This window comes from Bos indicus, chromosome 20 (assembly GCF_029378745.1).
Source record: "Bos indicus isolate NIAB-ARS_2022 breed Sahiwal x Tharparkar chromosome 20, NIAB-ARS_B.indTharparkar_mat_pri_1.0, whole genome shotgun sequence".
Taxonomy (NCBI): Eukaryota; Metazoa; Chordata; class Mammalia; order Artiodactyla; family Bovidae; genus Bos; species Bos indicus.
Window position 1 is genome coordinate 30,131,711 of NC_091779.1, and position 72,089 is coordinate 30,203,799.

The window sequence follows — 72,089 nt, forward strand, 5'->3', positions numbered from 1 at the left end:
AAATTCACAAGGATAAAGGCAGAAAATTTGATTCAAAGAGGGTTAGTTAGAGTGTACTGGGTAAAGAAAATATGTGGGCTCAAAAAAAAAAAAAAAAGTGAAAGTCGTTCAGTCACGTCCGACTTTTTGCAATCCCATGGACTGTAGCTTGCCAGAATTCTCTGTCCATGGAATTCTCCAGGGAAGAATATTGTACTGGGTATCCTTTCCCTTCTCCAGGGGATCTTCCCAACCCAGGGATCTAACCCAGGTCTCCCAAATTACAGGCAGATTCTTTACCAGCTGAGCCACCAGGGAAGCCCAGTGTGTTCAAAAGTGAGTATTGTAACATAGGTTATGCTGTTAAGTCGCTTCAGTTGTGTCTGACTCTGTGCGACCCCATAGACGGCCTCCTACCAGGCTCCTCTGTCCCTGGGATTCTCCAGGCAAGAACACTGGAGTGGGTTGCCATTTCCTTCTCCAAATATAGGTTATAGGACAGGATAAAAGTGACAAGGGGAAGGAGTGATGGCCAATGAGAAATGTGATGAAGTGATTCAGATGGACTAGAAGTCAGTATGGTGGGAGAATATATGCAGAGAGTTGAAAGTAGTGATCAGATTAGGAAATATTTTTAAATCAGAATTTTGAACTTGGTACAGTTATTGGTGATAACCATGATCCAGGTCATGTTTTCAAGAGCGAGTATCTATGGCTACAAGGATTAAAGATAGTAACATTCAAGGCAGGTAAGGAAATGACTGTCTAGTGCTGTACCTACCACTTCCCTGGATACTAAAGTCATCAGGAATATAACAAGGCTGGAGGTGGAGAGAAGTACTCTACTCAAGCCTTCAGTGAATGACAGAGATTGACTGTAAATCTAGAGAACAGTAATATGAGGGAGAAAATTGGATGCATTGAAGGTTGAAAGACCTGGGGTTTGGAATGAAAAGCAAAGGAAATGGAATGGTTTCAAGCAGTAATGGGTAGCAGGAGGTCACCCAACATACTACCAAGTCCTGGGGCAGGTGAGCAGGAAACAGAACCAATAATCTCCACTTGAGAGATCCTCAGTGGAAGTAGTTTGATCTGGATTTAGTCAAGGTAAAAAGAAGAAATAAGTGTTTAGAAAGGAATGACAATATAGGAGGCTAGGTTAGTCGCAGATGAGGTATTTCAGGGGGCGTGGGGAAAGGGTCTGGGAGTGAGAAGCCTGGAGGATGTTTCAGGTCAGAGGATGACGATGGCATCATTAAACTAAAGTACACTCTGCAGGGCTTGAGTTTCTTGTGCTGCCACAGGGAAAACCAAGAGGTGAGTTATGATGCTGCTAATTCTGAAAAATGCCTAGAAGATGGAGAGAAATCTACCAAAGGGAGCCCATGACACCACGAAGACTGGTTATTGTTACCTCCTGCAGCTCTGGATATCCTAAGATCTTAGGCTTCATCCATTCTATATTACATATTTCAGAATTATATAATAGTGAGTCAAGTACTCCAGGTGAAAGCAAATTGGCATTTTAACAAATATTTTCTTCTACTTATCACCCTTTAGGAAAAATATTAAATCCCTCCCTTTATTTTGCAGGATACAGGAGATTTTTTTAACTTAGCATTGAGACCCTGGTTGGTATTTTTATCTTTATTTGTTTCCATTTTCCTAATTAAACCACCTATCATGCAATTTTCTCCTCAAAATTTTTAATTGAGAAATGATATTTTCATCATTCTCCTTTTAAGTCACCCTGAGAGGTGATTTAATACACTGATACCATGTTAGTTATGTAGGTTTGGAACTGGGTATCTCTACAGTTTTATCAGTGATGCCCTCCCGAGACTATTGATTCCTCTCAGGAAATTTAAATCTTTGCATAGCAACTGATGGTTCTGGAAGAACTGCACAGTCAGTAATCCATGTGTTCATCAAATGTTCTACTCAGGGCATAGGCTCACTTTTCACTTTAATGCAGATATCTTTTTACTCATCTGATATGAAATCAGACATTCTATCTCAATGAACTGTAGATCTCCCCATTTGTGGCGAGGCATATAGGTAGAAACTAATTTCATTGAGGCTGTATCTTGAAGGCAGCAAAGGATTTTATGACAAATGGTTGATTCAAGTGAACTCTCAGGAAAATTACATTTCTCTGGCCAGAAATCTGTCCTTTGTTTATTTCAATATAGTGTGACAATGTCTCTTCATTTGAATCAGCAGCCAACAGAAACTGACATCAAAACATATAGGCAGTGGCACTGGAACTGGGTCTTAAAAGATGAGAAGGAGTTCTGGAAATATAAGAAATGGCTGATGGTGTTTGTAAACTTTTGGATGCCTGAAGAAAATATGATATATTTAAATATTTTAAAAGGTACTGTAGAGTTTAGTGTGGCCATAGCGAATGCTGTGTGAGCATGTGTGTGCATATGTATGTGTGTTAGGAAAGAAAAAAGATAGCTGGAGACAGGAGATACCACATCAAAAAGTAAATTCTTATACGTCAATTCTATCAAGTCAACTGGTTTGATTTTGACTAGTTCATCATTTGATTATATTGATAGGTTGAGTGAATCTAATTTTAAAACTAGTTGAGAACAAAGTCATAAACAGAGTTACACTAACTCATATCTTGTTATTAACCTCTTTCTGGAAAATAAAAAGGAAACAGCACATTCTGCCCCTTTTTACCTATTTTGCAGTCTGCACTAAATTGGGTAGTCAGTATACACACACACTCATACATTTTTAATTACAGGTATATTAGTATTCAAGTCAGTTATTTAGCCTCTTATTTTAGTAAAATTCTGCCAATTGAATATATATGTATGTGTGTGTGTATGGACTGGAATGGGTGAATTTAACTCAGATGACCATTATATCTACTACTGCGGGCAGGAATCCCTCAGAAGAAATGGAGTGGCCATCATGGTCACCAAAAGAGTCTGAAATGCAGTACTTGGATGCAATCTCAAAAATGACAGAATGATCTCTGTTCGTTTCTAAGGCAAACCATTCAATATCACAGTAATCCAAGTCTATGCCCCAACCAGTAACGCTGAAGAAGCTGAAGTTGAACGGTTCTATGAAGACCTACATGACCTTTTAGAACTAACACCCAAGAAAGATGTCCTTTTCATTATAGAGGACTGGAATGCAAAAGTAGGAAGTCAAGAAACACCTGGAGTGACAGGCAAATTTGGCCTTGGAATACGGAATGAAGCAGGGCAAAGACTAATAGAGTTTTGCCAAGAAAATGCACTGGTCATAACAAACACCCTCTTCCAACAACACAAGAGAAGACTCTATACATGGACATCACCAGATGGTCAACACTGAAATCAGATTGATTATATTCTTTGCAGCCAAAGATGGAGAAGCTCTATACAGTCAGCAAAAACAAGACCAGGAGATGACTGTGGCTCAGACCATGAACTCCTTATTGCCAAATTCAGACTTAAATTGAAGAAAGTAGGGAAAACCACTAGACTATTCAGGTATGACCTAAATCAACTCCCTTATGATTATACAGTGGAAGTGAGAAATAGATTTAAGGGCCTAGATCTGATAGATAGAGTGCCTGATGAACTATGGAATGAGGTTCGAGACATTGTACAGGAGACAGGGATCAAGAGCATCCCCACGGAAAAGAAATGCAAAAAAGCAAAATGGCTGTCTGGGGAGGCCTTACAAATAGCTGTGAAAAGAAGAGAAGCAAAAAGCAAAGGAGAAAAGGAAAGATATAAACATCTGAATGCAGAGTTCCAAAGAATAGCAAGAAGAGATAAGAAAGCCTTCTTCAGTAATCAATGCAAAGAAATAGAGGAAAACAACAGAATGGGAAAGACTAGGGATCTCTTAAAGAAAATCAGAGATACCAAAGGAATATTTCATGCAAAGATGGGCTCGATAAAGGACAGAAATGGTATGGACCTAACAGAAGCAGAAGATATTAAGAAGAGATGGCAAGAATACACAGAAGAACTGTACAAAAAAGATCTTCACGACCCAGATAATCATGATGGTGTGATCACTGACCTAGAGCCAGACATCCTGGAATGTGAAGTCAAGTGGGCCTTAGAAAGCATCTCTGCTAACAAAGCTAGTGGAGGTGATGGAATTCCAGTTGAGCTATTTCAAATCCTGAAAGATGATGCTGTGAAAGTGCTGTACTCAATATGCCAGCAAATTTGGAAAACTCAGCAGTGGCCACAGGACTGGAAAAGGTCAGTTTTCATTCCAATCCCAAAGAAAGGCCATGCCAAAGAATGCTCAAACTACCACACAATTGCACGCATCTCACACGCTAGTAAAGTAATGCTCAAAATTCTCCAAGCCAGGCTTCAGCAATATGTGAGCCGTGAACTTCCTGATGTTCAAGCTGGTTTTAGAAAAGGAAGAGGAAGCAGAGATCAAATTGCCAACATCTGCTGGATCATAGAAAAAGCAAGAGAGTTCCAGAAAAGCATCTATTTCTGCTTTATTGACTATGCCAAAGCCTTTGACTGTGTGGATCACAATAAACTGTGGAAAATTCTTCAAGAGATGGGAATACCAGACCATCTGACCTGCCTCTTGAGAAATCTGTATGCAGGTCAGGAAGCAACAGTTAGAACTGGACATGGAACAACAGACTGGTTCCAAATAGGAAAAGGAGTTCATCAAGGCTGTATATTGTCACCCTGTTTATTTAACTTATATGCAGAGTACATCATGAGAAATGCTGGACTGGAAGAAACACAAGCTGGAATCAAGATTGCCGGGAGAAATATCAATAACTTCAGATATGCAGATGACACCACCCTTATGGCAGAAAGTGAAGAGGAACTCAAAAGCGTCTTGATGAAAGTGAAAGTGGAGAATGAAAAATTTGGCTTAAAGCTCAACATTCAGAAAACGAAGATCATGGCATCTGGTCCCACCACTTCATGGGAAATAGATGGGGAAAGAGTGGAAAATGTGTCAGACTTTATTTTTCTGGGCTCCAAAATCACTACAGATGGTGACTGCAGCCATGAAATTAAAAGACGCTTACTCCTTGGAAGGAAAGTTATGACCAACCTAGATAGCATATTCAAAAGCAGAGACATTACTTTGCCAACAAAGGTTCATCTAGTCAAGGCTATGGTTTTTCCAGTGGTCATGTATGGATGTGAGAGTTGGACTCTGAAGACAGCTGAGCACCGAAGAGTTGATGCTTTTGAACTGTGGTGTTGGAGAAGACTCTTGAGAGTCCCTTGGACTGCAAGGAGATCCAACCAGTCCATTCTGAAGGAGATGAGCCCTGGGATTTCTTTGGAAGGAATGATGCTGAAGCTGAAACTCCAGTATTTTGGCCACCTCATGCGAAGACTTGACTCATTGGAAAAGACTCTGATGCTGGGAGGGATTGGGGGCAGGAGGAGAAGGGGACGCCAGCGGATAAGATGGCTGGGTAGCATCACTGATTCAATGGACGTGAGTCTGAGTGAACTCGGGAGTTGGTGAGGGACAGGGAGGCCTGGCGTGCTGCGATTCATGGGGTCGCAAAGAATCGAATACGACTGAGGGACTGATCTGATCTGATAGAGAGAGAGAGAGAGAATGGGTAATGATATTGGAACATATTTCACAAAAGAAATCTCAAATACTTTGCATCTTTGATTTTCAGAAGTTTTGGATAATTTCTGCGTTGATTCTTTACTTTAGAAGTTAAAATCCGAAGTCACAGATAGGCATTTTAAGGTGTCACTTAAGAGCCAACAAACACCTTCATATTTGCTTTCCTATGAAAAACTAGTGATTCTAACCTTTTTAAAATATGTATACTCTAAATTTAATTATTAAATAGTAAGTAATTTATTTAGAATTGAGTAGATATATTTTAATGGTAGCTTTTCTTCTCAAAATGTAAATATCTAAAATACTGTATCAGGAATGTTAAACTTTCTCTTTCACACTAACATGGTCTGAAAAAATAACTTTAGCCAATTTTGGTTTTATAAATTGGAAGATTCAATCCTTTTGGCACCAGACACTGGTTTCATGGAAAACAATTTTTCCACAGACCGAAAAGGGAAGGGATGGTTTCATGAGAATTCAAGTGCATTACATTTATTGTGCCCTTTTTTCCTATTTATTATTACATCAGCTCCACCTCATATCATCAGGCATTAGATCCTAGAGGTTGAGGACCCCTGTTCTAAGCAAGTTCAGCATAGTTGAGAAAGCAGTAGCAGGAGGTATAAGAAGTGATGGTAAATGAGAGAGAAGCACAAGCTGCTTGTGAAGGTTATGGTTGTGAGTAGGTTTGTGACAGGTGAAGGTGAAAACCTGGGGCTTCATGCCAATAAAAATAGCCAAATTGACCAAAGTTTAGGATGTGAGGCAAAGACAGAATGTGACATAGCCTGTGCTCATTCCTTCCCAGCGTCCTGTTCACCAAAAGGCCACAAGAGAGCAGGGCTCTGTACCCGCTGCGAAGCTCCCCACTTGGTTTCCAGTCCTCACACTACCTCTGGCTGGCTTTGTGGCTGGGGCTGGTTACTTACCCTAGAAGCTCTTCTATCTTACATGTTACAGTGAGAAAATAACAAAACATAACTTTTCAGTAAAATGTAAATAATATTGTACAGAAAGTCACCACAGGATACATGACATAGATTTTCTCAGTATATATGAGAGCTATACTGTACTATTTTTATTATTTTTACCACATAATCTAGGTGGGCAGCATCAAAGTAAGAAGAGGGGTAAGTCTATTCCTATATAAATAAGGAAAAATAACTCCTCTAGCATTCATTAGGAGAAGGCAATGGCACCCCACTCCAGTACTCTTGCTTGGAAAATCCCATGGATGGAGGAGCCTGGAAGGCGGCAGTCCATGGGGTCGCCATGAGTCGGACACGACTGAGCGACTTCACTTTCACTTTTCACTTTCATGCATTGGAGAAGGGAATGGCAACCCACTCCAGTGTTCTTGCCTGGAGAATCCCAGGGACGGCGGAGCCTAGTGGGCTGCCATCTATGGAGTCGCACAGAGTCCGACACGACTTAGCAGCAGCAGCAGCAGCAGCATTCATTAGAGCTGTGTTATCAAAGTATTGCAAATTGGATGGTTTGAACAACATAAACTTATTTTCTCATAATTCAGAAGACTAGAACTCTGAGATCAAGGTGTCAACATAGTCGTTTCCTTCTGAGGACTCTGAAGATGAATCTGCTTCATGCTTCTCCCAAGCCTCTGGTGGTTCACTGGCAATGTTTCTGGTTGCTTGTTTTGTCTCGTGTATCACCCTGATCTCTGCTTTTATCTTCAATGTGCACTCCTTGTGTGTGTGTCTGAGTTCAAATTTCTCCTTTTTGTAAAAATTCCCTTGATATTAGTTAAGGGTCCATCTTACTCCACTATGACTTAAGTTTAACTATATATTTAATTATATTTTCAAAGACTATTTCCAAATACAGTCACATTCTGAAGGACGAGGTTGTTAAAACTTCATCACATGAATTTTGGGGAGATGCAAATAAATGTATAAGACCTCCCTTTAAAACACTCTTCCTCAATGGTTCTATCAGCTCATATAGTCCTTATTATAGTCTGTTTCTTGTCCTGCTTCTTTCCATTTTCTAATGCCCAGGCTCCCTTCTCCTGGGGACATAGGTTATACCAGTAAGTTAAAAAGTGTGTGCGTGTGTGTGTGTGTGCATGTGTGTGTGTGTGCGTGTGTGTGTGTGTGCGTGTGTGTGTGCATGTATTCACTGTTTCACCAAACAAGTAAATAGAAAACTGCTAATCTTTACCAAAAGATATTGAGGCTCCATGCAAAGGTAAGAGATAAAGAGTGCCTACAGATTATTCATATCATTGGTTCTTAACCTCTTTGAGAGATTATGGAAAGCTAAGGACATTCTTTCCCTCAAATACAAGTAAACATGAAAACACACAGCATCTTGTGTACAATCTATGAAAATTACTAGATTACTTCTTGCAGTCTTTTTAAAACCTCCTAGAGGTCTGCTAACCCTGGATTAAGGATCTTTGGTCTCTTCTAAACTTTCTCAATCTCAATATAATTAAAATTTTGCACAGATAATTATTGGCTGTGAGAGGCTGGGCATTGCAGGATCTTAACATCTCTGGCCTCTACCCACCAGCTGCCAGTAGCATCCCCTGAGTTGTTACAATCAGAGCTATCTCCAGGTGTTTCCAAATATCTCCTGGGGCAAAGTCACTCCATGTGAGAACAATTGGTCTACAAAGAGGATTGACCCTTGAGCTCAAGTCAATTTATATAAACATTTGGTAAAGGTTGTCGAGAACAGTGTTACGTAAATAAGTAAGAAAATCAGTCACTGCTAGATTAAGGGTATCTGGAATATATGCAGTTGTATATTTGTTTGTGTGTTTTATCTTCACAGAAGCAAAGAGTATATCAGCACTTTGTGAGTGTCCAGAAAATATTTGCTTTTGTGTTTATTTGTAGTTGTTTGTCCTCAAACCATTCACATTTAGTGGGTGAGACAGAAAAATATACATCTAACCAAAGCAAACATTGCCCAAAGATGCTTCCTTTAGTGGGAATGGTGGAGTGGGGGTGGGGGGGAAACGGGTAATAATTCAGATATTTATGCCTTTAATAATACTGTAATATTTGGATAAAAACGTGACATAAGAGCAAAGAGACAACTGTTTAGTCTGCTAATGGCTGGGAAGTGGTTTATGGAACTAGTGTGGATAGGGGTAAGGTGTGAAAGGGTATATATGTATCCAGTGTTCCTATTTATTTATTTGAATTTCAGGTGTAAAACATAGTGATTTTATAGTTTTATACATTACCGAATGATCATTGCTATGTGTCTAGTTAAAATCTGAAAGGAAGAAAATGCTAGTTGCTTAGTTGTGTCTGAACCTTTGAGACCTCATGGACTGTAGCCCACCAGACTCCTTTGTCCATGGGATTTCCCGGGCAAGAATACTCCAGTGGATAGCCATTTCGTTCTCCCAGGGATCTTCCTGACCCAGGGATAGAACCTGGGTCTCCTAAACTGCAGACAGATTCTTTACTGTCTGAGCCACCAGGGCAACCCAAATTACCATCTATCACCATATAAATGATTTTTTCCAGTATTCATGTATGGATGTGAGAGTTGGACCATAAAGAAGGCTGAGTGTCAAAGAACTGATGCTTTCGAATTGTGGTGTTGAAGACTCTTGAGAATCCCTTGGACAGCAAGGAGATCTTATCAGTCAATCCTAAAGGAATCAGTCCTGAATATTCATTGGAAGGACTAATGCTGATGTTGAAGCTCCAATACTTTGGACATCTGATGCAAAGAGCCAATTCATTGCAAAAGACCCTGATGTTAGGAAAGATTGAGGGTGGGAAGAGAAGAGAGCAACAGAGGAAGAGATGGTTAGATGGCATCGTTGACTCAATGGACATGAGTCTGAGCAAACTCCAATGAAGGAGGGAAGTGAAGGACAGGGAAGCCTAGTATGCTGCAGTGCATGGGGTCACGAGAATTGGACATAACTGAGAGACTGAATGACAACCGTATAAATTTATTAAAATATTATTGACCATATTCCCTATGTTGTACATTGCATTCCTGTGATTTATTTATTTTATAACTGGATGTTTGTATCTGCTAATCCTCATTCACCTATTTCTCTTATCCTCCACTCCACTCCCCTCTGTTTATTCTCTGACTCTATGACGATTTGTATTTTGTCATGTTTGTTCATTTGTTTTGTTTTAGATTTTACAAATAAGTAAAATCATATGACATTTTTCTTTCTCTTTCTCACTTATTTCACTTAGCAGAATACCCTGTAGGTCCATTTATGCCAAAAATGTCCACATTTCACTTTTTAAGGGCTGAGTAATACTCCATTGTATATGCAAACACCACATCTTCTTTACTCAACCTTCTGTTGATGAAAACTTAGGTTGTTTCTAAAACCTGGCTGCTATAAATAATGCTACAATGAACATATAGGTGCATGTATCTTTTTGAATTGGTCTTTTTATTTGCTTCAGATAAATATCCAGGAGTGAAATTGCTGGATTGTATGGAAGCTATATTTTTAATTTTTGAGGAATCTCCATAGTATATTCCTTACTGGCTGCAAAAATTTTTGTTCCCACCAATGGTGCATGAGGTTTCCCCTTTTTCCACACCCTTGCCAACACTTCTTATTTGTTGTCTTTTTGATAATAGCCATTCTGACAGGTGTGAGATGATATATTATTGTAGTTTTTGACAAAATTCAACATCTCTTAATGATTAAAAATATCCATAAAGTGGGTATAGAAGAAACATACATGACAGCCCATAGCTCAGTGGTGAAAAGCTGGAAGGATAGGCTCTAAGATCAAGAGCAAAAGAAGGATGCCTACTTTCTCCACCTTTATTCAATATGGGATATTGGAAGTCCTAGCCACAGCAGTCATATAGGAACAATAAATAATAGTCATCCAAATTGGAAAAGAAGAAAAATACCAGTTTGCAGATGACATAGCAGATTTTCTATATATAGAAAATCCAAAGATACCACCAAAAAGCAATTAAAATTCACCAATAAATTCAGTAAAGTTGCAAGATAAAAAACTAATTTACAGAAATGTGCTTTTCTACACTAACAATGAACTATCAAAAGGGAGATTAAGAAAACAGTCCCATTTACAATTGCATCAAAAAATAAAATTTAACTAAAAAGGAAAAATGCCTGTACTTGGAAAACTCTAAGACATGGATGGAAGAGATTGAAGACAACATTAACAAACAGAAAAAGTATACTGTGCATTATTAAAAATAATACATTTGAATAAGTTCTAATGAGGTGGATGAAACTGGAGCCTATTATACAGAGTGAAGTAAGCCAGAAAGAAAAACACCAATACAATATACTAACGCATATATATGGAATTTAGAAAGATGGTAACAATAACCCTGTATATGAGACAGCAAAGAGACACGGATATATAGAACAGTCTTTTGGACTCTGTGGGAGAGGGAGAGGGTGGGATGATTTGGGAGAATGGCATTAAAACATGTATAATATCATATATGAAACGAGTCACCAGTCCAGGTTCAATGTAGGATACTGGATGCTTGGGGTTGGTGCACTGGGACGACCTGGGGGGATGGTATGGGGAGGGAGGAGGGAGGAGGGTTCAGGATGGGGAACACATGTATACCTGTGGTGGATTCATTTTGATGTATGGCAAAACCAATACAATATTGTAAAGTTAAAAAATAAAATTTAAAAAAATTTATACTATGCACATGGATTAGAAAAACTAATATTTTTGAAATGGTCATATTACCAAGACAATCAACAGATTCAATGCAATCTCTATCAAAATACCAATGATATTTTTCATAGAACTAGAATCAGTTCAATTCAGTTGCTCAGTAGTGTCCAACTCTTTGCAACCCCATGGACTGCAGCACTCCAGGCTTCCCTGTCCATCACCAACTCCCAGATCTTGCTCAAACCCATGTCTAGCCAGTTAGTGATGCCATCCAACCATCTCATCTTCTGTCATCCCCTTCTCCTCCTGCCTTCAATTTTTTCCAGCATTAGGGTCTTTTCCAATGAGTCAGTTCTTTTGCATCACATGGCCAAAGTATTGGAGCTTCAGCTTCAGTATCAGTCCTTCCAATGAATATTCAGGGTTAATTTCCTTTATGATTAACTTGTTTGATTTCCTGATTGACTGGAGAAGGGACTGGCGAACCATTTCAGTATTCTTGCCTTGAGAATCCAATAAACAGTATAAAAAGGCAAAAAGAGCTAGAATAAACTAAAATTAGTATAGAAACACAAAAGACCCCAAATAAGTGAAACAATCTTAAAAAAAAACAAAGCTGGAGGTAGCATGCTCCTTCATTTCAAACTATATTACAAAGCTATAATCAGAAGAGTGTGTTACTGGCACAAAACCAGTCACATAGATAGATATAATAGAGAACCAAGAAATAAACCCAAAATTGTATGGCCAATTAATTTATGACAAAGGAGGCAAAATGGGAAAAGATGGCCTTTTCAATAAATACTGCTGAGAAACTGGACAGCTACATGCAAAAGAGTAAAATTGGACTAGTTGCTCATACCATATACAAAAATAAGCTCAAAATGGATTAAAGACAAATATAAGACCAGAATCCATCAAAAGTATAATGGAAATCATAGGCAATATACCATCTGACACGAGTTTTAGCAGTATCATTTTGGATCCGTCTTCTCAGGCAAAGGAAACAAAAGCAAAAATAAACAAACTACATCAGACTAAGATGCTTTTGCATGGGAAAAGAAACTATCAACAAAATGAAAAAGCCATCCACTGAGTAGGAGAAGATATTTGCAAATAATAGATTGAAATATTGGAGGCAGGAGGATAAGGGGACAACAAAGGATGATATGGTTGGATGGCAACACTGACTCAATGGACATGACTTTGAGTAAGCTCTGGGAGTCGGTGATGGACAGGGAAGCCTGGCGGGCCACAGTCTATGGGGTCACAAAGGGTTGGACATATTGAGTGACTGAACTGAACTAAATTGAACTGAGGGGGTTAATATCCAAAATATACATAGGACTCATACAACTCAACTTAAAAAAACAGCCTGATTAAAAACTGAACAAAAGATCTGAACAGACTTTTTTTTCCTCACACACACACACACACAAAAGCATACAGCTGGCCAACACAGGCATTCATATGATAAAGATGCTCAACACCACTAACCACCAGGAAAATGCAAATCAAAACCACAGTGAAGAAGCCTTTTCGGTGCTCAATAACAGATGATATTGTTAATAGTTGGAAGTATGTAAGGCACAACAAATATCCTGACAATCAATTCTTTGCTGAGTGACTTTTGCAATAGAAAGTACACAGCTGTCAGATCATGAATGGTCCAGAAATCTGAAAACATGACACAGATGAGTTTCAAGGGTCACGATGTTGCTGCCAGTGTTTGGTGATCAAATTGGAAATACAACATCATAACCTGAAAAATTGTCAGCATGGAAGCACTGTGAAGAGCCCAGAAGCTCAAAATTCAGCCTGAGGTGGAAGGCCCTTGCTGTGTGGCTTCTCTCACCATAAGAAAAATGGTGAAACTTTGGACAGGAATAGATGGGTGGCATGATTCAAGGTAACCTCTGAAATAGCAATAGACTCTCTGTTGAATCGTCTCTCTTTTGCACTGTCATGACGGTTTTTGTTTCATCTCTTTATTTGTGCACTTTTTGTTTTGGGGGTGGTAGTTTGGTCCTCAATGGCTTGCTTGCTTCCTCGGGCACAAGGATACTCACAGCACAAGTGCGGACCATCTCAAGTGCCTGAGGACCCTGCTCTGAGAGTTTCATTCCAACATTCTAGATGATCCACTCATTCCAACTACCAGACAAAAGTGCTGTGCCCTAGTCAGGGGAAGGGTAGTGAAGCCAGATATTTTCTCTTCCCATGGCTGGAAGTCCCAACCCACAGTGGTTGTATGCACCCAAAAGTATTGCAATCCCAAAGCAGGATGCGAGAAATAGGAGCTGAGTGAGAGACTTGTTCTCAGAGCTCCAGAGCACAGTGGTCTGTGCTCAGTAGAGCATGGCAATAGTCGCCTGGAGTGTAGATCCCTACCAGTTGTGAAGGTGGGTAGCAATTACATGGGATGAGGTGGTCAACAACCAATCCAGGGGAATCAAGGGCACAGCAGGAGCTGAGATCACTGTGGGCCATAGCTCTGGGTTATTGATGCATATTCTATGATCTCATCAGAATTTAATTATAAAACACAAACTCAGAGATAAAATTATTAAGCCTTTTAAGATGGTAGCCAGAGACCACTTGCCTTCAGTAAATGTTACCACTCCTCCATTCACACCGTATGTTCTAGCAACACAAACTGCCTTCTGTTGGCTTTTGTGATGACTAGCCTTGATCAGCAATACTTTGGTTCATTTTTTCCTCCATAAGCTTTAAATTTAAACATCAGTATTATTTCTTTTGTGATGCCTTCTACCTCTGGAGGTAGTTAGGAATTACTTTGAGTTTTTGTTAACACTTGTTTCCCCTCTCCTGGCACCAATCACTAGAATGTAATTTTCTGCTTACTGGTTTGCTTTTCCTCCTAGACTTTAAATATCTGTAATAAAAGGTGGATAGATACTTGTTGAATGAATAGCTCTGTTGAAGGTTCATTTTGAACATAGTTAAATTTGTAGCAAAGAGTTTACAGAATAATATTTAACATTTAATCAAGCCCTTATTTTGTTCAATGTAGCAAATGCTATATTCTACATAGTTTCATCAGTTTTAGCCTATTCAGTTTAAAAATCCAAGTAGTGTTAGCTTAAATAACTTTCTACCCATACTATGAATAGTGTATTTTTGGAGTCCTTACACAACCAAGAAAATTTTTCCTCACAAATGATAATTTGCCAAAGGGTAAAACTTGGTTTTACCAGTTTTTTTTTGGCAGGAAAATGATGACAAACCTAGACAGGGTGTAGAAAATCAGAGACATTACTCTGCCAACAAAGGTCCATATAGTCAAGGCTATGGTCTTCCCAGCTGTCACATACAGTTGTGAGAGCTGGACCATAAAGGAGGCAGAGTGCCAAAAAACTGATGCTTTTGAAATGTGGTACTGGAGAAGGCTCCTGAAAATCCCTTGGAGAGCAAGGAGTTCAAACCAATCAATCTTAAAGGAGATAAACTCTGAATACTCACTGGAAGGACTGATGCTGAAGCTGAAACTCCAGTATTTTGGTCATCTGATGAGAACAGATGACTCATTGGAAAAGTCCTTGATGTTGGGAAAGATTGAGGGTTGAAGGAGAAGAAGGCATCAGAGGATGAGATGGCTGGGTGGCATCGTTGTTGCAAAGAACATGAACTTGGGCAAACTCCCGAAGATGGTGAGGTACAGGGAAGCCTAGAGTTCTGCAGTCCATGGAATTGCAAAGAGTCAGACGTGACTGGGCAGCTGAACGACAACAGCAATAGAAAACCTGAGTTACAAATTTTTCTTCAGAATTTCATAGATTTTTGTTTATTAATAATTAATTTCTGGCTTTTAATATCACAAGGAAGTCTGAATCTTAACCTGAATTTTCCTGTTTGTATATAACTTTTTGTTTCTGAATGATTATAGAATATTGACTTGTTCTTGAAATGAAAAGAAGTTTCAAATATCTGTTTATATGTGGTTCTATCTTTACTATCTCTTTTCTGAGCAAAACAAGTCCTTTCAGTCTTCATACTTAAATTATTTTTTAAAGTTAGGCCAATGTTAGTACTAAAGCACACTTTGATCACTAAACCTCTTTCAATTTTGGTGATTCTTCTTTAGGAGTTCTTCTTTTTCTGCTTGCCATGTTCTATCATCTTTATTTCCATGGTTTTTAATCCTATTCTTGGGCTTCCTAAGTGGCACAGTGGTAAAGAATCTGCCTGCCAATACTTGAGAGGTGGGTTTGATCCCTGGGTCCTGAAGATCTCCTGAAGAAGGAAATGACAACCCATTCCAGCATTCTTGCCTGTTTTTCCTATGTACAGAGGAACTTGGCGGGCTACAGTCCATGGAGTTGCAAAGAGTCAGCCATGACTGAGTTCACACACACACACACACACACACACATACACACACACATCCTACTCTTTTCTCTGCATTCAGACCCAACATGATTCAAATCTTCATTTGCCTATTATAGTTCTTAACATTTTCTAATTCAAATTTTATTTCTAGTATTTTGTTTTCAGTCTAGATATAACCTTTTATATCTTTCTGTATCTTTTGGTTATAGTTGAATCTCAACCATTCCCTTTTGAATAGCATCGAACTTCATAGAGTTGTATACTGCTTAGCACAGTTCTTAAAATATGAAAAAAAAAAGCATTAGTTGCTCAGTTGCCTCTGACTGTGACCCCATGGACTGTTACCCCGCAGACTGTTATCCCGCAAGGCTCTTCTGTCCATGGAATTCTCCAGACAAGAATACTGGAGTGGATAGACATTACCTTCTCCAGGAGATCTTCCTGACCCAGGAATCAAAACCCCATTAAAAGCAGTTGAAAGTGGCATCACAAAAGTCATAGAGGTGCCTTCAGGCAAATGCTATTCATTCTGTAAAATTCAAGCCTGAAAGAGCCAGAAAAATTAACATGCTCAATGTGTTTGCTTAGTCTCTCAACTGCATCTGACACTTTGTGACCCCGTGGACTGTAACCCACCAGGCTCCTCTGTTCATGGGGATTCTCCAGGAAAGAGTACTGGATTGGGTTTCCATGCCCTTCTCCAGGGGATCTTCCCCACCCGGAATCACATTAGGAACAGAGATGAAGTATGTTATTTGACTGCTTGAACTTAACAATGGGATTTAATTCAGAGATGTCTAAAACAAAGCCATACAAATTCACACTGAGCAATTTCACAAGAAACATGTCAGGGTTTTGGTGTTCAATCACTCGTCTGAAATATCTTGACTGCCTACAATTGTTGGTTATTTCTTAATAAAAATTTGGACACTCCAGTAAATCAGTAATATCCTTAAGCATTAAGCATTGCACCGTGGAGACAACATACACCATCTCACCTTAAGAGGGGCTGTATTCTTTCCTTTCCATTCTGATGAGACAGAACATGGGTGGAGACTCAATGAAGTAAAGGTTATGGGTTAAATGCAGAATTTCCCCTTACGTTCTTCTCCCTTGTCTGTGAACTTAATGCTGGAGAGGCCATGTTATATTGAGTTGATTGATGTAAAACTTCAAAACAAATAAATCCAAAATCAGTCTCTCCTGCCTAGTGCTTCCCTCTAATTAATGGAACTCATGTTGTTGTTGTTCTGTAGCTACTCTGTGGGTCAGTTAAAGCATTTGGCTTCACCATATCTAGAGCCCAAAACCGAGCAATTGTCCCGTTGAGCACATGGGACTGCATATTGACACAAATAACTGCAAAAACGACGTCAGGGTTATTGGAGTGAGAAACAGAATATTCTTTTTCATTGTAAAGAAATCAGAATTCTTTACCTGATAACTGAAATGGACTAAATATTCTGGGGAAAAAAAAATAAAAGATAAACACTTTTGAGAAAGCCAAAGGATCTTTTTATATATGGATGTTAATTAACTGTGAAATCCTTGAATACTAATTAAAGGGCATTTCATACATTGTAAGAGGCCCTTTCTTAGGTAATTATAATATTTCACATTTTTTTATTCAGTGTATTGGGCTCTCAGGTTTGCCTCATAATTGGACAGGTTGGATACCAAATAAGACAAAATTATACATAAAAGGTAAAACAAAATGATATCCATTGGTGAGTATAGATGTGAAGGCTGTAGGCTCTTTAGGGCTAAAAGAAGGCATGTGTTCTGACATTCTGCTGGAAAATTCTGAAATGCTGCAAATTAAGGGTGCCACAGTGTTCACCCAGACTTTGCTATTACTTCCCTTACATAACATTTCTTTGTTCTAAGGGAGATCATTAATACTGATTGCAATGCTGTGGAGGGGTGGGGGGAAGCAAATGTTTCTGAATTCCAGGGATTTTGTTAAACTCTGTGTGACCTATGCATCAAAATTGGCATCACATGAGTTTTCAGGACTGCAAGGATCAGCTATTCTTTTCCTGGTGTCACCACGCACAAGCAGGAAACAAAGTCAAATAAAGGATCCTCCTCCAGTAGTTTCAAAATTATAGACATATATGTATATGTGCATAAAATATTTTTAAGTCATGAGATATGCCATATATAAAGCCTGTATATATAGTTCAAATAATACATATAAAGTGAACACTCATGTAAGCACTACTCAAGCTAACATATAGAACATTCCAGTCCCCAGCTCCATGGTGTGCCCTTGTCTGACCATAATTTCATTCTCTCCCATCAAGGAATCCTTATTTTCATCTTATTTCTTTAAATCTTAACACTATAATTTAGTTTTGATTTAGGTTTGGAACTTTTAAAAAATAAAATCAAACTATATATTAATATTTTTCCATCCTTTGTAACTTACTGCTAAATGTTTACCTGTAGACTTCCATTTGGGTATATAATGGAGTAACTGGTATTAGACTTTCTCAGAAAACTATAAAAAATACGTGAAACAATGTTTTCAGGCATCTACAACAGGCCATACAGAACTGTAATCCCTGAGAAAAGTGGTGGAAACCAGTGAGCCCAGTAACTGGTTCAGATTTCTCTGCCTGTGGATGCTTTCTGGACTGTGAGAATGTAGGGAGACCCCAAGCTAGTTTCCCTGATTAATGAGACAAAGATCAGAGTTAAGGAAGACTAAGGAAGTAAGGATTTATAGTGCAGAAAAGCAAATAGGAGAGTACTGTGCAGAAAGAGCACTCCAGAAATTTGCATAGCTCCTTTGAGTTTTTGGCTGAGTATTAAACTGTGTTTGTGTAGGGTGAAACTCTATAAGACCAGGCCAAATATAACTACTAGCCAAATACTATCCACCTGGGAGCTGTAGGGTAAACAATTTCAGTAATTAACACTGGGATAGGAGATGTTTGAGTTCTGACTAGCCTGAATGAAATATAGAAAAAAAAAAATGGTACTGATGAACATATTTTCAGGGCAGGAATAGAGGAGCAGAAGTAGAGAATGGATTTGTGGACATAGCAGGGAATGGAGATGGTGGGACGAATTGAGAGTAACATTGACTTACATAAAATAGATGCCTAGTGGGAAGCTGCTATATAATACAGGGTTCTCAGCTTGGTACTCTCTGATAACCTATAGGGGTGGGATGTGGGTAGGGGTAGAGGGAGGCTCAGGAGGGAGGGGACATATGCTTGTTGTACAGCAGAAACTAACACATTATAAAGTAATTATTCTCCAATTAAAAGAAAAAGAAACTTGTTAAACATGCAGGGTATATAATAGTAACCCTAGAAGGGTCTTGTAGAAGGCAATGGCACCCCACTCCAGTACTCTTGCCTGGAAAATCCTATGGGCTGAGGAGCCTGGTAGGCTGCAATCCATGGGGTCGCTAAGAGTCGGGCACGACTGAGCGACTTCACTTTCACTTTTCACTTTCATGCACTGGAGAAGGAAATGGCAACCCACTCCAGTGTTCTTCCTTGGAGAATCCCAGGGATGGGGGAGCCTGGTGGGCTGCCGTCTGTGGGATCGCACAGGGTTGGACACGACTGAAGTGACTTAGCAGCAGTAGCAGCAGAAGGGTCTCATTGTAGTGGTAAAGCTAAACTAGCTTTAGAGTAAAGGCTATCTAGATGCCCCTGCCCCTAACAAAGTTTAAAAAAAGCTTCAAAAGATTCAAGCTTATCTATAATTGGAGAAGGCAATGGCACCCCACTCCTGTACTTATTGCCTGGAAAATCCCATGGACGGAGGAGCCTGGTAGGCTGCAGTCCATGCTAAGGGTCGGACACAACTGAGTGACTTCACTTTCACCTTTCACTTTCATGCATTGGAGAAGGAAATGGTAACCCACTCCAGTATTCTTGCCTGGAGAATCCCAGGGACAGGGGAGCCTGGCGGGCTGCCGTCTATGGGGTCACACAGAGTCGGACACGACTGAAGTGACTTAGCAGCAGTAGCAGCAGTATCTATAATTAACTTGATCACCCATCAAACTCAGCTTCAACACTCTTTAAAGGAAAACAATAAAATCCAGAAACTCAACAATGTAGCAGTCATAATGTTAGGATCTCATAAAACTTGACTACATGTGTATAAAAATAGGAAAATATTTCCCACAGGCAGTGGAAATCTCAGTCAATAGAAACAGACTCAGAAATATTAGAGATAATGAAATTAGCAGACAAGGACTTTCAAAAAGCTATGTTACATATGCTAAGTATTTGAAGGAAAATGAACATAAAGAAGAGAGAAATGAAAGATGTTTCTTAAAACCACAATGGAATTTCCAAAAAAAAATTGAAAGGAGAAATAGACATATCCACAATTATGATTGAATACTTCAACAGTCATAAGGGATATGATTTAGGTCATACCTGAATGGTCTAGTGGTTTTCTCTACTTTCTTCAATTTCAGTCTGAATTTGGCAATAAGGAATTCATGATCTGAGCCATCACAGTCAGCTCCTGGTCTTGTTTTTGCTGACTGTATAGAGCTTCTCCATCTTTGGCTGCAAAGAATATAATCAATCTGATTTCAGTGTCGACCATCTGGTGATGTCCATGCGTAGAGTCTTCTCTGTGTTGTTGGAAGAAGGTGTTTGCTATGACCAGTGCATTCTCTTGGCAGAACTCTATTAGCCTTTGCCCTGCTTCATTCTGTACTGCATGGCCAAATTTGCCTGTTACTCCAGGTGTTTCTTGACTTCCTACTTTTGCATTCCGGTCCCCTATAATGAAAAGGACATCTTTTTTGGTTGTTAATTCTAGAAGGTCTTGTAGGTCTTCATAGAACTGCTCAGCTTGAGCTTCTTCAGCGTTACTGGTCATGTATGGATGTGAGAGTTGGACTATAAAGAAAGCTGAGCACAGAAGAATTGATGCTTTTGAACTGTGGTGTTGGAGAAGACTCTTCAGAGTCCCTCTTTGATCAAGGAGATCCAACTAGTCCATCCTAAAAGAGATCAGTCTTGGGTGTTCATTGGAAGGACTGATGTTGAAGCTGAAACTCCAATACTTTGGCCACCTGATGCGAAGAGCTGACTCATTTGAAAAGACCCTGATGCTGGGAAAGATTGAGGGCAGGAGGAGAAGGGGAAGACAGAGGATGAGATGGCTGGATGGCATCACTGACTCAATGGACATGGGTTTGGGGGACTCTGGGAGTTGGTGATGGACAGGGAGGCCTGGAGTGCTATGGTCCATGGGGTCACAAAGAGTCGGACATGACTGAGCGACTGAACTGAACTTCAACAGTTGTCTTTCAGAAAATAAGAAAACAAGGAAACAGAAAAGTTGGTAAGAAAATTGAACATCTCTACTAATTGGTCAAACTGAGATTTATAAATGAGATTTATATATTGATGTTGAAGAATGTATCAAGATGCACTCCTTTCAAGAGCACATAGAATATTCACCAATATAGACTAAACAGTAAAATGTAAAACATGTATCAATAAATTTAATAATAGAAATAATATAGAATATGTGTTTTGACTATATGAATCTGTTCAGAAATCGATTTAGAAAATCAGAAAACCCTAAACTATTTTGAAACTAAGCAGTGCAATTCAGAATAACCTATAAGTCAAAAATATCACAAAGGAATTAGAAAATATTTTTAATTAAATTGTAATGGGAAAAGATAAACATCAAAATTCAGGGTGTGTAGCTAAAGTGCTACTTGTAGTAAATTTTACAGATTTAAATATATCTATTAGAAAAGAAAGATAAGTAAAATCAGTTATCTAAGCTTTAAACTTAAACAGGTAAAGAAAAAAACAGTAATTAAAAAAAAGAAAATTATCAAAGAATGGAAATTAAGAAAACTTTAAAATCAACAAATAGAAAAGAAAATCAACAACATCAGAAACTGATTCTTTGAAAAATCAATTAGAACTTTAAATCTTTGGCTAAAAAAATGAAAAATTAGATATAAACTCTAATTATCAATATTAGATATGAAAAAGCTTATCATCACAGAACCTAGAGGTATTTAAAAGATAATGAACTAAAATGGGCTTCCTTTGTCACTCAGTGGTAAATCATCTGCCTGCAATGCAGAAGATGCAGGAGATGGAAGTAAGATCCCTGGGTCAGGAAGATCCTCTGGAGGAGGAAATGGCACACATCCTTTATTCTTGCATGGAGAATCACTGGAAAATCCTGAGGCCACAATCCATAGGGTCGCAAAAAAGTTGTACACGGCTTAGCACACACATACACACAAGGAGACATTTTTTTGTGCCAATAAATTCAAGTTGACAAAAACAAATTCCCTGAGACACTAATTTATAAACTGACAATAGAATATAACACATAAAAAAGAATAAAATTTTCTAGTAAAGAGCCTCTCTTCAAAGAAAATTTCAGAATCTGATGGCTTTGTAGACAATTCTACCAAAAATTTAATATAAAAATATCAATTTTACTCAAATCCTTTGAAAAAAAGGAAGCTGAAATGCTTCAAAATTCCTTTTATGAAGCCAGTACTGTCTTAAAATCAAATCCAGCAGAGACATAACAATGAAAGAAAATTACAGAGATCCCTTATGAACATTGTCACCCTGCTTATTTAACTTATATGCAGAGTGCATCATGCGAAATGCTGGGATAGATGGCATAAACAGAGATCAAGATTGCTGGGAGAAATATTAATAATCTTGTATAGGCAGATGACACCACTCTTATGCAGAAAGCAAACAGAAATTAAAGCGCTTCTTGATGAAGTGAAAGACAAGAATGAAAAAACTGGCTTAAACCTCAACATTCAAAAAAACTAAGATCATGGCATCCAGCCCCATCACTTCATGGCAATAGATGGAGAAACAGTGTCAGGTTTTATTTCTTGGGCTCCAAAATCACTGCAGATGATGACTGCAGCCATGAAATTGAAAGACACTTGCTCCTTGGAAGAAAAACTATGACAAAACTAGACAGCATATTAAAAAGCAGAAACATTACTTTGCCGACAAAGGTCCATCTAGGCAAAGCTATGGTTTTCCCAGTAGTCATGTATGGATGTGAGAGTTGGACCATAAAGAAGGCTGTGTGCCAAATAATTGATACTTTCGAGCTGTGGTGTTGGAGAAGACTCTTGAGAGTCCCTTGGACTACAAGGAGATCCAGCCAGTCACTCCTAAAGGAAATCAGTCCTGAATATTCATTGGAAGGACTGATGCTGAAACTGAAACTCCAATACTTTGGCCACCTGATGTGAAAAACTGACTCATTGGAAAAGACCTTGCTGCTGGGAAAGATTGAAGGCAGAAGGAGAAGGGAATGACAGAGGACAAGATGGTTGGATGGCAACACCAGTTCACTGGACATGAGTTTGAGCAAGTTCCAGGAGATGGTGAAGGACAGGGAAGCCTGGCATGCTGCAGTCCGTGGGGTTGCAAAGAGTCAGACACAGCTGAGCGATTCAACAACAATTTATGAACATAATCATGAAAGTTCTTAACAAAATATTAGCAAACAGACTCCAACATTATATAAAAATGGAGCTGAATTGAGTTTATCCTAGAAATGTAAAGATGGTGTGTTATAAAAAAATCAAGGTAATTTACTATATTAGCAAAATAACCAAAGAGCATATAATCATTTTAAAATATGCAAAATTTAACATCTATTCATAATAAAAGCTCTTAGCAAACTAGGAATAATAGCATATTCTTTTCAACATGCATCCAATGTGCAATTGATGAAAGAATTAACAATTCTCTCTGAAGATTAAGAACAAGACAAAACTGTCTATCTTCACCATCGCTATTCAACACTTATGGTAGAGGTTCTTACCAGTGCAATAAGGTGAGAAAAACATTACAATATAGATGGGAGGATAGATGATATATAATATATATATATATAAAATAGATTGATAGATAGATATAAAGAGAAAATAGGGAGATTGGTTAGAATTAAATAGAAAATGGCCTTTATTCATAGAAAATACAATCATATATGTAGAACATCCTATGTGTTAGTATCCTGCTATAATTAATATCTTAAACTAAGCAATAAATGGAATACCATAGTCATGTGTTGGAAGATTCAGTGTAATACCATTAAACGAGCACAGGTTGTTTTGGTAGAAATGGAAGATAATTTTAAGATTTATATGTAAACACAAAAGACCCAAAATAGCCAAAACAATTTTTTTTAACAGGACAAATTTAGAGAAATTTTATTATCTTTTTAAAAGATATATCATAATGTTGTAGTAATCAAGACAGTGTAGAAGTAGCATAAGCATAAGCTTATGCTAGAAGTAGAATAAGCATACATATATATAGCATACATCATATCTAACTGAGGTCAGTAAATTTTGATATCAGTTCCTTGGTAATTCTAAGTTTTAAACGTAGTCTTTTCAACAAATGATACTGAAATGATTGAAAATAATGAAATTAGACCGAAAATAATGAAATTAGGCCAAAAATAATGATTTTCAATCCTACAGCACAACATATACAAAAATAAACTTGAAATCTAGAAAATATTTAAAAGTACGACCCAAAACTATAGAATTTCTAAAAGCAAACAGAAAAATCTTTGTGACTTTGGAGTAGGCAAATATTTAATAGGACACTAAATATACTGACTAGTAAAAAATGGATAAATTAAACTTTAGTACAATTTAAAAATCTGCTCATTGAGAAATACTGTGATAATATGAAAAGATAAGTTATGAGTTGAAATAAATTCTTCACAATATGTATATCTTACAATGTGTAAAGAATTTTCAACCACATGATAGTACAAATAACCCAATAATAGGGCAAAATATTTGAATAAACACTGCATCAAAAAAGATATACAAATAAAGAACATGAAAAAATACCCAATATGAATTAAACCACAATGAGTTACTGTTGCATAGCTACTAAAATGACTAAAATTATAAAGACTAGAAATACCAAAGTGTTAATGAAGAAGTGGGGAAATTGAAGCTTTTATCCATGGCTCTTGTAAATGTAATGTAAAATGGTGTAACCACTCTGGAAAACAACATAGTAGTTTCTGTGTAGTAAAAAGTTTATTTATTATGTGACTCTGCAATTACTCTCAGGTAAATACCCTGAGAAATGAAAGCGTGGGTTTATTAAAAGATGGGTACACACCCAGCAGCTTTATTTTTCATAGCACATGACTAGAAGAAACACAAATGTACACCAAGTAAATCTGTAAGCAAGTTTTGCAACTGTCATACAATGAAATTAATACTTTAATTGATAACTTACGTCAACTTTTAATTGATACAAATGGAACACAACATGTACAAAGCTCAAAAATTGAGTAAAAGAAGTCAGACACAAAAGAGAACACACTGGATTATTTCATTTACATGAAATCTAGAAGATGTAAATTTAACCTATGGCATAATAAAGCAGGCCCGTGCTTACCCGGGGTGTGGGATAAGGGAATAGGATTAAGTGCAAAGAGAAATATGGAAACTTTGAGAGGTGACAGACATGTGCTACATGTTTACCAGGCTGGTGTTTATGTAGGTATATAATTTTCATAACGCATGGAGCTGCATGCTTAAAATAGATGCAATTTTTGTTTTCTAACATTTGTTGTTCAGTCACTCAGTTGTGTCTGATTCTTTGTGACCCCATGGACTGCAGCACACCAGGCTTCCCTGTCCTTCATCTTCTCCCAGAGCTTGCTCAAATTCTTGTCCATTGAGTCAATGATGCCATCCAGTCATCTCTTTCTCTGTCGTCCCCTTCTCCTCCTGCCATCAATCTTTCCCAGCATCAGGGTCGTCTCTAACGAGTTGGTTCTTTGCATCAGGTGGCCAAAATATTGGAGCTTCAGCTTCAGTATCAGTCCTTCCAATGAATATTCTGGACTGATTGCCTTTAGGATGGACTTGTTTGATCTCCTTGCAGTCTAAGAGACTCTCAAGAGTCTTCTCCAACATCACAGTTCAAAAGCATAAATTCTTCAACACTCAGCCTTCTTTATGGTCCATACATGACTCTCAGAACCATACATGACTACTGGAAAAACCATAGCTTTGACTAGACAGACCTTTGTCAGCGAAGTAATGTCTCTCCTTTTTTTTTTTTAATACACTGTCTAGGTTTATCATCTTCCAAGGAAAAAGCGTCTTTTAATTTTATGGCTGCACTCACCATCTGCAGTGATTTTGGAGCCCAGAAAATAAAGTCTGTCACTGTTTCCATTGTTTCCCCATCTATTTGCCATGAAGTGATGGGATCGGATGCCATGATCTTTGCTTTTTGAATGTTGAGTTTTAAGCCAGCTTTTTCACTGTCTTCTTTCACATTCATCAAGAGGCTCTTTAGTTCCTCTTCACTTTCTGCCATAATGGTGGTGTCATCTGCATATCTGAGGTTATTGATATTTCTCCCAGCATCTTGATTCTGACTTGTGCTTCATTCAAAAGTTTATGCTTTATTAAAGTTAAGGTAAATTTTTAAAAATGTTTTAATCAATACGTTTAAAAAGTAAAAATCTAGAAACATTTTAAAGTTTTACTTAATCAGAAATGAATCTTCCCTAATATGCCCCTTCTTAAACATAAGGCAAATTGAAAATTAACTCACATTTATCCAGTATATATGCTCTTTGGCCAGATGTCTCAGTTTTCGGCACTTAGACTTTCCACTTCCTATGTTGCTGTTTTCCAACTTGCTTCTTTGTGATCAGTTCCGTTCAGTTCGGTTGCTCAGTCGTGTGACTCCTAGTGATCCCACGGACTGCAGCACACCAGGCTTCTTTGTGTTAATGAAGCTATTTTAAGATAAGCCACTGACCAACAGCTGTCTATTTCTTTCAGTATAGTGACAGGGGAAATAAACATTTCCCTTCTTCCTCTACTAATGCTGGGCCACATTCAGTAAGCTTTTTGGTTACTGTCATAGGTAGCAGCCTGTCTTTTCTGATGTTAAAACTGTGTTAATCCATCTGATAAAGGGTAGTTTGAGGAAGGTGAGCACAGCTCAGGACTCTTTAATCTGTCAAGTCCTATTTTCTTTTACCTTTGAAATGTTCCAGAATTCTCTTTCCAATCTGTCATAGACAAGTCTAACATCCCACCCGAGAGTTTACATTAACTTTTCATAGTATTATTGGCAGACATTAAGTCAATTTACAAAGAAGTTTGTCATCTATGATTTTTTGTATTACTAGTATCTCAATTGTGTTGTAAATTTGCCTTTTCTGTCTTTGTTAATGAAAAGTATATTCACATATACACTATATTTCTATGTTGCGGAGAGGAGAAAATTAACATTAGAGTAAATTTGGTAAGTAAGTGAAAAACATTTAAATTAGCTTCTATTTGAAAATAACTTACAGGCTATTTACAATAGACCTTTGATTATTAGAGAGCTAGCTTGCCAAGAATGTGGTAAATACTATTATGAAATGGATGATTCCTCCTAATGCAGTTGGAAATCATAATTTTCCACTCAGGTACAGTCTTCCAACTATAAGCGTCATACTGTAGAATATGGATTCGAAGTACCATTTTTTGAAACCCTATGCAATAAAACTTAGAGAACTTTGGTACAACTAATATAACTGTTTCAGTGAATTACAGAAATTTAAATCTTCTCTAAATATTTCCTATTAGATAACTCTCTAGTGAGAATTTCATTCAACCATCCCTGGCACTTTCTCAAATTGTGTATTAGAGAATTAGCTACTCAGATAGGGACATGTTACTAGAAATGGTAGTATTCTTAATCTGTCATTAGAAGATATTTACTATTACAACTAAGAACATGTTTCATTTTAACAAATAATTATTTCTTTCTTCCTCTTTACCCACAGATTTCATCTTCTATGCCATGAATAGTTACTATTAGAGATCATTCTCATGAGTAACTCTTAATTACTCAAGGAACTGAGTATACATCTAAGAACATTTATGTGTCACAAGTAACTAATTTTGAATAAATCTTGGCCTATGTCAACAAATTGGTAAGTAGTTGTGTTCAACATTTTGTCATACATCCAACTCTCCGCTACTACCAGAAGGCAAAACTCAAAGAAATATAGCCTCTGCCTTAAGATTTTGTTTCTTAGAAATAAGGAAAATATATACACATAAAGCAGAGAGAACAGTGAACTATAGCATAATATCAAGCACAAAAGTAACAATAGCTGTAAAGTTTATGTATCTGTCTGCCTGTGAAAGAAGGAAGACAGAAAGTATAATTAGAAAAGAAAATCTGACTACTTCTACTCACCAGGTCTTATCATTAGGGATTTTTATCCTTCTTAATACTACCAGCAATATATGAAGTCAGTATATATGCCCACATGCAGCATGAGGAAACTGAACCTTAGAGAGGTTAAGATGCTTATCCAAGGCACATGTCTAGAATTTACAATGCTAGTTTCAATCCAGGTCTAGATTTCAATGAATATTTATTGGTATTGAGGTTGTTCAGACATTAGGCAAATACAAGACTTTATTTGCTGATTCTGCTTCCTTGTGTGTTTTCTCACCATTTAAGGAAAGAAATGCTAAATGACAGATATAATTAGCCAGAGACACTTACAGAATTGTGTTTTAACAGGGTCCTTATGACCTAAAATTTAAGAAAAGATACAAGATACAATTGAGATGGAAAGGCCAGTAGGAAGAATAATAAGATCTTACTCTCATCATAGGATGTTTAACAGTCAGCAGGTATGCTGTAAACAGAGTTAGCACCATAAAAACCATTAATTTATCCCCTGAGTATAAATTGTTCAGATTGGAGAATGCTCAGAAGTTGTAACCAAAAATAGAATTCTCTAAGGACAGCCATTGGGTTTCTGACCAAAATGTGCTCTATTTTTCTTCTGTAATATAATTTTAATTTTTCACATAGCATTCCTCTAAGAAAGAAAGTCTGTCTATAAAGCTGGTGCCTGTTTGTCAATGTAATTTATATAAGTGGCTTTTATTGGGCTACAAATAATTTTGTCTTTTGAAATTGCAGAGTACGCTTGATTCCTTTTCTAAATGTATTTCCATATGTATCAATAAAGTATATAAAATTTCAATCAACATGGATACACATATATTTATTTCATTAAATCTATGCCTCAGTGAGATATTAACATTTCAGATTTCATGAACAAAGATATTTGAGTATTTTTACTATTAACTTAAGATTTTAGATCAGAAAGATTATTTGTATTTAAAGATATACATTACTTTTTAAAAGATACACGTCATTTGAAATCCATATTTTATATGCCACGTCACCCTCCTCATCAGATCAGATCAGATGAGTCGCTCAGTCGTGTCTGACTCTTTGCGACCCCATGAATCCCAGCATGCCAGGCCTCCCTGTCCTTCACCAACTCCCAGAGTTCACTGAGACTCACGTCCATTGAGTCAGTGATGCCATCCAGCCATCTCATCCTCTGTCGTCCCCTTCTCCTCCTGCCCCCAATCCCTCCCAGCATCAGAGTCTTTTCCAATGAGTCAACTCTTCACATGAGGTGGCCAAAGTACTGGAGTTTCAGCTTTAGCACCATTCCTTCCAAAGAAATCCCAGGGCCGATCTCCTTCAGAATGGACTGGTTGGATCTCCTTGCAGTCCAAGGGACTCTCAAGAGTCTTCTCCAACACCACAGTTCAAAAGCATCAATTCTTCAGTGTTCAGCCTTCTTCACAGTCCAACTCTCACATCCATACATGATCACAGGAAAAACCATAGCCTTGACTAGACGAACCTTTGTTGGCAAAGTAATGTCTCTGCTTTCGAATATGCTGTCTAGGTTGGTCATAACTTTCCTTCCAAGGAGTAAGCATCTTTTAATTTCATGGCTGCAGTCACCATCTGTAGTGATTTTGGAGCCCAGAAAATAAAGTCTGACACTGTTTCCACTCTTTCCCCATCTATTTCCCATGAAGTGATGGGACCAGATGCCATGATCTTCGTTTTCTGAATGTTGAGCTTTAAGCCAACTTTTTCACTCTCCACTTTTACTTTCATCAAGAGGCTTTTGAGTTCCTCTTCACTTTCTGCCTTAAGGGTGGTGTCATCTGCATATCTGAGGTTATTGATATTTCTCCCAGCAATCTTGATTCCAGCTTGTGTTTCTTCTAGTCCAGCATTTCTCATGATGTACTCTGCATATAAGTTAAATAAACAGGGTGACAATATACAGCCTTGACGAACTCCTTTTCCTATTTGGAACCAGTCTGTTGTTCCATGTCCAGTTCTAACTGTTGCTTCCTGACCTGCATACAGATTTCTCAAGAGGCAGATCAGGTGGTCTGGTATTCCCACCTCTTTCAGAATTTTCCACAGTTTATTGTGATCCACACAGTCAAAGGCTTTGGCATAGTCAATAAAGCAGAAATAGATGTTTTTCTGGAACTCTCTTGCTTTTTCTATGATCCAGCGGATGTTGGCAATTTGATCTCTGGTTCATCTACCTTTTCTAAAACCAGCTTGAACATCAGGAAGTTCACGGCTCACATATTGCTGAAGCCTGGCTTGGAGAATTTTGAGCATTACTTTACTAGCGTGTGAGATGAGTGCAATTGTGCAGTAGTTTGAGCATTCTTTGGCATTGCCTTTCTTTGGGATTGGAATGAAAACTGACCTTTTCCAGTCCTGTGGCCACCCTCCTCATACTTCTTCCTAAAAAATGCAAAACATTTTATTTACTTAATATAAAGGTCATAAAGAGAAAGTTATTAAAAGTACAGACAATTGCTATAATCAGAAATAAAGTTTAAGTTTTTATTTCAGTCATCTGGTTGGAAAAAGGTTGTGGAAGTTAAATGAAAGTAAGAAAGCTCAAAATTATTTTCAATATTATTTTCCAAATTTCACTTTTTATCAAAATTATTCTTGGAGGGTAAACTCCAAAACCAAGATACCGTATCCAAACATGTATCATTCTTACTCAGCAAAAGACAGGGCTGAGGATAGATGTCTACATATAAAGCAAGGTATTTCATGAGACCATTAATGTTTGGAAATCAAGAAATCTCTTTGAAATTCCAAATGGACCATAAGGAAGTTCTGACCTAAAATCAAAGCATTTGTAAGAATATGAAAAATAAATGAAATAAATGTCTTAGCAACCAGGACTTTGGTATTTAGTGACTTTCTTAGAATATCCCAGATTATTTTTTGTTCTGTACTGTAAGTATCAAATCAAATTCTTGATTTTCAAACATTAATGGTCTCATGAAATGTCTTGACTTACCTGTAGACGTCTATCTAAATGCCTAACATGAATGCTTCCTTTGTGGCTCAGCTGGTAAAGAATATGCCTGAGATGCGGGAGATCTGGGTTCAATCCCTGGGTTGGGAAGATCCTCTGGAGAAGGAAAAGGTTACCCACTCCAGTATTCTGGCCTGGAGAATTCCATGGACTGTATAGTCCATGAGGTCATAAAGAGTCGGACACGACTGAGCGACTTTCACTTCACTTCACTTCACTTCACTACCATGAATATCCAAGAATACTGTTAGAATTTTTTTCCAGTAGTCAATTTTACTCTGAAAGTGGCTCAGTCATGTCTGACTAGTTGTGACCCCATGGACTATACAGTCCATGAAATTCTCCAGGTCAGAATACTGGAGTGGGAAGCCTTTCCTTTCTCCAGGGGATCTTCCCAACCCAGGGATCTAACCCAGGTCTCCTGCATCGCAGGCAGATTCCTTGCCAGCTGTGCCACAAGGGAAGCCCAATTTTACTCAAGCATAGTAATTTTACTGGTTAGCTATGTTTTGTTTTAATTTGTACCTTATGTATCATTTTCTAACCCCACTTATTTATGTACCAAAATATAACTTCTGAAATTACTTCTATTACCTGGAATCACTATTTAATATTAACACTTTTTAAGATGATAGATTTATTTGTTTTTTTATACTTACTAATGGCCAGAAAATTTGGGATTGGCATATGAGGAAAAAATTTTCGGTAGAGTTCAATAGTTGGCAATTAAATTCATATATGATACATTGCATTGCCTGGAATCCGGGCATAGGATTCCCTTTCACTTTGGAAGGCATCCTAGTGCTCAATGAGTAGATCTTTGATATCTCTGATAGTCTTATCCTCTCAACCCAAAGCATGCTGTCATCAAGTCTCATCTCATTTAGTATAAGTCTTTGGGTGAATAGTTGTGTCCAGTGAAAGTTGGAGACATGAGTCACAGAATTGAAAGGCTTTTCCCTAATCTGGAATTTGCAGTATTCTAGCAGCAGGGCATTACTGAGAACTAAAGAGAAGTCTTGATTTGACAGGACACGTGACTTAAGCTGGGAAAAATACTTAATGAATTGAGATGGCTGGATAACTATGCTATAAATCAATCAAGAAGTCCAGAAGACATTGTAAACCACAGGCATAATGCTCTTATGGAGGAGTAATGCTCTTGTGGTTTGCAAAACCGTTCTGAGACTCTGAGAAATTTCAAGGATATAAATTCATCCCTAGTCATCCAGTGCTACTTATAAAGGGGGTAGAGATGGTTGTTTTTGTTGTTCTAATGTTTAAAATTTTCAACATAAGACTGCAGCTTGAAAAACTCATTTAACGAATTTTAAAATAATACTTTTGCTGTGTTGCACATGTCTGGAGGCTATTTGAATTTTATGGCATTGGGCTTATAAGTTGTCAGGTTAGTTTCACTATAATTTCCTTCAGTGACTCTGAAATTTCACCCCCTGTCACAAAAGGAGAATCTGCCCACTGAAAATGATATGAAAGTTCACACTGGATAGCTACACTAAACTGTACATATTTCTTCAAACGCTGCTGCTGCTGCTAAGTTGCTTCAGTCGTGTCCGACTCTGTGGGACCCCATGGACTGCAGCCTACTAGGCTTCTCCGTCCATGGGATTCTCCAGGCAAGAACACTGGAGTAGGTTGCCATTTCCTTCTCCAATGCATGAAAGTGGAAAGTGAAAGTGAAGTCGCTCAGTCGTGTCCCACTCTTAGCGACCCCATGGACTGCAGCCCACCAGACTCCTCCATCCATGGGATTTTCCAGGCAAGAGTGCTGGAGTGGGGTGCCGTTTCCTTCTCCCTTTCTTCAAATGACAGCAAAGCAAACTGGGAAGAAAATTGTCCACTACCACCAGTAACCTTCCTTGTTTTTTAGATGCATATGTTACTTCCTTCAAACTCCTACATTTTAATGCTAAATCTCTATATTTTGCTTTGTCCTATAATAAGGATATTCCCTAATTCTTTTACATTTTTGTGCAGCTCAATTAGCAGGGTAAAGAAAAAATGTGTACCTTTTAATTTATATATAATTTATCCTTTGCCAGAAAAAAATTTCAAGCAATGTCCACGAATTCATAAAATTATATAAGATTTCATAAACTAAATGGGAGATAAGAACACACTAGAAGAAGTAAAGGGGCTACCCTGGTGGCTCAGTGGTAAAGAATCCGCCTGCCAGTGCAGGAGACATGGGTTCGATACCTGGGCCAGGAGGATCCCCTGGAGAAGGAAATGGCAACCCACCCAGTCCAGTCTCCTTGCCTGGGAACTCCCACAGACAGGGAAGCCTGGTGGACTATAGTCCACGGGGTCACAAAGGAGTCAGACATGACTTAGGGCCTAAACAACAACAGAAGAGACGAAGAGACAAAGGACAAGGTTAAAGTGCTCCCTTCCATATTATGGTGAGGATACAAACTTGACTTTACATCTGTATTCAGTTGATGTGAAGAGAGAAAAGTGATGAACAAATTCTCAGAATTCATAATATAAAAACAAACCACTTATAGCCAATAATAATACCAAATATCTAATATAGTTATTTTAAAAGAGTGAGAGTGAAGTCGCTCAGTTGCGTCCGACTCTTTGCGACCCCATGGACTGTAGCCTACCAGGCCTCTCTGTCCATGGGATTTTCCAGGCAATAGTACTGGAGTGGACTGCCATTTCCTTCTCCAGGGGATCTTCCCAACCCAGGGATCAAACCCGGGTCTCCCACATTGTAGACAGACGCTTTACCGTCTGAGCCACCATTATACATATATCAACTCATTTAATCCTCATAAAAGCCCTACTCAATAGGCATTATACTTATCCTTATTTTTTACAGATGAAGAAATTGAGGCAAAAGAGATTAAGCAACTTTCCCAGGTCATATGGCTTGTAAGTAATTATGTTGGGATATTAATGTATGCAGTCTGGTTTCAAAATCCCTGATCCTAATTTCTCTGCCACACTGCCTGCAGAAAAATCCAAGTATTCTTATGGGAAAAAAATGTGTCCTGATCCTCATTATGACACTATGTCGTAATGTCTTTGAGAAAATTCTATAGTAGAGTCCACAATAATTTAAAAGACATGTTCTCCAAATAGACACATATTAAACCAAAAAGCTTATTAGAGGAATCAGTTCTATCAAAGGCCAATTCTTACCAGTGTAGGAAGGGGTTGTTTTCAGCAATGACGATGTTGAAGGCCATCTGGAGGTGGAGACATTTGCATAAGCTCAAAAGGATAAAAAAGTTTCTAGAGAGATAGAAAGCATGGGGATTATTTTCAGACGGCATTTTTAAACAGACCCTAAAAGTTGAATACAGTGGAGACAAAACCATTACGAAACTGGGACTGTACATTAAACCAATCATGTTTCAGTCACAAAATAGTCACAGATCATATACACATCCTGGCAAAGGTTTGATTGGCAGTATTCCCAGACATGTTGGTGGCCCTTGTGAAACTATAGATTTCCAGACTCTGGCGAACCTACTGAATTCAAGTTCCTAGGTAAAACGTGTAGATTCAAAAAACCCAAATAACCTTCCCACGTCAAGAAATTGGAGTCAGGTGTTTCCAATGGCAATAAAATTCATCAGGTTCACGTTACTTGAAACAAAAATTGTGAGAACTGGTATATGACTGTTCATATATTTTAAAGCTGTGAATTATTTGATAAAAGAATAATGCTTGCTTAGGTCGCCTTTCATATGTCATATTCAGATTGGTGTCACTTTCTACATGACTCTTTCTTCAGTAAGGAAACATTTCATCTCTTTTTCAAAGTACTAACTTGGAAAGAATATGTACAGTTACATCAAACTGTGCCTACTTATTTTTATTACGGCTTGAAAAAAAAAGTATCATACGTTGGGTTTTAAAGAAGCATACTTTACACGTTAATTAAAGTGAATGTGCATGTGTGCTGAGTCGCTTCAGTCAAGTATGACTCTTTGTGACCCCATGGACTGTAGCCTGCCAGGCTCCTCTGTTTATGGGATTCTCCAGGCAAGAATACTGGAGTGGATTGCCATGCCCTCCTCCAGGGGATCTTCCTGATTTAGGGATCCCACCCTCCTCTCTAATAGTCTCCTGCATTGGCAGGAGGGTTCTTTACCACTAGCACCACCTGGGAAGCCCAATTAAAGGGAGTGTCTATCTTCAAACTAATGTACTTGACATATATTTTGTATTAAATTTCAGATACAGTACTCTTATGGGTCTTTAGACTTGGGATCATCAAAACTGAGGACAGGTGATTTGTTTTATTGCTGGGAACTTGAATAGCTAATGGTCTGTAAACCAGCAAATGTAAGTTGGGTTTTATTCAATTTGCCCACTAAATGAATTAGCTCACCAAATGTGTCTAGTTTTGGGGTTTTCTCAAATAAATACTCTTAGGTGATTCCCAGTTTGGTGCAGCAAGACATTCCTGGACACTTGCATCTGGAGGACAAGTCTGCAAAGCTGCTCTCACTTTTTCTTCCTGCCATGGGCTATGGTACATGTCTAAGACCAGATAATCTTTTCCAGTTTATGTCTCCCAAACTGCTTAAGAAAAAAAAAAAAAAATGATGACATACACACAAAAGTGAGCAAGCTTTTTAATAGAGGAAGGACTTTGTAGGCTCATAAAAGCTGCAGAATAAGATTTTCCTTTGGTTTTTCTGTATTTTTTTTTTCTTTCTTTCTTTTTTTTTTTTTTTTGCCAGCCTCCCATTGAGAGTACTGCCCCCTAGCTGGGTTTTCTTAGAATAGAAATCCAAAACAATATGCTTGATTCAAAGCTGTTTTCCTCAGTCACAGGTTTAAATGTAAAAAGTTTAATTGTAATATGATAAATGGTTCATAAACTCAGTTTTCACCAATGAAAATTTTGAAGACAAAATAGGTGACCAGATGGATGGATGAATCCTGACTGGATGGTGAAAGAAGCAGATAGATATAAGTTCAGAACTAAATAAGAGTTCCCCTTTATACTTCTACATCTGAAACCAAAATGAAAATAATTGTATACACTACTTAAGTTTCAACATATTGACTCAACATTTTTTAGACTTTAAAATGTATTACTCCCTTTCCCCAAATACCTGTTTATGTGTCTCCTATTCCTTACTCTTCCTAATTGCTCTGCTCACTAATTACCCCTAAGAGAGTTTGTTAATCTACAGGAAAATTGAGAACCAAGTGATTTTGATTTATTTCAATGATATGCCTTCCTAGATTTACATTTATTATTCCCTTTAAAAAATGAAACACACCAAGCTAATATGGTGTGGCCATGTCTTTTTTAACCTTTGGAAAGTAGGCAGCATGTTGCTAAGCAAGTAGTAAATGTTTAAAATAAACTTGCTAAATTAAATTAACTATTGCCCACAGTACACATAAATTTCAGCCACGAGAGGAACAATGCGTGAAAGTGCCCTTTGTAATGACCCAGTTCAGCTGGACAGATGAAAGTCTGGGGCATAGCATTTCACTGGCTTGATCCATCTGCCACCAGTCACTTGTGGAAAGAGGCTTCTGTTTCTTTTCAGCCAGCAAGAGGAAGCAAAGCAGGATTTAGTAGCTGCTAAGGCACCAAAGGAAAGGGCACAGCACACACCATTCATGTCAAGTCAGGGATGGAATCCCAACTGCCTTATTCTCCCATCTGGTAAGTAAACACTCTCCAAGCTGGTTTGCTTCAGATAATACCTTGCTTACCAGATAAGGAAAACTACACTCATTTACTAAGGAGGTTAATAATGCCATTTATAAGAATAAAAATATATATGGTCTATATTTGAACTCACAGAAGCTACCTAAACATTGAGAAAAACCGATTATTTGGCTTGCTCAAATTTTTCTTAAGCCACCTCTGTTTAATCATCTGACAGAGTCAGGCAAAGTGGGTTTTAAAGTCATATTGTTGTTGTTCAGTCACTAAGTCGTGTCTGACTTTGCAGCCTCATGGACTGCACCACACAAGGCTCCTCTGTCCTCTACTATCTCCCAGAGTTAGCTCAAGTTCATGTCCATTGTATCAGTCATGTTATCTAACCATCTCATCCTCTGCTGCATTCTTCTCCTTTGCCTTCCACCTTTCCCAGGATCAGGGTCTTTTCCAATGTCAGCTCTCCCCATCAGGTGGTCAAAGTACTAGAGCTTCGGCTTCAGCAGCAGTCCTTCCAATGAATATTCAGGGTTGATTTCCTATAGGATTGACTGGTTTGATCTCCTTGCTGTTCAAGGGACTCTCAAAAATCTTCTCCAGTACCACAATTCAAAAGCATCAATTCTTTGGAGCTCAGCCTTCTTTACAGTCCAATTTTTGCATCCATACATGACTAATGGAAAAATCATAGCTTTGACTATATAGACCTTTGCTGGCAAAGTGATGTCTCTGCTTTTTAATATAATATGTTACAGCTTTCCTTCCAAGGAGTGTGCATCTTTCAATTTCATGGCAGCCATCACCATCTACAGTGATACTGGAGCCCAAGAAAATAAAATCTGTCACTGATTCCACTTTTCTCCCTTCTATTTGCCATAGAGATGGGATCAGATGCCATGATCTTAGTTTGTTTCATGCTGAGTTTCAAGCCAGCTTTTTTACTCTTCTCTTTCACCCTCATTAAGAGGCTCTTTAGTTCCTCTCCAATTTCTGCCAATAGAGTGGTTATATTATCAAGACACTATTTCAATTTTCAACTTCACAACCTGTACATAGACATAGCCAAGATGAAAAATAAAAGGTAGTTCCCTCAGTTAACCTACAAATGATTTTATTTCTTTCCTATCAAAAAGAAAGAGGTATCTGCACTCCCATGTTATTTGAAACATTATTCACAAAACCAAAATAGAAAACACTCTAAGTGAAAGGACAAAGAAATGGAGTGTATGTAAATAATAGAATATTGTTCACTCATGAAAAAAAGCAAGAAATTTGGCCTTTGGAGGTATGGGCGAACCTGGAGGACAGTAAAAGAAATATACCAAATACAGAAAGACAAATACTATTTTATCTCACATGTATAATCTTAAAAAGTCAAACAATGGAAGCAGAAAGTATTCCAGGGCTGAAGCATGGAATAAATGGGAAGATGTTGTTCAAAGATTATAAAATTGCAGTAATAAGATGAATAAGACCCAAGATTAATATACAGAATGGTGATTATAGTTAATAATATATTAATATGTACTCAAAATTTGCTAAGAGAGTAGGTTTGGATGTGTCTTATCAAAAGTAAAACAAAAGCAAATTTATGTGAGGTGATAGATATGTTAATTTAATGTTGATTGTGTTTATTCACAATGTACATCAAATGATCAATTGTACATCTTCTATATAATATTTTAACTTACAATTATTCCTCAGTAAAGCTGGGAGAAGAAAAAGAAAAAAAAAGAAAGAGGAATAATCAAGATTTGTCATTTGATTCAGGACTCAGTTCAGTTCAGTCGCTCAGTCATGCCCGACTCTTTGCGACCCCATGAACAGCAGCACACCAGGCTTCCCTGTCCATCACCAACTCCCAGAGCTTACCCAAACTCATATCCATTGAGTCAGTGATGCCATCCAACCATCTCGTCCTCTGTCATCCCCTTCTCCTCCTGCCCTCAATCTTTCCCAGCATTAGGGTCTTTTCAAATGAGTCAGCTCTTCGCATCAGGTGGCCAAAGTATTGGAGTTTCAGCTTCAGCATCAGTCCTTCCAATGAACACCCAGGACTGATCTCCTTTAGGATGGACTGGTTGGATCTACTTGCAGTCCAAGGGACTCTCAAGTCTTCTCCAACACCACAGTTCAAAAGCATCAGTTCTTCGGTGCTCAGCTTTCTTTACTGATTCAGCACTAGGGGCCTGCCAAAATGGGAAATATTTGTATACATCAATGGTCATCTAATTTGAAAGTATGAGGCTATGCTGCTGCTAAGTCGCTTCAGTCGTGTCTGACTCTGTGCGACCCCATAGACGGCAGGCCACCAGGCTCTGCCGTCCCTGGGATTCTCCAGGCAAGAACACTGGAGTGGGTTGCCATTGCCTTCTCCATTGTGTGAAAGTGAAAAGTGAAAGTGAAGTCGCTCAGTCGAGTCCGACTTGTAGCTACCCCATGGACTGCAGCCTACTAGGCTCCTCCATCCATGGGATTTTCTAGGCAAGAGTACTGGAGTGGCTTGCCATTGCCTTCTCCGATGAGGCTACAGTAACAAGATTTCTTTCTTAAAAAAAAAACAACTAAACTCCAGAACAGTCCCTTTATTCAATATATCACAAATTATTTTTCTGACTTCAAGGGAAAAAATAGAAACATAAGTTGATATGCAAACACTGAAAGCTATGTATGCTAATCTAAAGTTTTTTTAAATGGTATTGTTCCAGTAAATACAATTTGGGCAGAAATATTTCATTAGTAAACAAAGCCAGTAGCCATGCTAAGGTGGGGAGGAGGGCTCACCCTCAGGCCATGCATGGAGAGGGAGGAGAGAGCTACTACTTGATATCTGCACCACACATTTTCCAGGATGGGATCGCACAGAGTCGGACATGACTGAAGTGACTTAGCAGCAGCAGCAGCAGTGAGTCTGATTTTCTTCCATGCCCCAGTTTTTGAATATCAAGACCTTGTTTTTGAAGAAACAAGTGAGGAAAATTAGGGAAATAAATTCCGCAGTGTTTTGTTATTGCTGCTGTTTTTGCTTGTCTATTTTTGGTTATCACATTCATCTAAAGTTTGAAACTGATGTTTGTAATGAATCAGTGCAGGAAGGCACTAAAATTTTCCTTTACATGAAGTGATACAGTTTTGTGAGACACTTGTTAACAAAAAGGCAATGTGCTTAATTATGAATAAAGAGAAAAGAAAATATGATAGTGCTACCATAATCAGGTAGTGTTTGGTCACCTAGCAACAGTGGCTCTGATTATTTTCTCTTTCTATAATTTTACATGTTCAAATGGTTGTCCAGCCTAGGAGGACAGGTTTTTATGTACTACATACAATAATGCGTCTTAGAATGAAAGTGGTGACTCTCTTTCATGACTGTTGAGTCTTCTCTGGGTAATTCACGAAATTGTCAGGTAGCTCCTGGAAGAGAATTATATGAGGCACATTTCCTAGGCAGAGAATTATGTGGGGATCTCACTAAATTTCTATGCTTCAGCTCCCTTCATTTCCATCCCCACCCCCACAACCCTTATTCTGGCCCTCAACAGCTCTTGCCTAAACTCCTGCATATCCTCATCTCAATCTCTATTTTCTCCTGTAGTATTTGAACAGTAGAGCCATATTTTTAATGAATTCCAATGAGGGTCCATAAATGAAAAGTGATATTTTATAAATTTAATATCATGAAAATTTCAAGTTTATAACTTACACATTATCATATCAATTAATGAGAACAGTTATCGGTGACACTTATAGCCTCAATATATAATATATTTTTAGGTTTTACCTTGGATACACAGTATCAAGAAAATTCTGAATCACAGAAACATACTGTTCAATTAAATAGACTCAAAGCTTAAAAGAATATCGAAAAGTAAAGTGTATTTATAAGTCATCTTATAAGGTTTGTAAATTCACATAATCTCTACTGAGTACCCAGTTTGGAGAGAGTAGACGAATAGATTCTTTGGTTGGGTAAATATTCACAATTAGGCACTAAATAAATTTTATGTGTATATGTAAATGATGAAATATAGTCAATAGTATATTTTTTAAATTTAAGATATTTTAGTATTTATCTGTCAAATATTCATTCAATGTCTTGAAATAGTTGTTTTAGTTTGTTTTAATGTTAGGTTCAAATATTTCTATTTCATTTCTGACTCTTCATCTGCAGCTGTAAGCAAAGTTTTGCCAGATGAAGTCAGTTCAGCTCTTTAAAGGTACTGGTAAGATACGCAAGATGATGTAATCTTGCTTAAGGAGTAATTACTCAAAGAATTACTTTATCAGAAACAAACAAACAAAAGACACTATTCTCCTGTCTCATTTGAGATACTTGAGTCAGTACCTTGCCCAAAAGCTTTTATCAAATTAGCACAGAAAGGGAAATTTCTGGAATTTATTGACAATATAATAACAAGAAAGTGAAAAATCTACAATTTAAGATTGTACCTAATAAATCAATAATTTATATAGAATTATCCAATACTGTTTTAAAGACACAAGCATCTTCTATGTGTGTGTGTGTATATATATATATATATATATAAAGATGTTTTATTAAACAGTTTGCTTTATTAAACTGTTCAGTGAATGATGAAAAGAAGGTAAGAGACTTAATTTTATGCTCTGAATGTTTTATTTCAAAATGGTATTGTAACTGCAGGGGCTGTAATAATATTTACCAATTTCACAACAGAAAATACACTATGGATTTAGGCAATTTTTATCACTAAAAGGTGGAGAAGGCAATGGCACCCCACTCCTATACTCTTGCCTGGAAAATCCCATGGACGGAGGAGCCTGGTAGGCTGCAGTCCATGGGGTCGCTAAGAGTCAGACACGACTGAGAGACTTCACTTTATTTTTTCACTTTCATGCATTGGAGAAGGAAATGGCAACCCACTCCAGTGTTCTTGCCTGGAGAATCCCAGGGACGGAGGAGCCTGATGGGCTGCCATCTATGGGGTCGCACAGAGTCGGACACGACTGAAGCGACTTAGCAGCAGCAGCAGCATTACTAAAAGGTGAATCCCAATGAATTACCGGCATTTACTTTCTTGTCATCCAGAAATTTTCTGTAAGAATTTGTTGACACATTTTCTTCAGGAAACAGCATTAGTATTGCAGTTAAGAGAAAGTACTTCAGGCAGTCAAATCCACCCTTCTCATTCCAAACCTGGTTCACTATCTGTGTGGCCTTATGTGGTTGTTTAACCTTTTTGTGCCTCAGTATCCTTTCCTGTAAAGTAGAGAAAATGATAGTATCCGCCTGTAGAATTCTTTTAAGAATTGCTTAAACTTAATCATGTACAGGAACACCCTTGACATTTATAGGATCTAGAACAAGAATACAAAGGAAGGCTCAAGTATCATAAATCTAAATATTTAAAAGTTACTGAAAATTATAATAAACTATTAAATAAAATATGCTATCTCTTATCTTGCAAATGTACCTTCATAAGGATGTGGGTGACATGTCTGGGCTTAGAATTCTGCACTCCTCAAAGTCCTACTCTGGCACATGGTGGCATGAGAACTAGCCCCAGGTCTGCAGTCTGACCTCCCCCTTGCATCATTGGCTCATTCCACACCCTGAGGGCTTTTTATGGCTGTGTGTGGTCACTTCGACTGCATGCCAAAGCTCCATTAACACCCAACAGTCACCCCTGGGCCACTCGTCAGCACTATACTACACCAGCTCTGCACTACACCAACAATGTAGAACCACTTCAGAAGGATGGATCCAGGGAAGATCACCACGCAGGCTGGGATGTGCTTGCAGGCAGGGAGTTCTGGGAAGCAGGATACCTAAAGGTCAGTCTGAAAGAGAGTTGTAGGCTTCCACTCAGCTGTGGACTCATTTGCTCTACAGAGAGGGATGCAGCCATAGAAGGGAAAAAAAAAAAAAATGCCCAGGACCCACAGCTGAGGCCCCTCTTGCCCAGATCTAAAGGCAGCATAGGACATTAAAAAAAAAAAAAAGAAAGAAAAGAGCTCTATTACATTCTTTTCTGTTTTCACTATTATACTGTTTTCAAGGTATCTACCACAAATTGTGAAATTAGTTTATGTTATATCCTACCATACTTTATTCAGTCTAATCATTCTCATCATTAAATGCATTTTTAATTTTCTTCTTATAACCAGAAGTCTACTTTGGGTTTCAAAGATAATCATTTTATCTCCTACAAAAATCACTGATAAAAGTTAGACCAAAAAAGAAACCACTGAAAATGCCCAGTAACACTGTCAAATATAAAATAGTCAAATGTTAGAAAATAAAAAAAGAACAAAAAAGAAAAGGGAGCATCTAAACTTTACCTAAACGCAAAAGAAACTGTAGTATTGCATCTGCTCTAGGCATTATGTATTCACTTGTTACCGTGCAACTATGATTAAAGAGGCTGAGGGGCCTGCACCCGGCTGCTGTGTTTGCACCTAGCCTGGGACTAAAAACAACAGTCTGACTCAAATATCTCACAGGGCTGCATCGGTCAAACACATGAATAAACATCCACAATAAAAACAAAGACAGTGCAAAATCAAAATTGATATAGAGCAAGAAACCTCTGATCAAATATATTTTTATAAGTACTTAAATGTTCAACAGCAATCACAGGAGCTTTGTTCTCAGCTTAACATACAACAGATGACTTAACCCAGCAGCACCCCTTGATACCACTTAGTCTCCAGTATCCAAAATTTCTTAGTACGTGCATTTTTTGATAACAAAAAACATTTCCCATTTTACTATCAGAGTAGACAGGCCCAGGAGCACTGACTGTACTCCATGAAGCATGCGTGTGCTCACATCTTGCCCTGGTACCTGTCAAGGTTCTTTGTTGTTGTTCAGCCTCTCAGTCATGTCCGACTCTTTGCAACCCCATGCGGTGCAGCACACCAGTCTTCCCTGTCCATCACCAACTCCCAGAGCTTGCTCAAACTCATGTCCATTGAGTCAGTGATGTCATCCAACCATCTTGTCCTCTGTCACTCCCTTCTCCTCCTACCTTCAATCTTTCCCAGCATCAGGGTCTTACCTAATGAGTCAGTTCTATGAATCAGGTGCCCAAAGTATTGGAGCTTCAGCTTTAACATCAGTCCTTCCAAGGAATATTGAGGACTGATTTTATTTAGGATTGACTGGTTGGATCTCCTTGAAGTCCAAGGGACTCTGAAGGGTCTTTTCCAATACCACAATTTGAAAGCATCAATTCTTTGGCACTTAGCCTTCTTCATGGTCCAACTCTCACATCCATACATGACTACTGGAAAAACCATAGCTTTGACTATATGGACCCTTGTCAGCAAACTGATGTCTCTATTCTTTAATATGCTATCTTGGTTTTTCACAGCACTGTCAAGGTAAGGCAGTGGCTTAGTATGACCAGCAGAGGCCTCCCAAGAAGCCAGGCAGCACTCTGACATGTAGAGTAAGGTACAGTAGTCTTTGAGATGAGACAGTTTGGTTCTTCCGCACTCAGTGATGGCTCATCTCAGCGATTGTCCAGTTTACCCCAGGTGCTGAAAATTCATGACAGAGACAGGAATATCAACTCGATCTTATTACAGCAAGATGCTTTGAACCTTTCTGCTCTTAACCTTGTTTCTAGCTTGTAGTGATGAAGGTAACTATTTATTCCACTGATTTGCATATTAATTAGTTTTTAAATGTTGAATTATTATTTTTGATTGCATTTAGATTAATGTTTGGAGAGTGTGCTTAGAATCTCCAATGAATTCTTTGGTTTCACTGAACAGTTTTAAAACCTAGGCTCTCACCTATCCTTCATACTGTCACCAGGTTGACTGTAAACCAGACACCCCTGCTTAAAAATTTGGCTTGAAAATAAAGTCTAAACTACTTAAAGGAAATTGCAGAACTACTGTATCTAATTCTATGTTTCTACTATCCTCTGCAATAAACTCTTCTCCTCTTAGCAGACCTCTTGTAATGGACTCATCTTCCCCACTCTTTGCTTAGGACATTCTGCCTTGATTATTCTCAGTATTAGTTGGATGAAAATAGAGTGGAACTCAAGTCCAAGAGAAGTTTCTAACATGACTGAGGCAAAAGACATTCATGCTGTTGGAAAGGATTACTAGGTCAATACAAATAGAGACTCCACTGCCTGGGATGATCTGATTCGGTCAGATTAGAGACTACAGAAAGCTAAGACTCTGTGTGATGGTGGAAGGCCTTGAACGCTTGTATTCTCCTTAGTATTAACTGAGGGAGAAAAGAAATGAAAAGCAATGCAATTTATTCTGAGGGCAAGGTGGTTATTTGCTTCTACTTATGGATTATTTATTAAATTTTGTTCTTGACTGCAGTTAAATTGGTGAGACTGGCAGCGTCATCAGTTGGGGAAAGTCTGCTAGTCTTACCTGGAGCATTCAGCTCCGTAACTGTTCCTTAAAAAGGTTTTTTGCCATTTTGTTCCATAATAAGCTATTCTCAAACTCTGGTAATCACCATCAACAGAACACTGATAATTTCTATTTTGATAATTCTATGAAATGAATGTAGATGTGTTGAGAGAAACAAAACTATCACCTCTGAGTGTGCATCTATAATTCAATTGACCACATCTTACTGTTTCTGATCAAAAATTTAGTATATCTTGTCATTTTCTTTCCTGTTGTGGGAAAAATTCATAAACATGCCCTGTTCAATCAAGAAAATCTGTAGCAATTAATGAGAATATGAGTCCTTTGAGAATCTAAATTCAGCTATAATATAATGTGATAAATATCAAGCCATCTCATAAGATTACTGGGAGGATTCCCTAAAATAAGACATATGTAGTGCATCAGTGATGGTTCAATTTTTTTAGAATTATGCTTATTTTTATTCTAGCAAGTTCATTAAAACTTGCTTCAAGTCTTCAATCCTGTTTAAATTATATAGTATAAATTAATAAATGCTCACAACAAAATAAGTATAATATCTAAGAGCTGATACACGAATTCCTCTTACAAAAGAAACTGTTCTTGATAAACTTCTGGATTATAGAAGATAAGACCCAGGAACTCATGTGGCCTCCTTAACTTATTCATTGTTGCATTCATTGAAAGTTTACTATTAGGCATTGAAGTTATAGCAACAGACAAAACATATAAAGCCATTGTTCTCACAAAGTTAATGTTCTACTAGGGGAAGAGACACACACACACGTGCCTAACGTCAAGCAGCAATTTGTGCCATGAAGCAAATAGTGCAATAAGACAGACAATAACTAAATAGGTGACAGGGCTTAGGATGGGTAGGATGATCACAAAAGGCATCTTTGAAGAGGTAACAATTGAATCAAGATCCAAATGAGGTGACATGACAGGTAAATAGAATTGGAAGCAGAGCAAAGAACAAATTCAAAGGATCTGATTTGAGAATGGATGTAGCAAGTTGTTGAGGCACCAGGAAGGCCAGGGTGGCCAGAACTTAGGGTGTAAAGAACTTTGGACTTTATTCTAAGAGCAGCTCTTTTTCTCACAACCATATAGGAGTGACTCAGTTATTTTGAATGAGATAACAAAATGATTTCTTTAAATGAATCCACGGAATATTCATCAGAAGGACTGATGCTGAAGCTGAAGCTCCAATACTTTGGCCACCTGATGAGAAGAACTGACTCACTGGAAAAGACCCTGATGCTAGGAAAGATTAAAGGCAGGAGGAAAAGGGGACAAGAGAGGATGAGATGGTTGGATGGCATCACTGACTCAATGGACACGGGTTTTAGCAAGCTCTGGGACTTGGTGATGGACTGGGAAGACTGGCATGCTGCAGTCTAGGGGGTCACAAAGAGTTGGACATGACTGAGTGAGTGAACTGACTGATGTGCTATTAATTTTAAATAATTTATTTAAATTGAATTAAATTAAACAGTATTGCAATACTAAAATGAAAGAATAGTCATTCCCACTAACCCAGTACCTCTTCCTGAAAGGAACCGGTATTATCATTTGGTGTATTCTTCCAGTTCAAAATATAGTTATTTACCTCCAAAATAGAAACATATCATAGACATCATTTTGCATCCTGATTTTTTTTACTTCGTAATATCTCTTAGATATTTTTCCTCTCAAGGATGTACTTGTTTTCATTATTTTTAAATGACTGCTGTATGGATGTTTAAATCATTTAAGTCACACTGTATGGATTATCTTAGTCAATTTGATTGGGTTGTAATATAGGAAGCTTTATTTTTAATTTTTGCTGTTACAATGTTTGTATTGTGTGCATTCTCAGTTGTGCCTGACTCTTTGAAACCCCATGGACTGATCCCACCAGGCTCCTCTGTCCATCTGATCCTCCAAGCAAGAATACCGGAATGGGTTGCCATTTGTTCCTCCAGGGGATTTTCCTGACCCAGGGATGGAACCCACGTCTCCTGCACTCCTGTATTGGCAGGCAGATTATTTACCACTGAACCATTTGAGAAGCCCATTACAAACAATACTGTTATTTAAATCTTGGGATGTATATATAAATTAATGAATTTATTCCAAAGCACACTTCTACAGGGACTGAAGGACTGGTGGAAATTCCTATCAAGAAAGATGGCTGAACGGATCAGGGTGGCCTTATACTAAATGTAGAGTCATTATTCTGCAGCAGTGTAAATGCTTTGCCCTCTTAATCTTCCCCATCCCAATATTCCAAAAAGTTCTCTACATTCATGAGTGTTTCATTTGCAAGGGCTGCATTTTTGTTTTGTGGATAAAGAATAGCTCAGAGCATAAATTTAAAATGATATGGTGGATATAAAAGACAGGAAACATAGAAACTCAGACAGAGGGTGGAGGAAGAGTAACCATTAAGAACTTAAGCTGCCTGGATTTTACTGACATTTGAAAAGTGTTTCCTCCTTCCACAAGGTGGGTATCAAGATTCAAGGCAATCTTATCTAGATCTCATGGAAGACAAGGTGGCCCCAGCTGACATCTGGGTTGCATATTTAATGCCCAAACTTCCAAGGAGGAGGGAATCAATCAAACTAACTCTTTTGATTTCATGTAAACAAAATAACAAACTGATGGACTGATTGCTTCACTTGTTTTGGATTTATATACACACAACTACATACCAGTGATGAAAAATAAAACATCATCTTAAACTCAGAACAATAGACAAGACTGTATTCTATTGTTCATAGCAATCAATGTTATAAAGAATAATGTATCTACTAAAGGTATTCTTCACATTTTGCAAGGTACCAGAAAGAACATTAATTATAGGCAAATAATCATCACTTATCCAGAACACAAATAGCTTCATTCATAATTGTAGCTTCTTTGCTTTTCTTCCTTCAATCTATAGTGTGGTACTTTATTGTTTGTTCTTATCTCCCCAATAGAGTAAGCTGAAAAAGAGGAATAGAAACCTATATCAATATTTTCATCTGCCCAACTAAATGTTTAAGGGCAATACCAATATTTCTATTACATAAATTAGGGATTTCCTTGTGTTTTAGTCAGATTTTAATTTAGTTTAATTTAATTTCTTAAAAACAAATGCTGTTTCAGCTATCAAAAATGAGCCAATTATTAAATATGTCCCTATATAAATTAGAAAGATATTCAATAGCATCTACTTGTCTCTGCTTATAAAAATCTCTACACATTCACTGTGGAAAATATAAATATATACAACAAAACCTGGGTGTTTTCTGTTTATTTGTAGTGTCTATATTTCTGTCTATATACTCTGAATAAATCACATGGATATTAAGCTAAAATGTGGATTACCAAATTAAGTTATAAATATACTCCTGTAAATGCCCTCTAATAATTATAAATATAGAATTATATAACTATACTCCCATCCAAAATCAGAAAAAAAGACTAATCTTCCTTTCAGCCTTTTCTAATTCCCATGGCTTCAATTATCATCTATGCAAAACATATATCTGATATAGATTCCTCTTCTGGATTGTAGATCTGCCTATCCAACTGTCTGCTAGAAATATGTTTAGATTTCTAAGTCAGCAAGTTGAAACCACCATAAGAAAGCTATTTCACCTGAAAACATTTCTTTCCTTCAATATTTCTCATTGTAGTTAAGGGTGATACCATCTATGTATCCAACTGATCAAGCCAATTATCTTCTTTCCATTTCTTTCACTCTTCATATACAATCACTGTCTTATTTAATTTTCCTCCTAAATATTTTTTTGTTTCATTACACTTTTTTCCATCCTCACTGTTTCTACCCTAAGATCACTACTTCTTTCACCTGGGTGACACAGTCCACGTGAATGGGCTACTGGAGTTATAGCTTAGGCAACATTTGGAGGCCTTCTAGCCTCAGCTTGTATCATCTTCCTCTCAAACTCTACTCGCTAGCATATTAAACATCTTTTAGCTCCTTAACATTTCATATTCTTTTATCTTGGAGTCACCAGACTATCTGTACTCTTTGCCTAGTGTACATAGCACAGATAAATAATCTATGTAGCATATATATACACTACAGCATAAATTATTACATATGCTATATATACATGAACACACACACACACACACACACACATATATGCCATGAAAGTAAAAGTGTTAGTTGCTCAGTTGTGTCCGACTTTTTGTAACCCCATGGACTGTAGCCCACCAGGCTCCACTGTCCATGGAATTCTCCAGGCGAGAATACTGGAGTGAATAGCCATTCCCTTCTCCAGAGGATGTTCCCAATCCAGAGACCGAACCTGGGTCTCCGGCCCTGCAGGCAGATTCTTTACCATATGAGCCACCAGGGAATACACATAATTTTCTCTGAGACACTACTTTTTATCATCACCTCTCTTATCACCATCACGGTTGAGTTGAGTTTTCCACTGATATAATCCCAAAACATGTTACTTTCTAATCAGAAAATGTATTACTTTTATTATAATTACTCATTTGCCTGATTTCACCCTCCAGCTGCATCAAAGATGTGTATTTTTTTTTTATTACTATGGCTCCAATATCTAGCACTACCAATATTCCAACTACCAGAGTAAGCAGAAGAAATATTTCCTAAAGGCAAGAATTAATGAATCAATAAATATATGCTAATATTTCATGCAAAAATATGATAATACAAGGGTCATGACTATTCAAATCAAGAATTGTGTTTAAGTAGGAGATATTTGTAGAGTTAATGTCATTATTCTTGTTCCACCTGTAAGGTAAAATGTAGTGCTTATTCTATATTTCGAAAAGCTGAATTATTAACACTGCCTCTGTAAGTAAAAAGGCTTAAGGAAAGACTGGGATCCATGATCCATGGTGTGTCTTATGGCCATTTTGGACATGACAGCTCAACTTTAACTGAACACAGCCAGACAACTCTCAAGGCTAAAATCTTAAGTTGTCAGCAAATTGTTTTCCAAAAGAATAATTACTACTGCAGCAAAATCATGTAAATAAAAAATGGAAAGCCATGACAGGTCATCTAATCTCTCCTGTGAGAATACTCTCAGATGTTGGCCTCAATGATCTTCAGGGTGAATTTTAAGTACAACCAGTAATGTAAATCCTACCTTTACCCTTGGGAGGCTGTTGTGCAAACCAAAAGTTTTCATTGCTTCTACTTGGATGAAATATTTTATAATTTGTCTTTTTCTTGGTGTGTTCATTTTAGTCTAGCTCTCTGGTGCCTCTATCTTTTTAGGTTTCATAAATAAAAATAAGTGGTGAGACAATCTTAGAGCAATAGTTTTCATTCAACTGACAAACCAGTTGCAAGCAGCAAAAGCACCCTTTCCATTTAAAGGTATACCTAATGGTGACAATATTTTTTTTCTATTCTAGGTTTAGTATGTTTTTATTTCATTCTATTGATGTTTAAAAGTTGAAAGGGGTGAACAAGTCAGAATTTATCACTCCAGTAGGTTAAACCTTAAATAAAGAACAGAAATGGTATGAACCTAACAGAAGCAGAAGATATTAGGAAGAGGTGACAATAATACAGAATACACAGAAGAACTGTACAAAAAATATCTTCATGACCCAGATAACCATGATGATGTGATCACTCACCAGAGGCAGGCATCCTGGAATGCAAAGTCAAGCGGGCCTTAGGAAGCATCACTAAGAACAAAGCTAGTGAAGGTGATGGAATTTCAGTTGAGCTATTTCAAATCCTAAAAGATGATGCTGTGAAAGTGCTACACTCAATATGCCAGTAAATTTGGAAAACTCAGCAGTAGTCAAAGGACTGGAAAAGGTCAGTTTTCATTCCAATCCAAAAGAAAGGCAATGCCAAAGAATGCTCAAACTACGACACAATTGTACTCATCTCACATGCCAACAAAGTAATGCTTAAAATTCTCCAAACCAGATTTCAACAGTACATGAACCATGAACTTCCAGATGTTCAAGCTGGATTTTGAAAAGGCAATGGAACCAAAATGCCAACATCTGTTGGATCGTCAAAAAAGCAAGAGAGTTCCAGAAAAACATCTACCTCTGCTTTATTGACTATGACAAAGCCTTTGACTGTGTGGATCACAACAAACTCTGGAAAATTCTTAAAGAGATAGGAATACCAGACCACCTGACCTGTCTCCTGAGAAATTTGTATGCAGGTCAAGAAGCAACACTTAGAACTGTACATGGAACAACAGAATGGTTCCAAATTGGGAAAGGAGTACGTCAAGACTATATATTGTCACCCTGCTTATTTAACTTATAAGCACAGTACATCATGCAAAATGTCAGGCTGGATGAAGCACAAGCTGGAATCAAGATTGCCAGGAGAAATATCAATAACCTCAGATATGCAGATGACACCACCCTTATGGCAGAAAGTGAAGAAGAACTAAAGAGCCTCTTGATGAAAGTGAAAGAGGAGAGTGAAAAAAAGTTGGCTTAAAACTCAATATTCATTCATCGAACCTAGACTGGTGATCTATTTCATATATCGTAACATACATGTTTCAATGTTATTCTCTCAAATCATCCCACCGTCACCTTCTCCCACAGAATCCAAAAGTCTGTTCTTTACATCTGTGTCTCTTTTGCTGTCTCACATATAGAATCATCATTGCCATCTTTCTTAGTTCCACATATATGTGTTATTATACTGTATTGGTGTTTTTCTTTCTGACTTACCTCACTCTGTAAAATAGGCTCCAGTTTCATCCACCTCATTAGAACTGATTCAAATCCATTCTTTTTAATAGCTGAGTACTATTCCATCGTGTATATGTACCATAGCTTTCTTAGCCATTCATCTACTGATGGACATCTAGGTTGCTTCCATGTCCTGGCTATTATAAACAGTGCTGCGATGAACATTGGGATACATGTGTCCCTTTCAATTCTGGTTTCCTTGGTGTGTATGCCCAGTAGTTGGATTGCTGGGTCGTATGGGGCACTCAGGGCCAGTGCACTGGTACAACCCTGAGGGATGGGATAGGGAGGGAGGTGGGAGAGGGGTTCAGGATGGGGGACACATGTACACCCATGGCTGATTCATGTGAATGTCTGGCAAAAACCACTACAATATTATAAAGTAATTAGCCTCCAATTAAAATAAATTAATTAATTTACCAAAAAAAAAAAAAAAACCCACCTCATATTCAGAAAACTAAGATCATGGCATATGGTCCCATCACTTCATGACAAATAGATGGGGAAACAATGGAAACAGTGACAGACTTTATTTTTTTTTTGGCTCCAAAATCACTTCAGATGGTGGCTACAGGCATGAAATTAAAAGACACTTGCTCTTTGGAAGAAAAACTATGACCAACCTAGACAGCATATTAAAAAGCAGAGACATTACTCTGCAGACAGAGGTCCATCTAGTCAAAGCTATGGCTTTTCCAATAGTCATATATAGATGTGAGAGATGAACTATAAAGAAAGCTGAACACTGAAGAATTGATGCTTTTATACTAAGGTGTTGGAGAAGACTCTTGAGAGTCTCTTGGACTGCAAGGAGATCCAACCAGTCAATTCTAAAGAAAATCAGTCTTGAATATTCTTTAGAAGGACTGATGCTGAAGCTGAAACTCCAATACTTTGGCCACCTGATGCGAAGAACTGACTCATTGGAAAAGACCTTGATGCTGGGAACGATTGAAGGCGGGAGGAGAAGGGGATGACAGAGGATGAGATGGTTGGATGGAATCACTGACTCAATGGACATGAGTTTGAGCAAGATCTGGGACTTGGTGATGGACTGGGAAGCCTGCTGTGCTGCAGTCCATGGGGTTGCAAATAGTTGGACATGACTGAGCAACTGAACTGAACTGAACTGAAACTTCAAGAGACTCTTTAGGTTCATTTGCTGTAATGCAAAGAATTTTAATGAAATATTGTTTAATTAAACAAGGTTTCTGCTGGATCTGGAAAATCTGGGGATTATATAGAATGTTATGAAATCTATTTTTGTCTATTTGCTCAACATTTTAATCTTATTTTCCTTGAGAATCTTGCCAGTATCTTCTCAAGACATTATCCTTACATCTAATTAAATCAATCTTTGGTTCAATGGATAAGGCAATACTGGCTTTTTCATCTGCAACATTTCCCAAACATTAGTCTTCTGTGTACCAATTACCTGAATGTGTGCATATTTTATACTACTGTACAATATGTTTCTTGAGATAATGGTACTTGTTTGCATTCAAACGTATTTAAGTAGTATTTATGTCACTTAATCACTTTATCCCCTAATATATGCAAATGAATGCATTTTAAAACATTATTGCATAACTTCTAAAATTATCTTGTAGCTACACTTTGGAAAAGCTCTTCTACGTTATTTCATGATAAATCTGGGGGAGAGGCAGATTCTGAGATGGACATGTTCCTCATCAACCATTGCCACCAGATCACCATCTTCACAGATGCCGAGGACCGAAAGTGCAGTGGTTGTATGAGGACAATCAACTTCATGACAGAGCATGACATTGCATGAGTGTGACTTCACCCGCCAGACAGCACAGCCTCAGGCCCCAGCCACTGTGGGGCTAGCCTTCTTGGCAGATGAGACATTTGAGGCTTTGTGCTTTGAGCCCTTCCCCAGCGCACCTGAGCTGCCCTATGTGAGGAAGCATTAGAACTCAAGAAGCAAAGCCAATGAACAAGCCGTGTAGGAAGATGGTCTCCCCAGCCCTTCCCTGCCTTGGCTGTGCCCCACTAATCCCCTCTAATAAAAGAGATTTGGGTTTAAAAACATCTATAGATAATTGCCTTCTTCTTTCATAAAAGACATAAAAGAGTTATTTTCTGATAGTCTCCTTGAAATTAAAAGTCTGTATTGTGTATGCTGTTCTCTTATTACTATAAAATTAATTTAACTTAAACAAACATAGAGAAATCACAAGCATTATTTATAAAAATTAAAAGATTAGTTTTATTTCTTTGATACATTTCTAATAGAGGTACTACCGAACTTACTTTAATAGAAATAAGATGTATCATTAATAATGTCTAAAATATTTAAAACATTCTATTTTATTGGCACTAGTTATTCCCTAAATATTATGCACTAATACTTTTTTACATAACATTTTCAAAATTCAACTGAAGTAAACATAAATTCTCAATTAGATATTGATTCATATGAACTCATATTTTGATCTGTTTTCTTTGGGTTCTACATCTGGTACCTCTGAAAACGCTTCTACTTAAATATTATTGAGAAAACTAGTCTTTACCAACCAATAAATAGAGATTTATAAAACTTCACCATTACAAAAACCTGCTGCAGTTATCCTCCAGTTGGATTCATTGCCATCTATTATTTGTGTTTATGATCTTTTAGCCAGTTCTCAATCCATGTGACTCTGTTCTCATCCAAAACAATTATAATTAATTTGCAACTAAAAGTTCATGATCCACTGTTTCAAATGCTTCACTGAAGCCCAAATACATGACGTCGACTCCATCCTCTTCTCCAGTTAGTTTTGTAACCCTCTCAAACAAGTCTATCATCACGGTCAGGCATGATTTGTTCATTACAGACCATGGTGTGTAAGGTTCAAAATTCCCTTGTCTTCTAACTGCTTACAGATTGCCCTTCAAAAGTGTATTCATTCCTTCACTCTATATTGAACTAACGCGTGGTTGTGTGTAAACCTTTGCTTTATTTGGGCATGTTTATAAAGAAGAAAAACTGAAGGAGAGTAACTTGTAGAATCATTGTAATTGATCTTTGCAAATTTTATAACACTTAAATGAAGAGCTTTGGGATCTTGGTCTTTTTTTTATATTCCCTTAAGTTTCCATAAAATCTTTTTCATGAGAATTACTAAGGAGTTCAGCATTATTAATTTGTGGGTACTTGCATTTTCAAAGGACTATGAAACTAGGCTAATTAGAGAAGTGTTTTGGCTCAGAGGGTTCATGTAATAAAGCAATAGATTTCATCATGACTCAAATAGAAAATGAGCTAATTGTAGGGTAGAGTGGAGTAAGTTAAAGAGGATCTAAGAATGTCTACTTGAGGGATAAAATTAACTTGTAACATTTATGTATAATATATAATTATAATTATCTGAATTTTTATAAATATTTGAATGACTGTAATATAAAACTAGTTGTAAAAATAAAAAATTTATAACCTCTAAGATTTCCTTAGTGTACCAACAGCCCACTCATGACAATTACTGGTAAAATTTGCAATAAGCAATAGTTTTAATGGTATCAATTACTAATTGTATTGGCTCCAGTTTCTGTGATAGTTAAAATGCTTCATTATACATGAATAATTCTAAAGTGTAGAAAAGTTTATTCCTTTAATGTTCTGTTGACATTTGCTGATTGTATATTAAATACTTGTTGACATTTACTGATGGTTGACAATTAGAAAATCTGTTGACATTTGCTGACTTTATAGCAAATGTCTTTGTCTTAAAAAATATCACTGCTTTAAAACTTCCAAACTACTTTTCAACTTCAGAATTATTTCTTTATATTTTAATTTTTAATTTTTAAATTATGAAAGTATGATAACACATTTACAGAGGAGACTTGGAAAATATAGAATAAGGATACATATAGTTCCACTATATATTACAATTATTTTTTAAAGTAGATAAATTAAGATTTTTAGTTGGAGTTTCAATATCAAATATTAATAGAATGAATATGCAGAGAAGTAGAATATGGATACATTCTGTATATTCTGTATATGAATATACAGAGAAGTAGAAGTAGGATATGGTAGACCTGAAAACACTATGAACCAATTCAAAATAACTAAGATTTATATACTTTTCACACAACAGGAGGATACAAATTCTATTCACATTCCCATAGATTGTAAACTAGGAGACACTGGAACATATCCAGGGACATAAAACAAGGTGCAAAAATTAATGGTTTAAAATTATTGAAATCATACAATTTATTCTCTTATCACATATTTTCAAGTGCAGTGTGACATTTACCAAGAGAGATCTTCAACTTAGGTATTAAAAGCCTCAATAAAGTTAGACTGAGAAAAGCACAGAGGGTGATTGCAGAGAAGGCATTTAAATGAGAAATTAACATCAAAAATGAGAAATTAATATTAAAGATACTTTACTCAAAATCCCATGTATTTCAAAATTAAATGTCTACTTTTAAATGATGAGTGTATCTAAGAAGCTATAACAAGGAAAAAATTAGAAAATATTTGTAATAGAATAAAAATGAAAAGAGAATTTACCAGAACTTTTTGCAGGCAGCTGAATCTGCTCAATGCAATTAAATACAATGTGGAGTCTTGAGTAAGGTATGGAAACAAATAATGGACACTAGTATAAAATTTTGTGAAATTCGAACAAAAATCTGTACTTCAGTTAATAATACTGTATCACATGTTAAATTCCTGTGTTTTTTTTTTAAACATAGTATTTCTTTATAGTCTCAGAATTGAATTAAAAGTTTCAAACATCATTCAAATTATTTTTAATTCACAAAGATAATAAATTTTCTGGACTTTTGGTAATACTAGATGCCAAAATACATGGAACTATATTGAAGTTTTGTGCAAATACAAATTAGAAATCTAGCATTCTATTCATATCAAGTCAAACAAGTATAATCCAAGTGTCATGAATTTTTTTAACTAGAGAAAAATTCATAAATTTTCTTATATATATATCTTATATTATACGCATTTTAGGACTTCCCAGATGGTGCTAGTAGTAAAGAACCTGCCTTCCAATGCAGGTAGATGTAAGAGACACGGGTTTGACCCCTGGGTTAGGAAGATCCCCTGGAGAAGGAAATGGCAACCCACTCCAGTGTTCTTGACTGGAGAATCCTATGGACAGAGGAGCCTGGCCAGCTACAGTCCAGGCTGTAGACACGAGTCAGACACGATTGAAGCGATTGAAGTCGGACACGACTGAAGCAACTTAGCACATACATACTATACATACAAAAGCTTTTCTACTATGCTTGATAAAGGCTTGAGAAAAACAATAACAGCAAAAAAGAGACAGAGAAATTAAAAAACATAAACTAAATGAAATGTGAGCACTGAATATGAAATAGAAAAAGTGAAATAAACTGGATAAAATAAAAGATCATCATATAGTCCAGTTGTTTTTAAACATTGCTGCTCATTAGAAACATATCTGGAGCTTTGGAGAACAGCAATACCTGGGCATTTGCATTTTTCAAAAAGAATCCAAGATAGTTCTGTTATGCATCTGGATTTTAAAAAGTGATTACAAATTTTTCTATTAAATGGTAGTTTTAGCAATATAGAATTCTATTATTTTCTATTGACCAGTAATGATTCACTTGATAATCTTATCAAGTGAATAATAGTTACATAATCACAATACTAAAAGAAGTTTATCAATTTTCAAAATCAATAGCAAGACAAAAAATAAAAGATCATTATAATTTCAAGCCATAATGGAAACATGATTAACCTAACAATATAAAATAATTATATATAATTTGAGGGGTTCAGTAGAGTGATGTGGTAAGTGGAAGTGCATACACGCACTTGTTATCTACTCCCAGACAGTCTATGTCTTTTGGTTGGTGCATTTAATTCATTTATAGTTAAGATATGTGTGTTCCTATCACCATTATCTTAATTGTTTTAGGTTTATTTCGTGTTGGTCTTTTCCTTCTCTTGTGTTTCCTGCCTAGAGAAGTTCCTTGAGTATTTGTTGCAAAGCTAGTTTTGTGGTGCTAAATTCTCTTCACTTTTGCTTCTCTGGAAAGCTTTCGACTTCTCCATCAAAAATGAATGAGAGTCTTGTTTGGTAGAGAATTCTTTGTTGAAGGTTCTTCCTTTTCATCACTTTAAATATATCATGGCATTCCCTCCTAGATTGTACAGTTTCTGTTGAGAAACTTTATGTGAGTTCTCTTGTATTTTATTTGTCATTTTTCCCTTTTTCTTTTAATATTTTATCTTTGTCTTTTATCTTTTTTTTTTTTTTGTCATTTTCATTATCATGTGTCTTGCTGTGTTCTTCCTTGGGTTTATTCTGCCTGGGACTCTCTGTGTTTCCTAGACTTTGTTGACTATTTCCTTTCCCATAATAGGGAGGTTTTCAGCTATTATTTCTTCAAATATTTTCTCAGATCCTTTCTCTCTTCACTTCTCCTTTTGTGACCCCTCTAATATGAATGTTAGTATGTTTAATGTTGTCCCAGAGGTCTCAGGCTGTCTTCATTTATTTATTTTTTATTCATTTTTGTATATTTTGTTCTGTGGCAGTGATTTCCACCATTCTGTCCTCCAGGTCAGTTATTCTGCCATTGATTCTTTCTAACGTATTGTTGGGGTTCCCAAGTGGCTCAGTGGTCAAGAATATGCCTGCCAGGTGGCTCAGTGGTAAAGAATCGGCCTGCCAGGAAGGAGAGATGAATTAGATCCCTAGGTTGAGAAGATACCCAGGAGAAGGAAATGGCAACCCACTCCAGTATTCTTGCCTGGAATATCAAAGGAGCCTAGAAGGCTATAGCCGATGGGATAGCAAAGAGTCAGATGTAACTTAAAGACTAAACAACAGCAATAGAGTACTGTTCATCTCTGTTTACCTGTGCTTTGGTTCTTCTAGGTCTTCAGTAAATATTTCTTGCGCCTTCTCAATCTTTACCTCCATTCTTTTTTTCGAGATTCTGGATCATCTTCACTATCAATATTCTAAATTCTTTTTCTGGAATTTTGCTTATCTCCACTTCATTTAGCTATATTTATGGGGTTTTATCTTGTCCCTTCATCTGGGACAAAACCAGATGCTTTTTCATTCTTTTTAACTTTCTGTGATGTGGTTTTGGTTCTAGCAGCTGCAGGATTGTGATTCATCTTGCTTCTTCTGTTTGCCCTTTGGTAGGTGAGGCTGAGTCTTGTGCAATCTTCTTGATGGGAAGGACTGGTGATTAGAAAAACTGGGTTTTGCTCTGGTGGGCAAGGCCATGCTCACTAAAATTTTAATCCAATTATCTGCTGATGGATGGGGTTGTGCTCCCTTCCTGTAAGTTGTTTGGCTTGAGGTGACCCAGCCCTGGGGTCTTTGGGCTCTATGGTAGGGTTAATGGTGACCTCCAAAAGGACTTACACCAAGGGGCCTCCTCTAGGACTGCTATTGCCAATGCCCCCATTCCCACAGAGAGACACTGCTGACCCTTACCTCCACAGGGGATCCTCCAACACTTACAGGTAGGTCTGGTTCAGTCTCCTGCGGGGTTGCTACTCCTTTCCCCTGGGTCTTGGCATGAACAAGATTTTGTTTGTGCCCTCCAGTAGTGGAGTCTCTGTTTCCTCTTGCCCTGTGGAAGTCCTATAATCAAATTCCACTGGTCTTCAAAGTCAGATTCCCTGGGGATTACCAGTACCTTTGCTGGATCCCCAGGCTGGGAAGCCTGATATGAGGCTCAGAAGCTTCACTATGGTGGGAAAACTTCTTTGGTATTATTGTTCTCCAGACTGTGGTGGGTATGGGATTTGATTTTATCATGTTTGCATACCTCCTGCCATCTTGTTGTGACTTCTTCTTTGTCTTTGCATGTGGGGTATCTTTTTTTGGTGGGTTCCAGTGTCCTCCTGTGGATGGTTGCTCAATAGCTAGTTGTAATTTTTGTGCTCTCACAAGAGAAGATGAGCTCACATCCTTCTACTCTGCCATCTTGAACTGAACTCAAAATTACGAAAGTCTGAGAAATTGGCTGCTAAGTCACTTCAGTTGTGTCTGACTCTGTGCGACCCCGTAGACAGCAGCCCACCAGGCTGCCCCGTCCCTGGGATTCTCCAGGCAAGGACACTGGAGTGGGCTGCCATTTCCTTCTCCAAGGCAGGAAAGTGAAAAGTGAAAGTGAATTCGCTCAGTCATGCCCGACCCTCAGTGACCCCATGGACTGCAGCCCACCAGGCTCCTCCGTCCATGGGATTTTCCAGGCAAGAGTACTGGAGTGGGGTGCTATTTCCATAATATATGTCCTTTCTGTTCAGGATAATTTAATAACATGCTTATAAGTTATAATATTTAAAACAGCATTTTCAAATTGAATATCCATGTTTAAAATGCTTTTGCAAACATCTTGCTTTCCCAGTTACCAAAATTATTATTTTTAAAATGAAAACACATTATGTATATTGTCTTATCCTGATCCAAATCAGTAAGAAAGTATTTACATTTATAACTGAAGAAAGTTCTTATTTTTTTAAGTCTGATTAATATCTGAAAGAGTTCTAGGCTAGGACTTGGCCACTAAGGGGCCTGGCAATTTAAATTTAAGCAGACATATAACTGGTAATGGAGCAGGAGGTGTGTGTTCATGGACAATCAAAGAAAAAGGAAAACACTTTATTGTTTTCCAATTCTAATTTCTGGAAAATTCTGTGAAATTGTAAATGGGAAACAAACAAATTTTGTGAGTTGAAGTACATATGATTTAAAGGCTAACTGGCCTGTGATATTGGAACAGTGTGGAAGAAATTGAGCACAATGTTTTTAATAGAAAAATTATTTGTAACACTTTCTATTTCAAGGATTGGTTCCCTTCAATTTTGCTTACTGAGAATGTGTTTGTTTATCTCTTCATGATTTAAATAAAAACACATATTAAAAAGAGATTTCTAGGATGGGGAACACATGTATACCTGTGGTGGATTCATTTTGATGTTTGGCAAAACTAATACAATTATATAAAGTTTAAAAATAAAATAAAATTTAAAATAAATAAATAAATAAAAAGAGATTTCAAATCTCAAAAAAATTTAATCCTTATTTTCAATATTTACTGATAGCTCTTTTTATTTTATAAAGGCTCTTCTTATTGTTCTGATAGAAACATTTGACAGTTAAGTATTTTGCACTGAATGTAATGTGTTTAATGTAGTCACATGAATGAACACACCATATTAGCTACATGACAATTCAATTAAAAAAAAATTAACAATGACCATCATTTGCTTAAAACATTAGATCCCAATGCAGGTAAAACGGCCCTTCCCGGCTTTGTTCACCTCAATTTCATGTACCTAGAGGCACTCAGTGTGTCTTCACTGGCTACATTTAACTCGGAAAGTTTAAATTTTTACATTTTTTTCCACATAGGGGAAAACCTACATTTGAATCTGCGTAATAGACACTCAAGATTCACAGAAACAAACAAACAGTCTCCCAACTAAGATATAGGTCTGATTTATATTCACAATAAAAATGTTTAAATGTTTCCAAATGAAAACTAAAAGGGCTAATATGAAAATAATGTTCTATCTTTTCTACTTCAAAGCACTTTTTATTATTTTAATTTAAACATTTTTAATATTGTAACTTTTCTCAGGAAAATATTGTCTGTTCAGTGATGACAGGAGAAACATCTAATTTGTTCTCTGCAGATTCCTTGGTATTTAGAATAATACTTGAATTGAGACATAGAAAATCCTTGGTAAGTATTTGCTGAATAAATGAATTCATGCATCAGTGTTTAACTAGAGAAGCAGAAACAGTAGGAGATCTGCTTTAAGAGAATTGTTGCAAGGAACTGACTTATGCAGTTGTGGAGACTGGCTAGGCACCTCCAGAATCCACTGGGGCAGGCTGTCAGGAAAGCAGTCTGAAACTCTTGGTCAGGGTCTGATACTGCTGTCCACAGGTAGAATTTCTTGTTCACCAGGGAAACCTCAGATCTGCTCTTTAGGCATTTTAACTGACTGAATAGACTCACTCAGATTATCTAGGATACTTTTTCTTATCTAAAGGCAACTGTTTATAGATCTTAATCACATCTAGAAAATGCCTCCATAGAAACATCTAGATTAGTTTTTGGTTGAATAACTAGAGACTGTAATTTAGCCAAGCTGACACATCAAGAAAACATATATAAACCAAATAGGTATTACTTTTTGTTGGTAGTAGCTAACCCATCCCTGATAACTAAAAAGGGGGTAGATTGTCCTTCTAACAGGTACCATTTATGTGACACTTATTATATGGCCTTAAGTTTATTTGATACTAAGATTTTCATGCATATTATAACTTTCAATAATTTTAGAATCCTTAATTTTGTCCTCATTCTCCAGAGAAGAAACTTGAGGTTAAAGTTTTAAATTTTTCTAAGTTAACTATCTAGTGAGAGTTGAAAGCTAAAATATACTACTACCAAAGTCCTAACTTCTAAAAACTGTAATCCTAGCATGGCATTATTAAACAAAAATATGGCATATACAGAAAGGGAATTCTTTACTAAAGAATTTCAGTTTTACTGCAATATAATTGTTCCTTCCTCCTCCCCTCCATTGCTGTGTTCCTCTGTTACTCCTCAACATTTCTGAGAAAGTGTTGAAAGAGAATATAGGATACTTGAGATACTGATTACAAAGATATTATCATTTGTGTCTTATTACAACAGACTATTTTGAAAGCCACTAAAATGCTTTATTAGCCAACAGCAGTAGGAAAAACAAACTTTTTTCATATGCAACTGTCAAAGCTTATGCTAAAATTATTATTGACTTCTTATTTAACTTTATTCAATGTCTGGGACTGGTTTTTAGAAATGTTCGTAACTGAAAAGTAAGAACAAGATTTCAGCTCTTAGGCATGTAATAAATTATTTCTCCATAATAGTGTTTTATTCTGCTTTGTCTTTTTCTGCCTTACTACTTAGTTTTCTTATTTACATAGCTAAGACCCTAACTACCATTATGTATAACTCTTAAATGTAGTCTGGTCTTCTGAATCATATAAAAATAATCAAGAGAGAGATCAAAATGCATTTACTGATATATAATCAAATAGTATTATTACATATTACAAATTTTACTAATTATTATCCAGCCTAAATTTATAAGAGTTGGGACTTTGATAGTGAATTTGATTTGTGAACTTCATAATGAGTCTCAACCTGTTCATTATTTTTCAAACCTAAAAGTTATAATGATATCTTAAGAAATAAAGCTAGTAATTCATTTTAGCTTTTTCTTAACAAAACAAACCCTTTTATATAATATTAAACATAATTTTCTTTTATTTAATGTTAGTGCTACAGTGCTAGCTGTAGTTAGCTACAGTTCTGTGACTGTCCAAAAGATAGAAATGGAAGAGAATTTGTAGAAAAGTCCAAATGCAGTCCAAAAAGACGAAAGTCCTCCCAAAAGAAAGAAAAATGAAAACAGATGCAGTGTCATCCTCCATTATGTTAGCTTGTGCATGGTTCTTGCTAAAGAACAGACATTCAATCTGCTTTGAATTATTTGTCATTTGGCTTCTTTATATTTCCATGCTTTATTTTGCATTTGTTCACTACTCATTGTGTTACACAATCTACGTTCTGCAAAAATAATGTTAATATATATTCTCACCAAGGATTGAGATGTGCATAACCAAGTTTAGAAACTACACAAACCTTGATGTTTTAGACTTTGCAACCAAACTTGATTGCTCTGGGGTCTGGGTTCACTTGCTCTTGGCCCAGTTGAATGTAAAAGTCCAATGAATTTGATTTTAAAGGGCTTGTAAAATATTCAAAAAGCTTCTTGCACATCAAATAGCTCTCAAGACAGAACATTTTGATGAGTTTAGTGTAAATGAATCAGAAACATATGGATTAAATTTACCTTAAAATACTCCTGGGTTTAAGAATTAAGAGAAAATGTGCTTGGCAAAACACATTTTGGGTTTTGCCTAACCCAGAACATTGGAAAAGTAGTTCAAGATGTTTGACGAACCCAAAACATGACTGGGTTCACCCATCCCTAATCTCCTGTGGTAATAGCAAAGGACAGGCAGACACAGATTTTAGGTGCCTAAATCTAACTCAGGTTTTTATCATGGTTGTCCCAAACTATTGGCTAACTTGAGAATGCCTTACCTTGTCTAAAGCAAATTTGTGCTATGTGCTTTAAACAACCCCTGCTTAAGGACTGTACAATGTGTGTTTTATACAAAGGGTGTGGTTCTACATAATTGCAGCAGCTTCTATGTATCCACTCAATAAAAAAAAAAAGAGAGAAATAATGTTTAGCTTACCTAGAGAATATCCCCAGTGGCTCAGTGGTAAAGAATCTGCCTGCAATACAGGAAACCCGAGTTTGACCCCTGGGACGGGAAGATCCCAGTGAAGGGCGTGGCGGCTGCTGCTGCTAAGTTGCTTCAGTCGTGTACTGGAGTCGTGTACTGGAGCGGGTTGCCATTGCCTTCTCCGGAAGGGCGTGGCAACCCACTCCAGTATTCTTGCCTGCAGAATCCCACGGACTGAGGAGCCTGGCAGGCTGCAGTCCATGGCGTCATAAAGAGTTGGACACAACTGAAGCAACTGAGCACACTCTCAAAGATTATCAAGAGATGCAGAGGCTTCAATATTAATCTCAATGACTATGTGTTTGAATTGAATAAAAAGTTTATCAATTATTTCTACCTCTAAAATTAATTAAAATATGCTAAAGAAGACTATGTTCAAAAAGAAGCAACATATACTATAGTAAATATTGTGAAATTTGATTTCCTTTTTCCAATTTGGTTTTATTCTTACACAAGAAATGGGCATTGAATATGAGCAAGTCATTAAATTATCTGAATATAACTTTAACCCAAAAGCAACCATTCATTACTTATTTAGGGAACTTCCTGAATTGCTTTACAGTTGAATTATAGCTAAATCTTTGTGAGGAAACAAATGTGAAAGAAAAAAGTTTTTTTATCTGCCATCTTTCTTCTCTTTCAGTAAACAAACAGCCAGGGAGAGATACAGATCTCACATTAATGGAAATAAACAGATTCCTATGAATTGTTGGCTCAAAGAATTGCAAGTTATAGCATAAAAACTCACATTGTAAAATTGAGCAAATCATGTAGGAATGTCGAAGAACCAATTAAGATAGTGTGTTAAAGATAACATCGAAAGTGCAAACTATATGCGACTTTTTGTGGCAAGTAATATATAAATGTAAAATGTATTCATGAACATTATGTTAGTAAATATAAATGACACTTTACCATACAAGTTGGAAGATTAGAAAGTGCTTTTCACAAGGAATATTATTATATTATGAAGTAATCATAATCTATTTTCTGCAACATAAGAAATTACTAAGGAGGTATAAAGATCTATTTTTGCACATTTTTATACAAAAATATTACATTTAAAAATATGCTTTGTTTATTGTTGTTTAGTCACTAAGTTATATCTGACTGTTCTGTGACCCCATGGACTGTAGCCTGCTAGGCTCCTCTGTCCATGGGATTTCCCAGGCAAGAATACTGGAGTGGGTTGCCATTTCTTCTGCCAGGGGACCTTCCCAACCCAGGGATGGAATCCACGTCTCCTGCTTTGGCAGGTGGGCTCTTAACCGCTGAGCCACCAGGGAAGCCCAATGTACTCAAATAATAGATTACAAATAAGTAATATTTATTATCAAACAAATAACTAAAAGGTAATTTGATTCATAAAGTGCTTATATAAAAATGTAGGCACATGGAGAATATATGTCTTTTAATAATAAAAAATAGAACTACAACACTTTAAGTAAGTAGTTTTCCATCAGCCTTTACTTTCTTTTTTTTTCCTTTATTTTTTTTAATTCTATATTTTTTCTTTTTTTAATATAATGAATCAGCCAGCCTCTACTTTCTAAAACTAAGTAACTAAACATATTCTCGTCATACTAAAGGAATGTCATCAATATGTACTTAAGATGTATACTTTAATTCTAGTGGGAGTTGTTGATGGACAGGGAGGCCTGGTGTGCTGCAATTCATGAGGTCACAAAGAGTCGGACGCGACTGAGTGACTGAACTGAACTGAATACTTAGCCTTTGGATTCTTATTCACCATACAATTAACTTGATTATCCCATAGATATTTACTGAGCACCCACTATGGGCAAGACATCCATGGGGGATAGCACAGAATAATGTAAAAGAAGACAAAAATTATATTGCCTAACAGTGTAACAAGGGGTGCTATTAGAATCATTTAATTCATAGTGAGTTTATTTTGTTTAAAAAGATAAGGATGTATAGAACATATTTTAATCAATATGAATTAGTGTGAATTTTGTATCATATGAAGACAATTGCACAAATGCTATGCATAAAATATTATAGTGTGTATATGAATAAATAACACAAATAAGTATAGAATGCTTAATGTTATATAACAGAACAGACATGAGGAAGGGGGCTTGGTCTTAGGAGAAAGCAATTTCAAAGTTGTCTGTGTGGAAGATTGCCAATTATCTTAAAAAACCTTTGGCTACTGATGAATGATAATTACAAGGCTTATAGCCTGCTTCCAGCTAAGTTGATAGAGATAAATAGAAGATATTAGCCATCTAGATGTGTGTTCCAAGGACTACATGTGGCCAAATCACTAGGAGAATTTGCTAACAAGAGCAGTTTTCTGATATTGTACTTCTGGGAGCAAAGCCCATCCATCCTAATTGCTAACACAATTTTCAAATGATTCTTAAGCACATTTAAAAACCACTATTCTAAGTTTTATCAGGAATCTTTTTTGGAAAGATGATGACAGTTTTGGCAGGTAGTCAGTGAGCAGACATTGAAGACCATTTATTCTCTTATGCTATACAAAGATACTGTAATGTGAATAACAGTGTTTTGTAAGCTTTGGGGGGCATACATTTTTGACATATGTATATTTCATACTACAGCCACTTAATAACTATATATTGACTTTTACTATAAATAGATGGTTTAATTGTATCTACAAACCAGTTATTGTGTTTCTATCTTGTTACTTTCATATGTTAGCTTCATAGATGTCCTAACATGACTACACACCTGGCACTTGGTAGCAACTTTTATTAGGAAACTAGGGAAAAAGTGAAAGAACTCAGGGAAATACATTCCCCAAATTACTGACACTTGCCTGGAAAATCCCATCGACAGAGGAGCCTGGTAGGCTGCAGTCCATGGGGTCGCTAAGAGTCAGACACGACTGAGCGACTTCACTTTCACTTTTCACTTTCATGCACTGGAGAAGGAAATGGCAACCCACTCCAGTGTTCTTGCCTGGAGAATCCCAGGGACGGCGGACCTGGTGGGCTGCTGTCTGTGGGGTCCCACAGAGTCGGACACGACTGAAGCGACTTAGCAGCAGCAGAGGCCAGTGTTAGCAAACACTTTAAAAAGGTTCCCATCAAAAATGATTGTTTTCTAGTTCTAGTTTTTTAGTTTGGGTAATATTTCAGTTATATGGAAATATGCTGCCTTTCCATTCATTCATATAGAGAGGTAGTCTTGATCTCAGATAAACTAGACATAACTCAGATTATATTTTTATTTTACTTCCTTCTTATTTCCTTATAGATCCAGCAAAAAAAAAAAAATAAATAAATAAAACCATTTGGGGATGTGAAACAGAAAAAAGTATACCATACCAACAGCTGTCACACACACACATGCAGAATAACAACAGATAAGTAGAAATAAAGAAATACATGGAGTCTGAAAGTGAAAAGTGAAAGTGAAGTCGCTCAGTCGTGTTTCACTCTTTGCAACCCCATGAACTGTAGCCTACCAGGCTCCTCTGTCCATGGGATTTTCCAGGCAAGAATACTGGAGTGGGTTGCCATCTCCTTCTCCAGGGAATCTTCCTGACCCAGGGATTGAACCCCGGGTCTCCCGCATTGTAATCAGATGCTTTTACCGTCTGAGCCACCAGGGCAGTCTTGGGTCAGGAAATGGAAGGGGCAGAAATACAGCATCTCCCCTAAGCACATGTTCCACTCAGATCATCTTCACTTTTAGCATTTTCTGCTTAGAAAAAGAGCAATCTGCAGACATTAACACAGTTTCCCCTCCTCGTAATTTCACCACAACATACACACTTCACCTTACAATTTTTACCTTTTTTACTCTGATCTAAGAGACAGGTGTCCCTGCTATCTAAGGCTATCATTATACTTCGATTCCTCTTTTCCTGAATTTATCTCACTTCATATAGCCTCCCTCCCTCTTAAGGCACCTCCTTCAATCATTCTTCTATACACAGTCAAGGTTTTATCAGAAAGTCTTGACATTCACCTGTATTTAGCTATTGCCTATTCTTTCTTCAACTCACTTGTAATTGAATTCCGCCTCTACTAAGCCACTAAAATTGCTCTTATTAACGTTAACATTTGTGTGCTAAGTCACTTCAGTCATGTCTGACTCTGCAACCCTACGGAATGTAGCCTGCCAGGCTCCTCTGTCCTTGGAATTTCCCAGGCAATAATACTGGAGTGGGTAGCCATGCCCTTCTCTAGGGGATCTTCCTGACCCAGGGATTGAACCTGCATTTCTTATGTCTCCTGCATTGGCAGGCGGGTTCTTTATTATTAGTACCACCTGGGAAGCCCCAATATTACCAATGGTTAAGCCCAGTGGAGGCTTTTTTAAAATCTATGTATATCTTTAATTCTAATTAATTTATTTTGCTTTTGAAAAATCTCAAATTATATAGTTTTATGATTATCATTTGTTGTTCTTGTTGTTCAGTTCAGTTCAGTCACTCAGTCACGTCCGACTCTTTGGGACCCCATGAACCGCAGCACGCCAGGCCTCCGTGTCCATCACCAACTCCCGGAGTTCACTCAAATTCACGTCCATTGAGTCAGTGATGCCATCCAGCCATCTCATCCTCTGTCATCCCCTTCTCCTCCTGCCCCCAATCCCTCCCAGCATCAGAGTTTTTCCAATGAGTCAACTCTTTGCATGAGGTGGCCAAAGTACTGGAGTTTCAGCTTTAGCATCATTCCTTCCAAAGAACACCAGGACTGATCTCCTTTAGAATGGACTGGTTGGATCTCCTTGCAGTCCAGGGGACTCTCAAGAGTCTTCTCCAACACCACAGTTCAAAAGCATCAATTCTTTGGCATTCAGCGTTTTTCACAGTCCAACTCTCACATCCGTACATGACCACAGGAAAAACCATAGCCTTGACTAGACAGACCTTTGTTGGCAAAGTACTGTCTCTACTTTTGAATATGCTATCTAGGTTGGTCATAACTTTCCTTCCAAGGAGTAAGCGTCTTTTATTTCATGGCTGCAATCACCATCTGCAGTGTTTTTGGAGCCCAGAAAAATAAAGTCTGACACTGTTTCCACTCTTTCCCCATCTATTTGCCCTGAAGTAATGGGACTGGATGCCATGATCTTCGTTTTTTGAATGTTGAGCTTTAAGCCAACTTTTTCACTCTCCTCTTTCACTTTCATCAAGAGGCTTTTTAGTTCCTCTTCACTTTCTGCCATAAGGGTGGTGTCATCTGCCTATCTGAGGTTATTGATATTTCTCCTGGCAATCTTAATTCCAGCTTGTGCTTCATCCAGCCCAGCGTTTCTCATGATGTACTCTGCATATAAGTTAAATAAGCAGCGTGACAATATACAGCCTTGATGTACTCCTTTTCCTATTTGGAACCAGTCTGTTGTTCCATGTCCAGTTCTAACTGTTGCTTCCTGACGTGCATATAGGTTTCTCAAGAGGCAGGTCTGCTGCTGCTGCTGCTGCTAAGTCGCTTCAGTCGTATCGGACTCTGTTCGACGCAATAGATGGCAGCCCATTAGGCTCCTCTGTCCCTGGGATTCTCCAGGCAAGAACACTGGAGTGGGTTGCCATTTCCTTCTCCAATGCATGAAAGTGAAAGTGAAAGTGAAGTTGCTCGATTGTGTCCGACTCTTAGCAACCCCATGGACTGCAGCCTACCAGGCTCCTCCATCCATGGATTTTCCAATCCTATCAAATAGTAGCTACTGTTAACAAGCCCAAAGAAAAAAGATAATTTGGACTTAGTTTTCTGTTAGACATATTTGGGACAAAAGAAAGTACATTTCTATGGATACTTTCAAGATATTAAAAATGAGATAAAAACAAATGAGAAGAAAACAAATTTAGCTCTATGAGCTAACATCACTATATGTGAAATATAGAATAAATAGCTACTCTAATCTCAAATGATAAAAAAAAATCCTAACCTCTTAATATTACTCTTTAGAACACTCCTTCCTTGATCCTTAAGGCAGTTTTAGCCTCTTCGGTCGTTATTTACATTTTACTATATCATATCATATTATACTACATTATCATAATATATACCATATATTATTATTTATTTTATTTATTCAACAACTATTGATTAGCAATATTTATAATCTAGGTGCTGTGTAACAGAGTATAAAACAATGACAACAGGAGAAGAACCTGTGTCCTTGCACATTTCAAAGTATAGTCGAGATATTAAACAAAAACACAACTGCTCTGAAACAATAGAAATGGGCACACTGAGATTGTCTGACCAGAAAAGTGTAGTTTTTACTGTGGAGTAAGGGAAAACTTACCTGAAGATGTGCCATTCAAACTGAACACTTAATTTTTTATTATGTGGACTGCTTACCAAGGTTAAAAGTATAGACACAGGTATATTGGAATAGACCATTAAGGAATGTAAAGGCCCTGCAGCAAACATGGCACCTCTTTTACATTCTGAAAAGCAGACATGGTGTCAGTTGTATCCTCCCTTTTCTTTCAATGTGTGGAGTGACAAAATAGCTTCAGTAAAAGTGTGTGTGCTTCAATAGCCTATCACAATTCATTAAAAAACATGTCTAGGCTATGGGCGGAGGAGCCTGGTAGGCTGCAGTCCATGGGGTCACTAAGAGTCGGACATGACTGAGTGACTTCTTTCACTCTTCACTTTCATGCATTGGAGAAGGAAATGGCAACCCACTCCAGTGTTCTTGCCTGGAGAGTCCCAGGGACGGGGGAGCCTGGTGGGCTGCCGTCTATGGGGTCACACAGAGTTGGACACGACTGAAGCAACAGCAGCAGCAGCAGCAGGCTAGAGAAGAGCATAACACATCACATAAAGACAACAGCCACTTCTTTACAATTCACTTTTGATCCCCTCCAACTTGGTTGTCACCAAGAATTCCTATGATTAGGTTTACTCATGAGGCATTACCTAGGTTTTCCTGGACTTTTTGTGGGTCAGCTTAATGCAAAGAGGTACTTCCAGAATTGTTCTGAACAGTTCACTCTGTTTCCCAAGTTAATCGTTTTGATAACTCAACAAGGTGAACAGTAAACTATTTGGAATTAGTCCAGGTACTTAAAAAAATAAAATCGGAGCTTAATTTATAATAAACTATGTGAACTAGAACATGTTTCCAAACATAACTTTGTTTCTCCACCATAAAAGTAGAAACAGCATAAATCTATACAATTTTTAATAACTCTATGATTACATTTTATTCAGGAATGGAAATCTAATATAGGACAAAAGTACAGTATTAATAGATTCTAACTAGTTTATGGGTTTCGCATCAGAGTTATACAGGGGTCAAGGTAACAATTATTTACTTCACATTCTAGTGAGAGGTTTTGATTTATTATGTCAGAAACAACTGAAAACATGCTTTCATTAAGTACTATAGAATAATTCCCCACAAAGGTGAGGTAATCATTCCCTCATAGCTTAGCAAGAAAGTTTCTTCTTGAATCAAATATTCTTGAAATCATTTGTTCCTTTTTTGTGTGTAAAATACATTTATTATTTGCACATCAGCATCACAATTTTTGTCATGTGAGATAAGCGTTTTAAAATTAGATTATCTTGAAAGGTACTTCTGGATCAAAATTTTACTATTTGGGGTCTACATACAAACTACAGGAAAGATTTTAAAAATTAACATGCTCATTTGCAAGACTTGCCTCAGTTGGAATGAGGTAAGTTAGCAGAACTCCAATATTTTCGCCACCTGTTGCAAAGAACTGACTCACTGGAAAAGGCCCTGGTGCTGGGAAAGATTGAAGGCAGGGTTAGAAGCAAGCAACAGAAGATGAGATGGTTGGATGGCATCACCAACTCAATGGACATGAGTTTGTGCAACTCTAGGAGACAGTGAAGGACAGCAAAGGTTGGCATGCTGCAGTCCACGGGGTCACAAAATGTCAGACACAACTTAGTGACCGAACAACTGAGGTTTAGCGGTGCTAAGTCATTTGCCTTAGTTACTAAATATAAAATAAAAGACTAGGAGAATGTCCTTGTGGTATTATTTTTCAAATTCAAGCTAGTGTACTTAATAGAAAATCCAATGGAATTTCAAAGACTTGCCCAACAAACCTTTAAAGATAATAATCTCTAAACAAATAAATAGCATTTGGAAATATAAAAAACATGCCTAAGTCTCTACATT

The 72,089-nt window shown here is 37.2% G+C and overlaps 1 pseudogene; it reads left to right on the forward strand.

Annotated features, from left to right (window-relative positions):
• Positions 1 to 36,255: 36,255 nt before the first annotated feature.
• LOC109574771 (elongin-B-like) lies at positions 36,256 to 53,582 on the forward strand (annotated as a pseudogene).
• Positions 53,583 to 72,089: the final 18,507 nt, after the last annotated feature.